Consider the following 70,358-nt stretch of genomic DNA (forward strand, 5'->3'; position numbering starts at 1 on the left):
TGAAATGGCATCACCTTCAGGACTGAATTCGGTTACAACAGGGGCCGCAACTTTCAGTCTTTCATTGCTTCTGTCCATTCCAGTTCATAAACGTTTTAGTCGACCCATCAGAGATAAGCAGGAAGGGTTGACAACAAAATAGACATCTTTCTAAGGTTCATATCTTTTTTTCCCCCTCACCTCCTGGGTGTTGCATCTTCACACTTAAAAATGGGCCCATCCTGTAGTCAGATTCTAATCCTCCCAGTTGGGGCCTGGCTGATTAAATCTGTTCCTTAGTGATTAACCTTCTCTATTGGTGGTTTGATTTCAGGGATCCTGTTTTCCTCCTAGGGTTCTGGGTTTAGGGTCTGATCATCTGTTTACTTTGAACGTACGGAACACAGAATGTATTTTCCAAAACCCAAATGTCCCAGGATTTGCCCAAACTTGGAACTACCCAGTCTGTACCAGAAAGTTTTGCCCGCTTCCAAGCTCCATCAAAGATGCCCTATCAAGCAGTGGTGGGATTCAAAAATGTTTACTATCGGTTCTGTGGCTGTGGTTTGGTGGGGCATGACTTGGTAGGCGTGGCAGGGAAAGGATACCATAAAATCTCCATTCCCTCTCCACTCCTGCAACATCCCCCTTCCCTCCCCACCCCACTAGCCTGCTTTCCAGCTCCGTTCTCCTGTGCAGGGCAACCAAAGAAAACCCAGCCGATCAGCTGGGACTCAGGAGGCAGAGAAGAGATGGGGGCAGGACTAGTCAGAGGTGGGATTTGCCGGTTCTCCGAACTACTCAAAGTGTCCGCTACTGGTTTGTCCAGAACTGGTCAGAACCAGCTACAAATAGTCAGCAGTGCATGCCCCATTGTCCCAGGATTAATGCAGGCCATGGGTAATCAGTTCACTTGGCAAAACAGACTCAAACTCTGGTTGGTGAGCATGGACTCTACCATCCACAGCATGAATGGGGGAACCACCTGCTGCTGTTCTCCTGCCTTGTTTGCCTATTGTCCTGACCCAGCTCCCAAACAAACCCTGCGATACGAACTCAAAATATTCCTTTATTAGGAGCGCCGGCAGCCCCGGCAAAGGGTTTCTCTCTCACCGCCGGCTAACAAGTCTGTCCGGCAGGGAGATGAATAGTTGTCTGCCACATCTATTCATCTCCACCCCTTGCCTTTTATCCCCAGAGCAAAGGTGGGGCCTCGCTAATAGTGGTGGCTCTTCTGTCCCAAGGACCAGCCCATAGATTTCCACTGCTCTCCTCTCCTCTGCCTTCTGCACAGTTGCATGTCAGGCACTGGATCCAGCTGTTCCTCCATCTGAGGGCTGACGGATGTCTCAGGCTCTGCCTCTGTCTCTTTCTCTCTACCAGATCCATTCTGTCTTCCCCCTCGGAGCTCTCAGATTGCCGAGATGTTGACCCTGACTGCCATACCTCCTCCTCCTTTTCTGATTCGGCTGCTGGAGGGGCTGGAGGCCAACAGGTCACACCACCTATATTTTATTTATTCCACTCTACTTTTTCCCAGGACAAACAACTCAGGCTTGCAGGAAGCTCTCGATGTGCGACCCCCAACTGAGCCCAACATTTCCGTTGTTAAGGGAAACATTGGTTGAGTGAGTTTATCCCATTTTACGGCTTTTCTTGCCATCGCTGTTCAGTGAATCACTGCCGTTGATAAGCGAGTCACCCGGTTGTTAAGTGAATCTGTCCTCCCCATCGACTTTGCTTGTGAGAAGGTCTCAGAAGGGGATCGTGTGACCTTGGGACACAGCCACTGTCGTAACTATGAATCAGCTGCAAAGCACCTGAGGTTTGGTCATGTGACTATGGGGATGCTGCAAAGCAGTGGTGGGATTCGAAAACTTTTACCACCGCTTCGGTGGGCATGGCTTGGTCGTGTGCACACACACTTTGCATGCACGTGCGCACCAAACATGCACTTTGCACAGGCACAGAAGCGTTCCAACTCACCTCCTGCAAGCCTGCACAATCCCGGTCGCTTCAGCCGCCGCCACGCGGCACTCTTCTGTGCTGTGCAAAGCAGCTGCACTTCAAATTCAGCGGATAAAGGTGAGTATGGCAGCCCGGGTGGGCAGGTGGGCCCAACAGCAGAGTGGTGGAGACAACTGGTTCAGTCTCCGCTGCTCATCGCTGCTACCGGCTCTGCAGAACCGGGCCGAACCAGTAGAATACCACCACTGCTGCAAAGGGTGTAACTGTGAAAAGCAGTGGTAAGTCACCTTTTTCGGTGCCGTTGTAACTTCGAACAGTCAGTAAACAAACTGTTGTAAGCTGAGGACTACCTCTACTTCTCTGATGCAGCCAAGAAACTCTCTCTGCTACTGTTCTCCCCAGCAGGTAGTCCTCGGCTTATACCCGTTCATTTAGTGATCGTTCAAACTTACAACGGCACCAGAAAAAAGTGACTTACGGCCGTTTTTCACAGTTACGACCTCTGCAGCATCCCTCATGAGGGTCACGTGATCAAAATTCAGATGCTTGGCAACCGGTTCATACTTATAACGGGTTGCAGCGTCTCAGGGGGGCACATGATCCCCTTTTGCGACCTTTTTGACGTGCCAAGTCAATGGGGAAACCGGATTCACTTAACAACTGGGGGACTAATGTATTAACTGTGGTGACTCACTTAACAACTGTGTCAAGGAAGGTCATAAAATGGGACAAAACTCAGTTAACAAATGCCTCACGACCGGGGCTGGGCAGGTGGGGGGTTTGCAGGGGTTCGGGAGATTCCCCTAGATAAGATTCTGTGCAGTTCAGACAACCCCCAAATCCAACTCCTGGCTGGCCACACCCACCCCTCCCCTCCCCTCCCCTCCCAGGAATCCCCACGTGGCCCATTTTGGGGTAAGTGCAGGGTACACACGGAGGCTTGGGGAGGGCGAAAAATGGCCCTCCCAGACGTTTGGGAAGACTGGAAATGGGCCCATTTCTGGCTTCCAGAGAGCCTCCAGAGTCTGGGGAGGGCAAAAATGGCCTCCCCGGACTCCGGAGGCTCAAATAAAGCCTCCGGAGCCCGGGGAGGGAAAAAAACTCCTGGTGCAGGAGGCTGACTAGGCCACACCCACCATGGCCACACCCACCCAGGGAACCCATTGCTAAAATTTTTGAAGTCCACCCCTGCTCATGACAACAGAAATTTTGGGCTGAATTGTGACCGTCCAATTGAGAACTATCTCATACAGAAAGTAAGGAAAGTAAAATACCAGTAGATCCCTAAAGAGACCACAAGGAGGTAGATTTTCATAATAAAACATGATTACTTCCCTGGATAACCAAAAGATGGAACTACATCAAAAGTATTTATTTATTTATTTATTTATTTATTTTTGTCAATTGCTTACAAGATATTAGATATAAGTAAAAAACATAGTTATGGGATACATATAAGAAAAATAAAAGAAACAATAGGACAGGGACGGTAGGCACGTTGGTGCACACATGCACGCCGCCTACAGACCTCTTAGGAAAGGGGTGAGGTCAATAGTAGACAGTCTAAGCTTAAAGTTTTGGGGGTTTGGGGAAGAAACCAGAGAGTCAGGTAGAGTATTCCAGACATTGACCGCTCTGTTGCTGAAGTCGTATTTCCTGCAATCAAGTTTGGTGCGATTAACCTTGAGTTTGTATCTATTGTTTGCTCTTGTATTGTTATGGTTGAAGCTGAAGTATTCATTGACAGGTAGGACATTGCAGTGTATAATTTTATATACTATTCTTAGATCGGACCGAAGGCGGCATAATTCTAGGTTGTCTTGGTCTAGAATTTCGAGTCTGGTGGCATAAGGTATTCTGCAACGAGTAGAGAACTCTTCTTGCGAAATGATTGCACAAGCTGAAACAAGAACCAACTTATTGCTTGCCCAGATGCTGTAAAAATTTGCTAAGCTCATGGGAAAAATCCAAGCCTGGATTTTCATTAAAGTCTTGCATGGTAGCCCTGCTCTGTTATGTTTATTGACTTTATCAGTTCAAGGAACTTGGAGCAATAGATATAACTTTCAAACATTAAACAAGAAGGAGGAACATTGGAGCAAAGTCCAATGAAGAATAACGCCAACTAAGAGGCAATTCTCTAGCTTTCCAAGATGTTGGTTCTAGGAACACTCTTCAAAAATATATTCCGGGCAAGAAGCCCATATGGTTCTTTGTTTCCTCCAGAGCCTGTGATGACCCAGGGTGTGACACAAAAGCAACAAAGTCACAAAAATAGGTAAAGTCCCTTTAATATCTCCAACTTGACCCCCAATGTCCAGATATCCTCGGCTGGAGATCAAACTGTTCCAAAAACAGTCTACAAAGGGAAGAAATCCAGTCCGAACCCAAAGTACAGGTAAATTAGAAATAAAGAAAACAACACAAACCATGCTGAAGTAATTAACACAACAGGTCAGGATAATAAATTGCAGACTTCCAAAGGATAATGAAGCACACATAGTTGGGAGGATGCTAAAACCCAGATAAGCCTCGACAGAGATAATGCACACTTTGCTTCCAGCAAGGTGTTATGCGCCCTTCTTATATGCTGTTTTCCCTGCTGAAACTAATAAAAGGGATCAGGGCCCTTTCCTCCCCTGTAAACCACATTGCTCCCTTCTCTGTTCCGCCCTGCGTGCCCTAGGATGAAGAGGGGGTGGCCCTGGGTCTTCCTCTGAATGCCCAGCCTGTGCCCTTCCCCCATTTCTTCCAAGCCACCAAAGCCAGACTCCACACTCCCTGTTAGCTGCTTGGCCTCCCCCTCAGAATCAGATTCCAACAAGGGCATGACAGCCAAACTGAGACAGAAGCTAAGCAAGCTGCAGCCTAGGGACTCACAATTTCAAGGGGCCTTAAAAAAAATTCAGAGGGCTTAATATTTTTTTTTTTGCCATTTTGTTATAAAATCACATGTAAAGGTTTCCATAAATTATGACCTTTGTCTGGCTCACATGATCCTTATTACCTAACATCAACTTTGTTCCAATGTACATGAATCCCAGCTAGAGAAATGGCCCTTCCGTATTCCATCACGTGTATGTTATGAGTATTGGCATGCTCAGGTGTTCCTCAATCTTCTTCTCTGTGAACACTTGCACAACCTACATTGTCAAGCCCCATCCCACAAAACGAAGCACAGAATGCAGTATTGCACACTAATTCTGCCCACTGTCAGCAGTTCGATCCTGACCAGCTCAAGGTTGACTCAGCCTTCCATCCTTCCGAATAAAAAGGGGACCCAGATTGTTGGGGGCAAGAGGCTGACTCTGTAAACTGCTTAGAGAGGGCTGGAAAAGCACTGTGAAGTGGGATATAAGTGCTATTCTTATCCACCGCCCTCATGTCTACATCCAAACCTAGATCTAGCCAAGTCTTTTTACACACTTGCAATTTCAGAGAAGTCAAGGTTTTATGTTGCTATCTTATTCTACTGCACCAAAAGGAGTTGGATGTCAATGCTTTTCTTTTTCCCCTTTCCTCTACACTTTTCTCTCTTTCCCTTTTCCCCTCTTATTTTCCCATTATCTTCAATTTTCTTTGCATTTCTGTAGTTTAAAACTAATAAAAACATTTGAATGGAGAGTTCAAACCTAGGTAGCAGTAGAGCAGTTTCTCTCCTAGAGCACAAAGGAAAAAAAAGTATCTGCTGCTAACTCCGCTTGGTGTTAGGAAGGGTATCCAGCCAGTAAACACTCAATTCCATCTGCTTATCCCGACTCTATCCCAGATTAAAGGATTACAGGATCATAAAAAGGGCGGTTTTCTTTTTTTAAATTTGGATCATCCTCCCTGGCTGGCTCCCTTTAAAGCATTGCCAATTCTAAGATGCCACAAAGAGGCATAGGAAGACGTGGGTTTTCCCATCCACAACACACCCAGAAAGTTGTACAAATCTACAACTACCAAGCTCACTTTCTCTCTCCCTCTTCTAAATGTCAAATGTCTTCCCCTTCACAGCTCCCTTTCCCAACACAACAATATACTCTTTGGTGCACATTCAGGATAGACCTGTTTCTCTGTATTGTATTTCCACTGTGAATTATTGCCAAGGACAGAATGTAAGTTCATCCACCAGATGAAGGCACAAAATCAAATGGGATTCAGCTGGTGTAGACTGAAAGCCAAACAACATCTATTGTTGCCAGTGCGCCTCATACCCTTTGCCTAAGTTGTTGAACTGGACCTTGATCATGTTAGTGTTTGTTTTTCTTGTGAATTCCTGGCGGAGTTTTCATTTTATGTGAGACCTAGGAGAGGTCCTCAAAACAAACACAATAAGCTGAATCTCCAAAGCAGTTTTCTCCCCAACCCAAAAGCGAAGCTAGAACAATAAATGCCTTTGCAACACTGATTAAAATCCTACAGATTTTGTTCTGCAAGATGGAGGTGAGATCATGTAACATCTTGCAAGTTCACAGACACATTCGCCGTTACCTTGAAGCAGAATACCACAGCCTTGAGGGAGATTCTGGAGTCTAAAGATCTTGAAGCGTGCTGAAAATCTCACGAGTATTTCAGCAGTGGCTGTTTTCCTGTTGTTGTTTTAGCACCAGGGCATTGTCCAGGAGAACTCAAGGCCCATATCTAATAAAAAAAAAATACAGTAATTACATTTAGGATGGGGGAAAAAAACTAGAAGCAGTTGCTGTTAGCTCTTATAGGATTCATGATGCAGCCCGAACAACAGATATGCATAAGCACACAATCGTGCCTACCGTCCCTGTCCTATTGTCTCCAATTATTCATACCTGTTTCACGTATTTATACTTATGCTTATTCTTATTTCTATTACATTGTAAGCATTTGACAAATAAAATAAAATCAAATAAATAAATAAACAAACAAATGAACAGACAGACAGCATGGTCCTTGTGAGATCTAATTGTGTTCATGGAGACATATCTAGGCTTTGCAAGCCAAACACCTGCACAACAACCCCTTCAAACCACATTCAATGCTTTTCACATCTTTTCATCTGGACTACTTCCCAGATAGTTGGATTGCAAGTAACGATGCAGAAGAAAAGTCACTTGTTTTTCTCAGCACAAAATTGCTTTCATAAGATCACCAAATGATAGCAATAAAGGAGAATAGTCGCAGCTCAGGGTTGAACTGTGGGGTCCTTGGTGTTCTCTGAGCTTGGTTGTTTGCTTGCGGACGTTGCATTATCTAAACTAGGTAACATCATCAGTGCTAGAGGGGAATGGGGTTTACTCTCAGTTTATATTCTAGTGGCTTGCCAACAGTAAAGAACTCAGCCAAAGAATCTCTAAGATCACTCTCATCAATACTGGGCAGTCCACATGCAGAAGTTTTAATAAATCTGCTGGCAATGAATTGCGCTTTAAAAGTGGCCCATGGGATTTTTACTTCTCTCTTAAAGGCGGAGGAGACCGAGACCCAAGGGGATTCATTGCTAGGCAATGAAGAAATCAGTTTATTATTGTCTTAAGAAAATTCCAATAGGAAACAAAGACAACAACACAAGCAGTAATTCTTATGTTAAGATCCGAGTTTTACTGTTTCGAATAATTTGAAACATAAGAAATGAATAAGTAGGGAGAAAAAAACCTCTCTTGCAGGTTTCTCAGAACTGCATAAGCAATTAACTAACGGTTCGGGCAAACCGGTGAGAACTGGCTGAATCCCAGTTGTGCTTATGACGATTTCTCACGCTTAATCCCTGTGGTCATGTGATCAAAACTGGCATGTATTTATGACAGATGCTGGTCCTGTCATTTTCATTCAGATGCTTGCCAGCTGGTTCATATTTATGACGGAGTCCAAGATCATGTGATTCCCCTTTTGTGACTTCCTGACAAGCGAAGTCCACAGGGAAACCAGATTCACTTAACAACCAGATGACTGACTTATGAACCGCTGTAATTCACTTAACAATGGCAGTGGTTCACTTAACCACCGCGACAAGAAAAGTCATCCAACGGGGCAAAACTCAATAGCTGTCTTGCTTAGCAAGAGGAATTCTGGACTCCGTTGTGGTCACAAGTTGAGGACTACCCTGTATTGAAAGAGTTTTACCTGTGATGGAAGAGAAGCAGCGGTGGGATTCAAATTTCTTATAACACTAGTTCTGTGAGTGTGGCCTAATTTGTGGGTGTGGCTTGGTGATCATGTGACTGGGTGGGCATGGCTTGTATGTAAATATTATAAATATTTATGTAAATATTGGATTTTTTTTATAAAAAAAGAGCAACTTTTACCCAAAATCAAACAAAGCAGGCAGGCAGATTGAGTTGCTCACAGAATCACAGATTCACTTAGAGATTTATGATTCTGCAATCGGCTACCTGAGTGTGCACTGAAAAACAGAAACTTCAGTCCTAGAAGGCTCAGCTCTGCTTTTAGATTAACTAAATTGCAAGAAATCCAATGATTTCCTGCTTTCTAGCTAATCTAAATCTCCTGGCACAACAGAACAGCTGATGGTCGGAGAAAATAAAGGGAAAATAGCAACTTACCGAACGCAGGCAAGTTTGATGGTGTGCATACCAGGTAAGGAGTGAGTGGCCGGGGGATGGAAGGGGCAGGCCAGCCAGTGGTGCAATTTGTCGGTTCTCCGAACTGGGTAGAATCATAACAACCGGTTCTATAGAACCAGTCCAACCAAGTAGAATCCCACCCCTGAAGAGAAGGTGGATAAACAATAAAAGTGGCTAGGGATGATGAAGATGATGATGATGAAAACTGAATAATATGGGAATTACTCTATCGATGGTTAGAGGAGAAAAATGGAAGTTAGAAATGAAAGAAGGAGACAAGTGAATGATAGAAAATACGTTAAGATAGAGATGTAAACGGTATGATGATTGTAATTGGTATGATTATTAAGCTCACCGTGTTTAATATTATCACTATATTTTTACTAGAAGATAGGTTAAGAGGGAGGAATGGAAAGTTTTATTATTTGCAATATGACGGTTGTGAGACTAGAAAGTCAATATCAAAGTAATGTATATTGTTGTAAATGTTGATGGTTACTGCACAGAAATACTTGTAATCAGATGACACGTTGAATGGAAGTTGGAATGTTTATATGGAAATAAAAAAAATGTAAAAATGACACTGGGCAGGTACTATGCTGTGACTCTTTCTCTAGCTTTAATAGAGAAGGGCAACACTTTGAACCTTAAAGATCTGCACACTGAGCAAATATTGTGCAACTGAGTAACTGAATCTTTTGTTTCAAACTTTTCCACCCTGAGTTTAGGGGGAGGCTCTCCCTCGTTATATACATATATCACCTCACACCATAACAGAGTTGGTTTACTTTTCACTTTTTTTTTAAATGATCCAAGTGTTGTGGTTGGTAACCAAGGCTTATTCTTTAGTTAAGGTGTTCACATCGAATAACTGTTGCTTGCATTTGTCTCTGTGTTCGTATCTCCTCCTTTTTGTCCCCAATTCCCTGTTTATCTTTTGTGGCAACTTTTAAAAGGGCGCATGGAAAGTAGGGAGGTCTCAGATACTATTGCTCAGTCAGGAAATTTGCAAGCCTGTAGGAGGAACTCTGAAATGTCCAAAGGTTACCCATTTATTAAATCAAGGCGTTGCACCGACTTAATTGGTTATCTCTTCCTCTTCACTGTACCATGAGCATTATATAAGATTAGGTGTTTGCAAATACTTGGAACCGTGAGACAGAGACAAGTAGTTTGTAAAGGTGTAGATTCCAGAGTTGTTCTAGATTGGCTGGCTAGCAAGGAAATATGGAAGGGCTGAATCTATGCAGTGTCCTAGTGACAGGATCTAATCGGGGCATTGGTCTGGAGATGATCAAACAATTGGCCAAGAAAAGCAACCCACCACAATGGATCTTTGCAACATGCAGGGATCCAGAGGGACCACGTACCCAGGTATGTCTTAGGGTGAGGTCAGTTATGAGAGAGAAGTTGACTCACAATCTTTAACAATTGTTTAACATTGAAATCAGAGCCGCAGGCAGGAAGCCAAATACTGGCATAACTCTTGGGAGTCACGTTTTCACACACAAATTTTATTGCCTTTTATCCAAAGTATTGATCCAACCAATTAGTTCCAAGATTAAGTTTGCCTTTGGATGCCTCAAGGGGTGCTAGAAAATTGGAAGTGAATATCAGATATTCGACTTTATCTTCTGTATTGACAATGTAAGAAATTTGATTCATAGCATTTGATCATGTTCCCATAAAGATCTTGTGTGTGTGTGTGTGTGTGTGTGTGTGTGTGTGTGTGTATCTCTGTTTTAAATTTAATAAATATGAATAGTTTAATAGATTATATAACTTTTGGGGGAAACATAGTTGTTCAACATTGACTGTACCCCACTGGCCTATGACCATAATGAAGATTTGGTGATAGTTACTAAAGATGGAAATGTGATGACAAATACAGTTAAAAAAAAGGGGGGGGGGGGTTGTCATTTGATGACAAACAGCTCCATTGAAGACCTTGAGATACCTAAGAGAATCATTCTTCCTTACTGAAAACAAAGCCCACACATCAAAGAATAAGATTCAGGATCTGTGTTTGCTGTTGATTTTTAAATTATCTTTATATTGTAAAAATAAGATGGAGCAGGCTAAATCTATGTGGTGCAAACTCAGGATTTGACTAAAATATTCAATGATTGAGCTAGTAATACATTTATAGGATATGGATCTTTCCTTCTTAAGAGCCATTAGGAATTCTCCTCTCCCACAATTATGTATACTTTTAAAATGCATCTTCACTTTATTTTGTTTTTAATTTCTCTCCTGCTTCATCCTCCATCTGTCCACCATTCCAGTGACTCATTAGCCAAACTGTTTTTTGAACATGGGTTTACCTGTGTTTCAGAAGCTCGATATAGTACCTTTCAGAAGGCCACTACAGAGTAAGGTCTTATTCAGGGTAGATGAGAAAAGTGGCCAAACTCTTTCCAAAAGATTGGTAAACCCAGTGCTCCATGGCAGGGGTCTCCAACCTTGGCAACTTTAAGACTTGTGGACTTCAACTCCTAGAATTCTGGGAGTTGAAGTCCACAAATCTTAAAGTTGCTAAGGTTAGAGACCCCAACTCTCTAGGGCTTCTTCAAAAGAGTGAGACTTGGCCCACCCTTCAAAAGTGTCAGCCAGGTATGATCTGGCCATTCCCTTCTGCAAAAGCCAAGATTTCGATTTCTCCTGCAATCCAAAATAAAATGGAAATACAGACTGCAGCATTTAAGAAGGGTACAATAGGAACCGGGCAAATCCTTGCTCAGGGCTGTGTCATCTCCATCATCATCGTTTATGAGGTGTTGCAGATTGTTAATATGGCAAAAACCTTCCTTGGGAAAAAAACAACACTACTTCCGAACTGAGACAGCTCAAATTGAGAGGGTTTCTACAGCGTGCCAAGGATGAGCAAAGCACAGCATTTAAAAATAGTTTGAGAGATGTCTGAATGCAGAGGTGGTATTCAGCTGGTTCTAACCAGTTCTGGAGAACCGGTAGCGGAAATTTGGAGTAGTTCAGCAGATATCACCTCTCTGCCTCCTGAGTCCCAGCTGATCGGCTGGGTCTTCTTTGGTTGCCCTGCACAGGAGAAAAGAGCTGGAAAGCAGGTAATTGGGGTGGGGAGGGAATGGGGATTTTGCAGTATCCTTCCCCTGCCACGCCCACCAAGCCACACCCACAGAACCAGTAGTAATTTTTTTTTTTTAATCCCACCACTGTCTGAATGCCAAGGGTAGTGAGATGTAGGAATCAGCCCATCAGCTGGGAGGTGTTTCCTAAATCTCTGGTTTTCCTATCTTTCAGGATTTGAGGAATTTGGCTGCTCAGCACCAGGAAATTGTGATCATCCCACTGAGTAAGTGACTGACCCTGACGATATCCAGGGAAAGACGCCGGTACCCTATCACTATCCATGCAAACTTCATTTCCACCATTGAGTTCAATTTCCAGAGAAGGATTCGGATCATTTGTTGAACTAGTAGCAATGAAATATTTAACCCTGGAAACCGATATAATATGTCTCTTACTATACAGGTAGTCCTCGACTTATAACTTCCTTATATACCCCTCGGCTTACAGCAGTTTATTTAGTGACTGTTCAAAATTACAATGGCTGTCAACTCATAAAACATTTTGTATATACATTTTATAGTTGACAACAGAAAGAAGCGGGGGAGTTTCAAAGAGCAGGCGGCAGTGTGGAATTGAAAGTACATTCCATTCATATTTTCTTCAAACACTGATTAGATGACTGAAGCTTCTGCCAGTGCAAAAATCTAGTTGGAGAGCATGATTGATGACTCTTGGCTATGATTGATGACTCTTGGCTATACACCCAGAGGGGTGGTGGGGAAAGCAGGATCAAGGGTGACAGCGAATCATGTATCTCGGAGTTGGCTACGCCCAGGTAAATGCCGGACGTAGAATGTTACCTTCAAGTAAATCTTTTTTAGTTTTGGGAGTGTGGCTCAAGGCTCATGATTTAATTGGAGTAACTGCCAGAATCCTGACAATGGCACTGAAAAAAGTGAATTATGACCATTTTTTTTCACACTTACAACCATTAGTCAATGGGGAAGCCAGAGTCACTTAACAACTGTGTGACTAATACAGCAGCTGTGGTGATTCGCTTAACAACAGTCGCAAGAAAGGTCCCCAAAATGGGGCAAAACTCACTTATGAAATGTCAGCAGCAGAAAGTTTCATCTGTCAATCAAGGCATCACCTGGACTTTCTCCTTGTTCCCGTAGACATTACCGATCCATTCAGTATCGAGGCGGCTGTAGCGATGGTCACAGAGCGGCTGAATGGAACTGGGCTGAACCTGCTGATCAACAATGCAGCAATTGCCTCCCATGATACCAAAGTCAACTCTCAAACACCCGAAGACATGGCCGAGGTCTACAAAACCAACGTCATTGGGCCCATGTTGATTAGCCAGGTAGTTATGAGCTACGGTGGCACAGTGGTTAGCGTGAGGTCCTGCAGGCTACTTCTGCTGCCTGCAGGCTGTCTGCAATTGGGCAGTTCAAATCCCACCAGGCTCAAGGTTGACTCCTTCCATCCTTCATGAGCTGGGTAAAATGAGGTCCCAGATTGTTGGGGGCAAGGGGCTGCGTATAAACCACTTAGAGAGGGCTGGAAAGTACTGTGAAGCGGTATATAAATCTAAGGGCTATTGCTAGTGCTAGCGGAAGCACCTCTTTGTCCTCCTCCTCCTCTTTTCCTCTTCGAACCATTTCTTCCTACTGCCGATGTTCAGAAACAGAATATCACTGATTGACAGGGCTTCCTGGGGTGGTGGTGTTGGAAGAGAATAACAGTGTGCCTTTTCCAGCCAAAGAAAGTACAAGGCCAAATATTAAGAGGAAGAACTTCCAAAGATACAGCTTTTAAGCGTGGGGAGTTGCCGTTACTGAAACCATCAAATGAAATTAAAAAAAAAAACCCAGATCTTTCCTGAGTAATTGTTGGACTCTGGTTTGTTTTTAGACCATAGATTTTGCAATGGGAGGAGATGGCCATCGATTTCCTAGGGTGAATCCTTAGTTCTGCAGATAGAGCACTAGCAATGGCACTTATGACTTAGACCAGGGGTGTCAAACTTGATTGCATTGAGGTGTTTGATCTCGGGGTGAGGGGTGGTGGGGGCAGGGTCCAAGGTGAGCATGGCCAGCTCGATGTCACTTGTGTCAGGGGTGGCCCGAGCGCTGTGGCCGAGAAAACAGGCTCCCGAGCTCCATTTTCAGCTGCAATATCCTCCTGCAACTCTCTGTCAGCAAAAATGGAGCTTGGGAGAATCTCGTAGGACCTCTGTTTTCACTGGCAGAGGCATCCTGGGCCGTAGTTTTGCCATTTCTAGGGTGGTCCCGTGTGCCAGTTCTAAGCACCCATTGGGCTGAATCCGTCCCATGGGCCTTGAGTTTGACACCCCCGACTTGATCATGATTTATCCCTTATTGCTTGTATGTACACTGAGAGCTTATGCACCGGAGACAAATTCCTTGTGTGTCCAATCACACTTGGCCAATACGGAATTCTATTCTATTCTGAGACTTCTATACCAGTGGTGGGATTCAAATATTTTCACCACTGGTTCGGTGGGTGTGACTTGGTGGGCGCGTGAGCATGCCAAACGCACACTTTGCACAGGCACAGAGGCGTTCCACCTCACCTCCTGCAAGCCTGCACAATCTCGGTCGCTTCATCAGCTGCCACGTAGCACTCTTCTGTGCTGTGGAAAGCAGATACACTTCAAATTCAGTGGATAAAGGTGAGTATGGCAGCCCGGGTGGGCAGGTGGGCCCAACAGCAGAGCTATGGAAAGAACCAGTTTGGTCTCTGGTACTCATCGCTGCTACCGGCTCTGCAGAACCGGGCTGAACCGGTAGAATGCCATCACTGTTCTATACCACTTCAGGGTGCTTTTACATCCTTCTCTATTGCCCCCAATAATCTGGGTCCTCGTTTTACAGCCTCAGAAGGATGGAAGGCTGAGTCCACCTGGATACTGCAAAATGACAATCCCTAATGCTGATAGATGCTGGGAATGGATATTTAGCAACAATTCAGGGTTCCCTGGCTTCCAGCCTATGAATAAGGTGGTTGCCCTAAGTTCTGTCTTGTCTTTTCTAGGCATTTCTGCCTTTGCTGAGGAAAGCGTCTCAGGACAGTCCCATAAAAGGTATGAGCTGCAGCAAAGCCTGCATTGTCAACATGTCCAGTTATGCAGGCTCCATCACGGACGTTTACCTGTGGGAGTACGGGCAGGTTCTTCCTTACCGTTGTAGCAAGGTAGTAAATACACATTGGTGCAAGGCGTGGAAAATAATTAAAATAACTCTGTGCAGGTAAACCCTCAGTTACTGACCAGCAAGTCGAGACCAGCAACTCAGTTGTTAAGTGAAGCAGTTGCTAAGTTAAAACCGTGACCAGGTCTGTGACTTTAGTTCGGCTCTCCTTAGTTTTACAGGCCACAAGGGTTCATCAATGCAAAGATTGGTGACAAAGTTACTTTTCATTCACCGACATCACTGAATGGTCCATAAATGAGGATTACCTGTACTTTAGGATACTGATCCTGTTTTTAGAAATGGCGTTTACGGGGTAAATGATGCATTAGCATATATTGGCAAACATAAAAGAATTCAGAGGTATGTTATTGAATCCTGAAGAAGCCAACATTCGTTTTCAAAGAAGCATCAAAAAGAGAATCCAGGGATTATTATGTTAATGTAATACCTGTCACTTTCCTGTCTCATGTTCCATTTATTTGTGGAAAATCTCTCCTCTCCTCTCCTCATTCCTTTCCTTTCCTTTCCTTTCCTTTCCTTTCCTTTCCTTTCCTTTCCCTTCCCTTCCCTTCCCTTCCCCTTTCCTTTCCTTTCTTTTCCTTCCTTTCCTTTCCTTCCTTCCCTTCTCTTCTTTCCCTTCCCTTCCCTTTTCCCTTCCTTTCCTTTCCTTTCCTTCCCTTCCTTTCCTTTCCTTTCCTTTCCTTTCCTTTCCTTTCCTTTCCTTTCCTTTCCTTTCCTTTCCTTTCCTTTCCTTTCCTTCCTTTCCTTTCCGTTCCTGCCCTTCCCTTCCCTTCCCTTCCCTGTCCTGCCCTGCCCTTCCCTGTCCTGCCCTGCCCTCTATCCAAAATCAAACTCCAAACTCACACGGAATAAAATACAAAGATTTCTGGCATTCAAATGATTTTAAAAAATGCATTTTTCTCTTGCTCATGGAGTCTGCTTGATGCAATTCCCCGCTCCTGGCACATCTCTGTTCTAGGCTGCTCTGAATATGCTGACACGGTGCCAATCACTGGCATTTAGCAATGATGAAATTCTGTGCGTCTCACTGCATCCAGGATGGGTCCTCACAGACATGGGAGGCAACCTGGTAGGTTTTTTGTGTGTGTTCTGGAAACTCATTCCTACCTTTGGGGGGGGAAATTTGGGGCTGATAACCAACCATGACCCAGAGCATATAATATAAATTGGCCCAAATCCAAAAGAGAAGTACCATAAGCCCGTTTAATTCATTTATAAGTTTTCACTTGGGTGGAACTGTAGCTGGATCTCCTGAAAAATGTAGAAGAAGTGAAGGAAAGTTGTTCCAATATTTGAGGGGCTGCCACAGAGAGGAAAGGGTAGACAAGGAACAATGGATGGAAACTGAACAAGGAGAAATTCAACCTGAAAATAAGGAGATAAACTTTCTGACAGTGAGAAACAATCAACTAATGGAACAGAAGTTGCCCTCGGAAGTTGTGGGAGCGCCGTCACTTGAGACTTTCAAGAAGAGATTGGACTGCCATTTGTCAGAAATGGTGTAGGATCTCCCGCTTGGGCAGAGGGTTGGACTAGATGACCTACAAGATCCCTTCCAACTCTGATTATCTGTTATCTGTTTGCCTCCAGCACTGAACAATTTGGTGGTAATTTGCTTGGGCATGGACACTGTTTTTTGTGGGTGACAGCTGCCGAAGACCTATTGCCCATAGATTGGAGTTTAATTTCCCTTCATGCTTCATATCACATCCTAGTTTGCAGGTGTTCAGAATGGGACAAAGCTGAACATTTGAAGTTCTAAAAACTCCAATATTAAAGCTCCTGCTTTGGCTTCCCCGTCAGATGTCCAATCTCATCTGGTATCTCCATCCGATGCTCAAATATAGAAAGAGGGATTATTCTTTATACAGGTAGCCCTGAACTTACAAACACAATTGAGCTCAGCATTTATGCTGCTAAATTTGTTAAGTGAGTTTCACCCCATTTTACGACTTTCCATGCCACCATTGTTAAGTGAATCTCAGAAGTTCTTAAATTAGTAACACGGTGATTAAATTATTCTGGTTTACCCCCATGGGCTTTGCTGGTGAGAAGGAGTGCAGTTTGCTGTCAGTTTTTATTCTGGTGTCTTGCCTGTCTGTGTGGATGAGGGCAGCCTTAGAGGTTCTTTGGTTGGGCTGTTTACTGATGGCTCTTTGGCAGTTTCCTGATTGGGGTATTGCTTACTTGATGGTTGGTCTGGAGTTGACCTTGGAGTCAATCTATGCTGATCTGAGTGGTGGGAAAAACGGGACAATCCTAGACCAGGTCAAATCCAAAAATGCCAGGGAATTTCTAGAAGCCTGGCGCTCTGATAAATCAGGCAACAATAGACACATTGACAACAAAAGAGACCATCAACCAGCCCCAAAGAGAAAAACACTACAGCACTTCTTCTCCACCAGTAATCAGCTCTCAGATGAACTTCAGGGTTAATTTCAGACCAAGTAAGCAATACCCCAGTCAGGACACTACCAAAGAGCCATTAATAAATAGTCCAACCAAAGAATCTCTCAGACTGCTCCCACCCACACGGACAGGCAAGACACCAGAATACTTCTTCAGCCTCAACCACAATAATACACGGGGGCAAACAATCGATACAAACTCAAGGAAAACCGCTTCAAACCCAATTGCAGAAAATATGACTTTAGCAACAGACTGGTCAACACCTGGAATCAGGGGTGGGATTCTACCTGGTCGGACCAGTTCTATAGAACCGGTTGTTACGATTCTGTGCAGTTCGGAGAACTGGCAAATCACGCTACTGGATGGCCCCTCCCCTGCCCACCCACTCACTCCTTACCTGGCATGCACACCATCAAACAAACTTTCCCGCGTTTGGTAAGTTGCTATTTTTCCTCCCCCCGCCCCCCCCCCGCTATCAACTCTTCTGCTGTGCCAGGAGATTTAGATTAGCTAAAAAGCAGGAAATCGTTGGATTTCTTGCTTTCTAGCTAATCTAAAAGCAGAGTTGAACTTTCCTTAGGATTGAAGCTTCTATTTTTCAGTGGAGACTCAGGTAGCCGATTGCAGAAACATAGCTCTCTGAGTGAATCTGTGATTCTGCAAGCAACTCAATCTGCCTGCCAGCTTTGCCTGATTTTGGGTAAAAGTTGCTCTTTTTTTAAATAAAAAATTCAATATTTACATAAATATTTATAATATTTACATACAAGGCATACCCAGCCAGTCACATGACCACACCCACAAATTAGGCCACGCCCACAGAACCGGTTGTTAAGAAATTTGAATCCCACCCCTGCCTGGAATGCTCTACCTGCCTTCATTGTTACAGCCTCAAACCCTCACAGCTTCAACCTCCACCTCCACCGTGGACCTCACCCTATTCCTAAGAAGTCCTTAAAGGGGGCGTGCATCAGCGCACCAGCATGCCTACCGTCCCTCTCTTACTCTCCCCATGTATCTGTAGTTACTCCCTTTGTTCATGTTTATGTTCATACTTATAACTGCTATCTTGTACATGTTTGACAAACAAACAAACAAACAAATAAAACAGAGAGTACCTAGAAGAGCTTAGTTGTGGATAATGAGAAATGTTCTTAAAGAGGCCACCTGTCTCATTTTGTTTTTACTCAGTGTAAATATTATTCTCGTTTCTCTAGGCTCCAATAACACCGGAATCAAGTGTAGCAGCCATGCTAAAACTTCTGGGTCATCTTCGTGAGAAGGACAGTGGCACTTTTCTGAGCTGGGAAGGGAAAACTCTTCCATGGTGAACAACAACAGGCTTCTTGTTTGAGGAACAGGACAAACTTCTCACTTGGGCCAATGTGAATATTTATCTGGTGTTATTTGTTGATTAAATGGACTTTTGTCCCCAAATTGTTATGGCTGGTTCCTCTTCTTTTTTACCTGCCCTGGAGGCTAAAGTCATGAGACTGGACTGGAATCATCTCATCTGTATTAATCATTTCAACTGGAATAGCACAAGGCCATTGAATCAATCCAGATTGCAAAAAGAAAAGGCAAAAAGAAAAGGTGGGGGAAGGCTTTATTTGTAGTTGTGTAATGTGTTCTTTCACACAGATATTCCTTTAACAAATTATAGCTTGAGCCAGAAAGGTTTTATGTTTCCAAAAGCTGTTTCAGTGAGAGAAGAAAATAAACCATCACTTATATGTTCAGAATATACAAAACTGGCAGCCATCCTAAGAAAGGGAAGATAACATAATGCCAGGTGAAGGATATTAATCGAAAATGCATGGAGATTTGTTTAATCCAAAGCACACCAGCTTGGTGTAAGAAAAAATAAAACATTTAGAAAAACAGCATCTGGAAAATATACCAGAGAGACATTCAAAAGATAGAGCCTGTCTTTTGTTTGAACCAGATGTCAGAGTGCTGGGTTAAATCATTTTGGGTAATAGCCTTAGGATGTGTTGCCTGTCTTTAATGCTAGTTATGAAACAATTCTGATTTTTTTCTGCGCTGCTTGCCAGAAGTTGAGTTTATATAATAACAAAGTGAAATATAAATTGTCACATTTTGGGTATTACTGCCAAAAAACTCTGAGATTGGCATGCTGTATTCATTGCGTTTAGGCCTCTGGGCACATTTGGAAATTTATGAGCACATTATAAATTAGATTGATCATATCAGGGCTGCAAAAATCTAGACAACCACGGGTTGGCAGCAAAAAGATTCTGAAGAATTCCCTTTGTTGCCCTCTAGTGGTCATATAGCCCTTTATAGACCAGGTATGATCAACTTACATACAGCATGTGCTTTTGCAAAGTCAATAGTATAGATAGCTTTCCTCCTCACAAAATGTTTCACCTTTTTGGCAAGACTAATTCAAAACTGCTACTCAGGTGAAGCAAGGAGCTTGGAGGGAGGAGTCCATAAGCACATTCATGTTCAAAACTGATCTAAGATCAGATCTAAGATCAAGATCTAAACTTACATACCAAGTTGTTGACATCTAAGTACACTTAAAGAAACTTCTCTAATTAGATGTATTAACGGAGGAACAAAAGATTACATAAACCACAACAAAGCTATGACCTTTAAGATCCAATTTAACTCTTAGTTTACAAGGCTGGATCTTTCTTCATTCGTCTGGTTGCAATAATTTGAGGAGATGGTTACCTGTGATGTCAATAAGCATCTAAACTACCTTGGCAGCTTGACCTCTTAATCTTGCTGGCTGGGGAATTCTGGGGCCGAAGTTGAGCAACACTGCTTTTGAAGACCAATACATACTGTCTCCTTATTCAATGTGACTCCCCCGCCCTCCGTAGAAGAAATATGTTTATGTACTATTTACTTCATAGACACTGACCTGAATGGCTTGCTAGAAGTTCTCTCTTGCTATCACATTATCCACTGAAATTCAGATTCTTGCTGTTTGTCAGGCTTAAATCTAAGAATGACATGTGGCAATTCTTCCAAACTGAGTTTTTTTTTATTGTTTCATACCTATAGGGAAAAGAAAAATCTTGTCAGACTGAGGACTCAACTGTGTAAGTCTACAACAGGGGTCTTCAAACTTGAGAGCTTTAAGACTTGTAGACTTCAACTCCCAGAATTCCTCCTCCAGTCATGTTAGCTCAGGAATTCTGGAAGTTGAAGTACACAAGTCTTACACTTGCCAAGTTTGAAGACCCTTGGTGTACAATATACTCTATGAACTATTAAGGAGGCTCTGTCTTCACCCTCTTTCTCTCACAGACAATATCTGTCCCTTCTTAACTCCTCTCCATTGCACAGCAATCCCTCCAGGAGATCCACTTCTTCATCACATCCCACCAGGCTAGGTCTAATGCAGGGGTGTCAAACTCATGTCATCATGGCTGCATCACATGATGTATCCGGACTGCCCCCCCCTTTTCTAAAATGGGCGTGGGTGTGGCCAGCGCATGAAGCATCCTTACCATGGGCCGGGAGTTTGGCAGCCCTGCTCTAACAGGTCCATCTTAGACTGTTTCAAAATAATTCTGAAAATAGATTCTAACTGGTATTTTGGACAACTTTATTTCTGCAGGAGGTGGGGGACAAACATTGTTAAATAGGTGAACTGTTTATCTGACTTTATGTAAAGAGTCCATTTTAGACAAGAGAGATGAAAGACAGATCATGCTTTTGATAATGTTATTTTTTTCCTAGAAAGTATGATTTACGCTAAAATTGCTAAAATTTAGACATTCAAAAGTTTACGACAAGCAGCCAAATTAATTGTAGTCCCCATAGCATTGTGTTTAGGACATTGTCTTTTATTATAATCAAAATGTAATTTTAATTCTGTGCACTTAGAATTGACAATGTATAAATATTATATAGAAAGAAAGAATGAATAGATTTAATACTGAGAAGTCAAAATCAATTGTGAGCAACCCAAAGTGGGTTTTTTTCCCCCTGAGTTCTCTCTTTAAGAAGTTGGAGATCTAAGAGTTTGTGTTGGTTTAGCAACTGGTTGGAAGCAGCAATTCCCTGAATGAAGTAAAAAAAAGAGTTTGTGTTGGTTTAGCAACTGGTTGGAAGCAGCAATTCCCTGAATGAAGTAAAAAAAAGAGTTTGTGTTGGTTTAGCAACTGGTTGGAAGCAGCAATTCCCTGAATGAAGTAAAAAAAATTTGAAGCCCACCACTGCAACAACCCATGGTTTGAATGTCTAAATCCTTTTCTACACAAAGAGCAGGCAGCTTTCCCTCCCCAGTTGCACTGATTTTTCAGGTTGGGAGGCAGACAAACAGATCAATAGACATTCAACGTTACGAAACCATACACCCTATTATTTATTGTGAACCAAGAAGCATCTTATTTCATTAAACCTGAATCCTAAAATGCAGCCTGTTATGGAGAAAGCAGGGTAAATGTCTCATCCATGGCTTCATTCCCTGAGGTTTTCAAACAAGACCTGGTTTGTTTGTTTAAATGGATTTACCAACTTGTTTATAAGCTTTTTTTTCAGGGCGGGAAGCAAATATCCTTTAGATGAGTAAACATTCACCATTGAAAATGCCAAAAATCAATCCCTCTCCACACACTTAACGCAGTAGAATATGACCTGAGCCTTTGGGTGATGGCCAATCATCTTTTTCCCCCTTTCTCCTGTCCAAAGAACCAAAGACTGGAGCCAAGTTAACTTATATAACTGGTGTGGAGAGATTGGGGACCAGCTAGGACTCAATGAGATTGAACTGGGTTGAGCACAATATGGTTTGTTAGGGTCTAAGCTAGTGTAAGGGTAATAAATAAAGAAAAAAATATATATTATAGCATTAAGTAGAGAGTTACTCTATAGGCATTTCTTAGCTTGCTGTTGTGGAAAATATTTCTTTAACCTTTCACGTGTTGTAAACCTAGTAATAACAAATGCAATCAGTTACACCCCTCTCCTATTGAGACACATGATTACCCCACCTAAATCAATCTGAATCCCTCTGGTTTATGTTTCACACCCCTGAGAATGAAATGTACTTCTATGGGCATGCAAATTGCTCCATCCGGAGATATCCACACTTTTGAAGTATGCTGTTAATAGCCCTCATAAGTGATCAATTAGCAGGACAATAGGAGAAGAGATAATGAAAGATAAACAATACCAGAAGGACATTTGTCTTTTGCAAGAAAGATGTAAATCTAAGTTAGAGTGTTTTACAATGCAGTTACTCTACTTGTAAGGATTTTAAAAGTATAAGAAGACTCTACTTGCTGTATATGTTTTGTAACTTTCCTCACTTATCTATCTTGTGTGTATGTGAGGAGAGGTCTTACTCTTTTATTGATCAATAAAAGTTGGATTTTGTTCTTCAAAGTCTCTGCTTAAGTTCATTTTTGGCACATCATGATCTTAAGTTATACCCAAACTTTACACTAGCAACTTCTTTCTGTTCCAACTGATGAAAACAAGATTTGAAAGGAGGGAAAGGAACGTGGGTGGTCCCCTCCGCAACCGGCACAACGGAATTCTGATTTCTGCTCTCTTCGGTCTCGTCTGCTTTTTTCCGATTGGAGTCTATTGATCTCTTCTTCCTCCTCATCGGTTTCGGACAGGGATTCGATGTCCTCATGGTGTGTTGTGGTGGTGGCCTTTTGAGTTTCCTCTGGCTTCTTGTCTTGGGCTGGGCTAGGGTCTTTTAGAGCTTCCTGTGTTGCTCTATTCATTTTCCGCATGGTGGCTGCTGATTTCTGCGCTGCTTCAGCTGCGGTAGCTTCTTCCATAGCCTCGGTTACTGTTATGTTGGGTCTGGTCAGTAACAGGCTCTGTAAGGCGAAATCTCTGAGTCCGAGGACCACGCGGTCCCTCATGGCCTCGTCCATATTGAGAAATTTGCATGCTCCGCCAATGTCTCTTAGAGCCGCAACGAAATCTCCTATGCTCTCACCTTCCCTTTGGTCTCGCTTGTAAAACTTGTGCCTCCAGATGAGGCTTGAGACAGTTGGCACATAATGGGCTCGCAGCGCTCTGTCCAAATCTGGCCACGCCATTTGCTTCACATCCTGGGGCTTTGCCAACGCTTTGGCCATCTTGAAGACTGTGGGCCCACAGTGGGTTAGGAAAATGGCTCTCTTCCTGTTTTCGGATATCCCCTGTAACTCATTGCTCTCTAGGAACATGAGGAATCTGTCGATGTAAGAGTCCCAGTCCTCCATCACTGGATTGAACGGTGCAAGTGGCGACTTGCTGCCGGCCATTTCGTCTTTGCTCGGTTCTCGTTGCCACGTGCTCAACTGGTCTCCTTTGTCTCAGTATCCCACCTTCATCGCCAGTGTTAAGTCGCAGGAAAGATCGACTCGAGACCAGTGTGACTTCAACTCTTTTTATTAGTCTGTGCAAAACTGCCCTGCCGCGGAGCCACGGTAGCCTCTCTTATAGCGGCTGCTGATGGCTCGCGGCCAATGACGGCTCTTTGAATCTCCCGTCTCACGGGCCAATCACAATGTAGTATTCAAAATTCAAATATATAACAGATAAGATATTCTTTCAATAAAAACATTCCCACTGAACTTAGCAAAAGAGAAACAAATACCTGGTTAGAATTGGGAAAAAAGAAAGGAAGGAATTTGCTGCGCTGCAAGATTAGGCAAAATCTCCAGGTCATTTGCAAAAAAACCTCCATTTCCTAATTTCTTTCAGACAAAATGTTTGCAAATGTTGCAACCTGAACAGAGTGACTATGAATGAACTGACACGTGAGACCACGTGAAGGAGCGCATAAAAGTCGCTTCTTAGTCAGCCTGGGCTGGCAAGAGAGATGGAACAACTAAATCCACAGAGCATTCTGGTGACCGGTTCCAATCGCGGACTTGGCTTGGAGCTGGTCAAGCAGCTGGCAAAGAAGAGCAACCCTCCAAAATGGATCTTTGCCACTTGCCGGGACTCAGCTGGATCTGGTGCTCAGGTGAGGCCCGAGGTGCCTTCAGCCCTTGGTGGGAAGAACAAAGATTTTTTTTCTTTAACGGAAATTTGCTTGTCTCCCACGAGGTGGTAACAGTGCAGGCAAGTTTAGAGATAAAGATATACCAGTGTTTATTAAATGAACGCTCGTTATATTTGAAATGTTTTTAGGATGCTTCTATTTTGCAGAATTCGGGAGAGGTGAATAATGGGGAGACTAATTTCTCCTATCAATGGATTGGAAGATACATGCAATGGCTGCATCTTCGCAAATGTTAAGAACCTGTGTCAGATTTCATCACCTTTTGTTTTTAATTCTTATCCCATTTCAAATAAACCATTTGCAAAATGTGCTGCTCCAGGCTAAGTTTTTGGATTTTTTTTTCCTTTCAGGATCTGAAGAATTTGGTTGCTGAACATCCACAAATTGTCATCATCACATTGGGTACGTGTCCTGAAAATTGCCTTGGCTGTTTAGCTGAGAGGGAAAATGCTCAAAGTCAGCCAACACAGTAGTAGATCATGTTAAGGAAGCATTAATTCCCTCAGAGCAGATAAATGTTGCCTTGCCTTACCATTGGTGCAGGTAGTGCTTGACTTGTAACCACAATTGATCCAATGGTGGGATTCAAATTTTTTGACCATCAGTTCTGTGGGTGTGGCTTGGTGGGCGTGGCAGGGGAAGGATACTATAAAATCTCCAGTCGGAGGTGGGATTTGCTGGTTCTCCAAACTACTCAAAATTTCCGCTACCGGTTGTCCAGAACTGGTCAGAACCTGCTGAATACCACCTCTGAATTGAACCCAACATATCTGTTGTTAAGTGAGACATTTGTTAAGTGAGTTTTGCCCTATTTTACTACCATTCTTGCCCCAATTGTTAAGACTAGCAGTACCAGCTTTTGCCTTAGCGGGGATATTATGTGCAACATTTTATTAACACAAGGTTGGAACCATTGTGGTTTTAGCCATTCAGTCTCATCTGAGTCACATAACTCTCTGTACGACATGTCTGTATCCCCTACTTCATGTAAAGTCCTCACGTCATCAGTTAAGTCATTTAATCTTCTTTGCTTCTGCTAATATTTTCCATTGCCAAATGGATACAGTTTATAACCTGTGTGTATTAAATCGGTGTGGTTCTCTTACTGCAATAACTCACGCTTGTTTGATAATGATTTATTGGGTGAATTGCAATTTAATAGGCGTGTATGATATGTTAAGCTGTAAATCATGAGTTACAAATATTATAAACTACCCAGAGCCACTGTGGAAAGTGGATGGGCAGCATATAAAGTTGAATGTAAATTATAATGAATTGTTTAGGCAAAAATCTAGGAATGCTGTTGGCTCTCCTACCAAACAATGAAACAAATATTTTGCTAAGTAGATGTACTGGATAATTAATATTCAAGCATAAACTTGGTACATTCCAACATTGAATAATGAGCACACAGGTGCTGTATCTTTCTAATCTTTTAAATGACTTTCTAGAGTTATTTCATTTATTTATTTATTTATATTTATTTTTATTTATTTGATTTGTCGATCGCTTACAAGATAATAGGTCTAAGTATAAACATGAGTAAGAATACAGGAAATAGGTATGAATAAATGGGCACAATAAGACAGGCACAGTAGGCCCGATGGTGCACTTATGCACGCTTCTTACAGACCTCTTAGGAATGGGGTGAAGTCAATAGTGGTTAGTTTGAGGTTAAAGGAGTGGGGGTTAGAGGATATAACAACAGAGTCAGGTAGTGCATTCCAGGCATTGACCACTCTGTTGCTGGAGTCACCAAACCAACAAAAATGTAATATGCATACATGTTCTGTCTCACCTTTCTTCTTAAAAGATGAAAGAGTACAAACTCACACAAACACAGACAGGCAAGCTGGCTCAGACTTCACAGAGTTAATTCTTTGGAACTAATAATGTCCTTGGCATTCCAACACGCTCTGCCTGCCAAGTCCGAACTGATAATAAGTAAAAAGCTACTTACAGAAAATTAGAAGGCAGACCACAAAAATCATTCACAAAGAAAAACCTGAAGTAAGAGCAAACTTTGTCCCGTACAAGTTCCAGCCGACAACACACCCACTTTTATCCCCTGTGGGGTGTGGCTCAATGACTCAGCTCACTCTCTGACCCTCCCACGACTCCTACGTTGCTGCTCACGTTTCTCCCTACGATGCTACTTAGGATCGAGCCAACACTCTTCCTCTTTACTCCCTGTCAGGGGCTGCTCCGATATCCCTTCCTCCTGATTAATCTCAGGCTCTCGGTTATCTGATGAAACCTGAGGCATCATCATGGAGGAAGGCATTGCCAGAGAGAAGGTCCTGGAGAGGAAGGCATTCCCAGTTTCTCCTCCTCATCTTCCGAGTCCTCTTCCTCTAACAGCACAGGCTCGGGAATCGGAGCCACAACACATACGTCTGTGTTAACTAAGTGATGTAACATTAAAATTGAAGGAAGGAGAAAAAGTGGATATCAGACATATCCAAGTAAATTTTCCTGGTGATAAGATAGGCAACTTTCTGTATGACCTCCATGGTCTACATAAACCATTTATGGATGTATTCTTCAACACTAACTTAAACCAGATCAGCTGGCACACCAGAGTGGGTTTCTCAGTAGAACCTGGCTTAAATAAGCCATGGCTTCATGCAAGGTTTCCTCTTGGCTACATAAATTCCTTATTGGATTCCCATCAATGAATATTTCAAAAATGATCAAACAAGCACTTTTCCTGGCAGTAATGAGACTAAACATCATCATCCTATTTTAACACCCCCATAATACCTTGTAGGAAGGAATGTTTACTGGGCAGATTGTTGTAATGATGAGGCAGTCGAGGTATTTGATCATGATCAACTGAATCATGATGATCTTTATTGGAGTCTAGTCTTGCATTTATACACATTTTTAGTTATCCTCCATCATTGGTTAACTTTGGTTACTGCTTAACTTTCGTTACTGTTTAGCATAGTAATTAACACAATTAATTATCTCTAGTTAAAGTCTAACATAGGCTTACTTCCTCTCTCTAATCCTCCTTTAGATTAGTGACTTTGTTTGCCTGAGTTGTATTTGCTTGGAAACATTCTTTATCTGAGGTTTGCCCTCCGAGATAGGAACATTCCTGCAATTACAACTCTACACCCGATGCCTCTCCTGTCACCAGTGTGGAGTTTTTTCCTCAGCAGATACATTCCCAGTGTGCCAGAGAGAGAAATATCTGCCTCCACCTATGATTGAACTCACAGCCTCCTGATTATTACCACTCAGTAATAAAATTAATCTCCCCTTAAAAAAAAATTCAGCAAAATATCAAGGAATTCAGTAGGACCGAACTGGTGCACAAAGCCAGATATGGGATAATGCATATTTATTTTTCATCCTGTAGACACAAATGATCCATGCAGTGTTAAGGCTGCTGCAGCCAAAGTCACAGAACATCTCAAGGGGGCTGGATTGAACCTGCTGGTTAACAATGCAGGGATTTTAAAACTGAGCACAGTAGAGACAGAAACACCTGAAAACATGTCGGACGTATACAAAACCAATGTCATTGGGCCCATGATCGTCAGTCAGGTAAGGATAATATATTGTCCTTTTATGAGGGAAAATCGGCTACTTGGATGGATGGATTCTGCAGAACAGCTATTAGATAGTTTGGATTTTGTCCTGGACTAAGGAAAACTCCTACCTCACACAATTGTGAGATTAAAAAGCTAAACCAGGAGCCCCTAAACAGGGCATAAACACATGATTTTTTTTTTTCAAAAGAATTGCCTCATAATTGCACAATCAAGAGATATTTGATAGGCTGCGGATATAGTGAGGACGAAAAGATCGGGTTGGTTGGAACAGAGAGGAAGGTGGGGTGGATCCCTTCGATTTCTTCTGACATTTATTGGGGAGCCGCTGAATCTTTGCATCGTGGATTTTCATTGGTGAAGAGATATGTTGGCGCCCTTCATTTGTCTGTTTTTTTTCCCCCCCTTCCCTCCTCCAGGCCTTCCTTCCCTTGCTAAGGAGAGCATCCCAAAAAAGCCCCCAGAAAGGCATGAGCTGCAGCAAAGCAGCGATCCTCAACATAACTAGCGAGTGCGGCTCCATGACAAACCTCTTTGCCTGGCATATGAATGAGCTCATCTCTTATCGTTGCAGCAAGGTATGCACAAGCTAGCGGAAAAGGGCTTTTGCTATGATTAGTGTTAAAGCAGGGGTGGGCAAACTTTTTGGCTCGGGGGCCTCATTGACTTTTAAAATTTGACAGACGGGCCGCCACCTGGTGTCGAAATGCCTGTCATTACAAGTCAGAATCAAATGAATGCAATCATTCAATCGTTCACATCAAACCTTAATTCTGTACCAATCTTTGGCAGGCCGGATTAAAAAGACCAACGGGCCGGATGTGGCCCCCGGGCCGTAGTTTGCCCACCCCTGTGTTAAGGGTACGAATTTCAATTTCACCTTCAGTTACAGGAAATCCTGGACATGGGAACACCACGGAGCCAGGGTAAGATTCTACTGGTTCAGACCGGTTCAGGCGAACCATTTTTTTTATAATTCTGCACAGTTCGGAGAACTGGCAAATCATGCCACTGGCTGGCCCTGCCCTGCCCTGCCCGCTCCTCCCTGCCCTGCCCCATCACTCCTTATCTTGCCTGTGTGCCATCGCGGCATGCAGCCTGCCTTCGCCCGCCCGCTGTCACTGCCTGCCTTCCTCTGCAGCCCTACCTGATCTGATCTCCCTGGGTGAGTGAGGCTCTACAAGCCCCGGTCACCTACCTGCCACCACTGCTCCCAGTCCTGGTTGAGTCCTGACTCCCAGGCCACTTGGCCGCCATCTTTGCCCGCCCATCATTGCTGCCTGCCTTCACTATCGGTGAGTCAGGCTCTACAAACAAGCCCCAGTTGTGTATCTGTCCCCCCGCTTGCCTTTTGCTGCCATCGCCATTAGCCTTTCACCTCCCCCCCACTTGCCTTTTGCCGCTGCCGCTGAGACCAGGTGGCCACAGGACACGTGGAGAGGCTTCATGTGGTCTCTGGGCCAGCAGCTGCTTCTTTCCTTTGCTGCTCTAGCTGGGAGAGCGAGAGAGTCTTTCGCGGCATGGCAAAATTTAGCTTTGGGTCCTGCAAGTCCAGCTCTCATCGGGAAACGGCTCCTGGTGGCAGAGAAGCAGACAGGTTGAATCCTTTTCCTTTCTGCTGCCTGGAGCCACTTCCCGACGAGAGCTGGACTTGCAGGACCCAAAGCTAAATTTTGCCGTGCTGCGAAAGACTCTCTCGCTCTCCCAGCTAGAGCAGTAAGGGAGAGAAAACAGGTCACTGGAGAATACGCGGAGCCACCGCTTTTGCCAGGAGAACGAGAGAGAGTTTTAGCAAAGGCGCCCCTGGATCAAGTCCAGAACAGCTGATTGGTGGCTGCGGGAAGCAGAGCCTGGATGCCCCGATTCACCACATGGACAGCCGCAGGGGCGAACAGCAGTGGGGAGAGCTGGTCCGGGCCATTAAGTGAGGACCACTTGTATTTGGTTTGCCAGTCATGTGGCCACCTGCCCTCACCACCCCAGTCACATTACCAACTAGCCACGCCCACCAACCAAGCCATGCCCACCAACTAAGCCACGCCCACAGAACCAAGTGTTAAAAAATTTGAATCCCATCACTGGCCCCGAGGAAGGAAAACTCACATTAGCAACTTAGAGTTTTGCCTTCTATTTTTTTTTTTTAATTTGGTTTGTCAATTGCTTACAAGATAATAGGTATAAGTAAAAACATAGTTATGAATACATGGATGCATATAAGAAAAATAAAAAAATTAAAACAAACAATAGGACAGGGATGGTAGGCACGTTTGTGCGCTTATGTATGCCCCCTACAAACCTCTTTAGGATAGGGGTGAGGTCAATAGTAGACAGTCTAAGGTTAAAGTTTTTGGGATTTGGGGAAGAAACCATAGAGTCAGGTAGAGTATTCCAGACATTGACCACTCGGTTGCTGAAGTCATCTTTCCTGCAATCAAGTTTGGTGCAGTTTGTCTTGAGTTTGTATCTATTGTTTGCTCTTGTATTGTTATGGTTGAAGCTGAAATATTCATTGACAGGTAGGACATTGCAATGTATGATTTTATATACCATACTTAGATCAGACTGAAGACGGCGTAATTCAAGGTTTTCTAGGTCTACAATTTCATAAGGTATTCTACATAAGGTATTCTACAATGAGTAGCGGAGTGGAGAACTCTTCTTGTGAAATATTTCTGGACTTTCTCAATTGTGTTAATATCAGATACGTAATGTGGGTTCCAGACTAATGAGCTGAATTCAAGTATTGGTCTAGCAAAAATTTTGTATGCTCTAGTTAGTAGTGTAAAATTACCAGAGAAAAAGCTACGTAGGATTAGGTTAACAACTCTTAATGCCTTTTTGGCTATGTAGTTACAGTGGGCTCTAGCACTTAGATCATTAGAGATGAGTACTCCAAGGTCCTTGACAGAGTTTGGATCATCAACAAGTTCTTGACTATTCAGCCTGTATTTTATTTTCTGATTTTTTTTGCCAATATGTAAGACGGAGCATTTGTTTGTTGAGATTTGAAGTTGCCATTTGCTTGACCATTCTGATACATAGTCGAGGTCTTTTTGAAGGGTAGCAGTATTGTCTGTGGTGTTGAATAGCTTTACATCATCAGCGAAGAGGACGCAGTTGCTCTTAATACGATCACAGAGGTCATTTATGTAGAGTATGAAGAGAATTGGTCCTAGGACACTGTCTTGGGGGACACCACTGTTGACAGGTACAGAATTTGACAGGACGTTCCCAATTTTGACCATTTGTTGTCTGTTTGACAGGAATGCTTCTATCCAGTCATGCAGGTGTCCAGAGATACGGTAAGATTTTAGTTTTAGGAGTGGTTTGTTGTATACCACTGAATCAAAGGCTTTACAGAAGTCTATGTAGGTTGTGTCTATTGCTTTGCCCTGATCGAGTTGTGTAGTCCATATGTTTTTGCAGTGTAAGAGTTGCAGATTACAGGATAGTTTTTTTCTGAAACCAAATTGTTTATTAGAGAGTAGGTTGTTTGTCTCTAAGTGGAGGATGATGGATTGGCTAATAATTGATTCCATGACTTTACAGGTGACGCAGCATAAGGAGATTGGTCTGTAATTTTCAACTAGGCTGGGGTCTCCCTTTTTGAAGAGGGGGATGACTGTGGCTTGTGACCGTAGTTTTGGCAAGGAGCTTCTGTCAGTGTAAGTGGAGGCGGGAGACTGGATGCAATTCAACCATGTGTTTTTTGTAAGAAACAAGCAATATCCAACTTGTTGTTTCTAAAGAGAGGTCCTGAAAGGGGACTTCATGGCCCACAGGAAAACCTTTCCAAACTCCCACATTCCAAAGCAGAACATGAAAAGATATGAACCGTTTGCATGTTTTCCCTCCTTAAGAATTGAGAAAACAGTGCAACAAATAGAGCAATGAGTGCCTTAAACTTGATATAAATGTCAGGCACACTTAGTATTTGTAAAGCACTGTAACAAACACATTAAAATGAGAACACAGATTCCTGGTACAATATGCTTACACTGTAAACCTCTCAAAGAACCTTGTCAGTAAAGCACTATGGAGCAGTATATAAATCTTAAGTGCTATTGTAATTAGTAGATAGTAGGAAAGTTTTCTTAAGGTAAAAGCAAAATATTGGAAATTTTTTATAAATTGTCATAGCTCACAGGTGTGAAAATTCTTCCTTTCTCCCTCCTCCCTCCCTCCCTCCCTCCTGCCAAGGAGGAGATGGTCAACTCAACAAGCAGGACTTTGAGAGTGCTGAAAATACTCCGGGGTGTCTATCAAAAAATATGAGGTTAGGAGGAGCCTTAAGCTTTCCAGGTGTAATACCTTTCATCAAACATGGACAGAGAATGTCTACTTAGCAGGTTCCCCTAAGGCCCTGAAAAGACATTCCTTCTGTCAATCAATATGGAACCACTGCCAACAGGATTGAGGGAGGAGAAGAAGTGAGTCATACCTGGGAGGAACAAGTGGGAGGAGATGATAGCATATCTTTACCGATACGTTAATGTTCTTATCTTTTGCAGGCCTTTGTGGGGTGTTCAACGTATTGACCAAGGTAGACTTTCAGTTACAGAAGCTACCCGTGAAAGGGCTGGCATCCCTGAATCCTCAGATGAACCACTCATTGATTTCCTCCTTCTTTTGTCTCCTTCTCAGTCGGCTCTGAACATGCTGACTCGATGCCAGTCCATGCACTTTGCCAAAGATGAGATCCTGTGCGTTACATTGCACCCTGGGTGGGTGCAGACTGACATGGGAAACAAACTGGTAAATGAACTGGAGAAAAAAAACACAAGCTCCGTTTAACAATCAGAAAACAAGTGAGGGCAAGATTCATCGGATTAGGAGTGGAACCTTCTGAAGATTTCTGAAATGTTTTGTTCCCACTGGATCACGCCATACCACCTGCTGTTTCTCCTGGGGGCGGAGGGGGGGAATGATCTCTGAATTGGAAGCATTCCTAAGGTTTCCAGGGGTACTTCAGACCCCTGTTGGAAAAAATATCCATCTGGTTCAGCTCCAAGCCAGGAGAAAGACAGTGGAAACAGGGAGGTTAACTGGAAAAATGGTTTAACGGTGAAGCAGGACCATCAAGCCCATGGTTCTGGTGCAACTGACCACATGGAGTTGAGAGAGGGGGGTATTTATACATTATCTTGGGCTTTGCACTTGGACTTCCTGTTCCTGTGCAAGAACATATATTCTGTTGGCTGTTGTCTGACCTCCATGGGGCCATGGACAAACCCTAGGAGTTTGTCTGAGCTAAGTTTGGTGAAAGCTTGCTGGGGGTGGTGCAACTGAGATGATGCAATGAAGGGGCTTTGGGCAATTCCTATCCTTGTTGGATCTGGGGTGAGGGTATTTGCTTAGGAATAGACTAGCTATCTCGCTATCTCTGCTGATATCTGCTGAGGGCTATTGAGACAGGTGGGGGCTGTTTTCCAAGAACCTGTTTCTCCATTTCTCATCCAGGGAAATATAATATTCTGCTTTTTAAATATTTCTCAAAATATTCCATTCTTCTAGGAGTGGGGTGGGTGCTAACTTTCTACACCACAAAAAAGCTTGTTTCATTGGAACACTCTGGGTGAAACACCTTGAACTATTTGAAATTTGGAAAATTTATTTACTGAAACCACCAAACCACCCCAGTAATGTCATGGCCCCAAAGGAAATATTTCAGAATTCTTCAGAATATTGCATTTCCCAGATCAACAATTCTGCACAACTCTAACAACCCTATCATATCAGCTAACACTGGAGTAATGCAAAGGAATAATGCAAAGTTTGCTGCATCCTGAAAACTGAAATCTGCTTCTGGACAAAAATTTCATTGCACAGTTGCCATAAATAATTGATGGGAAATGCAGATGGCTTGGTGTTTTTTTTTTCTACTGCTTTTAAAAAAAATAAAATTTTTAAACAGTTGGAGAATGGAATCCAGATAGAATCTCTTTCAGGACTGATCTTCTGTTTTGATTTCATGGCTGTTAAATAATTCACTGCCACTTTATGTTACCTGGCCTTGTAGATGTTATTTTTTGCACCATGAATCTCTTTTATCCTTTGTCTATTTTTTCCCCAGGGATCACCCCCACTGACAACAGAGCAGAGTTTGCAAGCTATTCTGAACACCCTTGGCCGTCTCTCTGAGAAAGATCATGGCACATATATTAACTGGGAAGGGAATCTTATTCCCTGGTGAGAAAACCAAGAATGTTGAGAACGTCCATGAATACTTCAGCTTCAACCATAACAACACAAGTGCAAACAATAGATACAAACTCAAGGTTAATCGCATCAAACTTGACTTCAGGAAATACGACTTCAGCAACAGAGTGGTCAATGTCTGGAATACTCTACCTGACTCTGTGGTTTCTTCCCCAAACCCCAAAAACTTTAACCTTAGACTGTCTACTATTGACCTCACCCCTTTCCTAAGAGGTCTTTAGGGGGCGTGCATAAGCGCACCAACGTGCCTACCGTCCCTGTCCTATTGTTTCTTTTATATTTTCTTTTTCTTATATGTATCCATGTACTCATAACTATGTTTTTACTTATACCTATTATCTTGTAAGCAATTGACCAACAAACAAACAAATAAACAAATAAACAAATAAATAAATAAAATCTGCTCCATAGTACTGCAGAAGGATGTTTTCACCAAAGGCAATGCAGCTTTCTGTCTTCAGTGCATATTGTATCCTGTTTCAATTCTCGCTTTCTTGAGTTACTCTGGTGTCCATAAAACCTTGCTCACTCGGGGTCTTTCAGGCCCTGTTTGATCTGATCTGATCTTCTAGATGTCACTGCAGAAGACTTCAAAAGCATCCACTTCTGTCTTGCAAGCTGAAGATAATTTTTACCCCCAGAAATCTAAACTACACCAACGGGAAATTCCTGACTTCATTGCAATCGGGAATAATGCTCTGGAAAGAGCACACATGCCAGAGCGAAGTCTTAGGGAAGAGAATTGGTTGGAGTAGAGCTGTTGGGGCTACAACCTCAAGACAGGTTCAAATTTGATGCAGGTGAAAAGCCATGCATTTTCTGCCATGCTGGTCTGATCTATTGAACGAACAAGCCAAAGCTATGTTCAAAAAAGCATATAAAAAACAGCCATTTTTTATATCAATTTTCAATGCAATATAATAAACCTTTAATGTAACCTAAGCGATTAGTTTCTTAAATCTGTTTTTATAGAGAAATGCTTTACAAATGCTCTAATACTCTATTGACAAATGCATTTAATCAATTCTGTTTCTTTCTGCAAAAAAAAAAAAAAATCACTTAGAACAAATGTGACCCAACATATATTTTTGGGTATGTATCTTTCTTGTGTTGGAAGAAATATCCTTCTGGATTCAGAGAAAAAGACACTGGAAACATGGATGCTGTTAGGAAAGATGGTTTAATGGTGGACAGCAGGACCACATGGCTTGAAGCTCCAAAGTGAAAAGGATGACCACATGCTTCAAGGTGAAGGAAAAGATCAAGAAGGCTGACCAAGATGTTGAGAGACCCTTATATATACCCTCTTATATATACCTTAGTTTTTCCTGTTCCTGTGCAAGAACTGTATCCCATTGGCTGTCAGACTCCCAGGGGCGGGGGTCTTAGCTACCTTGGAGGCTTTCCTGAGTTCCAGGCTTGGTTCAGCCTTGTTGGATGATGATGCACTGAAAGGGCCCTTGGGCAATTGCTATACCTTTACCTGGAGATCTTTGTTATGTAAAGTATTCTGGCCAAGGCCTTAATGGCCCAGCCATTAACAAAGGTGGGGGTGAGCTTCTGCTTCTTGAGTTTCTACTCTTTTTAAGGGAAAAATATTCTGCTTTTTTAATATTTCCTAGGATATTTCAATTTTCTAGGAGGGGTAAGTGCTAACTTTCTACACTTGCAACGAATTCATTCCTGCTTCCTGTGCACTGAAGGAGAACATCTAGATAACAAATATGGTTTTAGTTAACAAGCAGGACTTTGAGGGTGCTGAAAATACTCCGGGGTGTTTATCAAAATATGAGGTTAGGAGGAGCCTTAAGCTTTCCAGGTGTAATACCTTTCATCAAACATGGACAGAGAATGTCTACTTAGCAGGTTCCCCTAAGGCCCTGAAAAGACATTCCTTCTGTCAATCAATATGGAACCACTGCCAACAGGATGGAGGGAGGGGAAGAAGTGAGTCATACCTGGGAGGAACGAGTGGGAGGAGATGATAGCATATCTTTACCGATACGTTAATGTTCTTATTTTTTGAAGGCCTTTGTGGGGTGTTCAACATATTGCGCAAAGCAGACTTTCAGTTACAGAAGCTACCCGTGAAAGGGCTGGCATCCCTGAATGCTCAGGGATTTATTTACTCATTGATTTCCTCCTTCTTTTGTCTCCTTCTCAGTCGGCTCTGAACATGCTGACTCGATGCCAGTCCATGCACTTTGCCAAAGATGAGATCCTGTGTGTTACATTGCACCCTGGGTGGGTGCAGACTGACATGGGAAACAAACTGGTAAATGAACTGGAGAAAAAAAACACAAGCTCTGTATAACAATCAGAAAACAAATGAGGGCGAGATTCATCGGATTAGGAGTGGAACCTTCTAAAGATTTCTGAAATGTTTTGTTCCCACTGGATCACGCCATACCACCTGCTGTTTCTCCTGGGGGTGGGGGTGGGGGAATGATCTCTGAATTGGAAGCATTCCTAAGGTTTCCAGGAGTACTTCAGACCCCTGTTGGAAGAAATATCCATCTCAGTTCCAAGCCAGGAGAAAGACAGTGGAAACAGGGAGGTTAATTGGAAAAATTATTTAATGGTGAAGCAGGACCACCAAGCCCATGGTTCTGGTGCAACTGACCACATGGAGTTGAGAGAGGGGGGTATTTATACATTATCTTGGGCTTTGCACTTGGACTTCCTGTTCCTGTGCAAGAACATATATTCGGTTGGCTGTTGTCTGACCTCCGTGGGGCCATGGACAAACCCTAGGAGTTTGTCTGAGCTAGGTTTGCTTAAAGCTTGCTGGGGGTGGTGCAACTGAGATGATGCAATGAAGGGGCTTTGGGCAATTCCTATCCTTGTTGGATCTGGGGTGAGGGTATTTGCTTAGGAATAGACTAGCTATCTCGCTATCTCTGCTGATATCTGCTGAGGGCTATTGAGACAGGCGGGGGCTGCTTTCCAAGAACCTGTTTCTCCATTTCTCATCCAGGGAAATATAATATTCTGCTTTTTAAATATTTCTCAACATATTCCATTCTTCTAGGAGAGGGGCGGGTGCTAACTTTCTACACCACACACAAAAAAAGCTTGCTTCATTGGAACACTCTGTGTGAAACACCTTGAACTATTTGAAGTTTGGAAAATTTATTAACTGAAACCACCAACCAACCCCAGTAATGTCATGGCCCCAAAGGAAATATTTCAGAATTTCTCTAAGGCAGAAGAAAAATGCTGCTTTGGGTTGATTAACTGCCCATCAAATGGTAATAACTTTGAGAACATCATGTGTGGTATCTACTAGGGCCACCTTCTAGAACAGGACTGAAGGATTGTTATGGTGATTCTGACAATTTTCAGGGCTTGGTTTACATTCCTGCCCAAGAAAAGAAAAAACTTGGATTATTTTGAAATACCAGAGAACCAAACGGGATACCTAACAACCTTCCTGGATAACTTGCAGTTCCAAAGCGTATGTGTACCTCTAACAAATAGGGCATGCTTATTCATTTCAGTGTAAGAGTATCGAAGTTGACACTATGGCCAAAACCCAAATAATTGTTTTGAGAACTTGCCAACATTATTGTTGCTTGGAAATAATTGGACACTTATTAAATTTATTTAAAGGGAAGAGCCCAAGACAGAGCAGTCAAATTTTAATTCCTGATATCTAATTTGCTTTATTATGCTGTATTTTATTGTAATCCAATACATTATTATGCTTACAATGACACATGAGACATAAACATTTCACGTAAGCCAATAAGTAAACAATATATCTAATGATTGGTAATGAAAACATTTTTCCAATGCTTTCATTCTAGGACATCTTTTATCTAACTTAATCATCCTTTTTCAGTGTAAAAATAATGGAAATGTTATAAATGACTAAATATGAAATAAAATATTATAAACTTTATAAAACTTTGTAAAAGAACTTACATTCATACTTATTTGTTTCCTGGGGTTTTTATGATGCTTAAATCACAAGCAAGTCATCATTGATCTATATATACTGTTTCTATTAAGGCAGCCTCAGATCGCACTGACCTTTAGCTAATGCATTACTGGTAGTTCTTGACTTATGACTGATCACTTAGTGACTGTCCAAAGTTACAACAGACCCTCCAAAAGCTATTTATGAACCAGTGTCAAAGTTCCATTCTCCAGCATCACCCCTGGAGTGAATGTAACATGATCACATTTTGGACACTCAGCAACCAGCCTGCATTTATTAGCATTTGCAACATCCAATTGGCATGATTTATGACCACAATTTCCAGGCTCAATTACAGTTGTAAACTGAGAACTGCTTGTATATTACTATTGCTGATGTTCAGCTGGTGATTTACTTGTTGTTCTCATGCACACTGCCATCAGTCCAAGTCTCCTCAACCCTGTATTAAGCATTTGATTTTTCCCTATCCAAACGAAAGGTGTCTTACTGCAGCAGGCCTTCTACTTATGGTATTTGTCCCAATCTTCAAGCTCACTACATCAATGTAATTTTAGATTGCATCTTTTCTCTTTACAGCAAATAGTCCTCAACTTACAACCATTCATTTAGTGACCATTCAAAGTTACAGCACTGAAAAAAAGAGACATATGACCAATTTCCACACTTACAATTTTTGTGGTAAACATCAATACCAATTCTTTTCCTAACAGTCAAAGCAAATTTTAGTGTTAATGGTTGATAGGTGTCCCATCCTTCATTAATTCTCTTCTGGTTGCAGCTCTTCCAACAGAATCCTGCAGAAAAAGGAGATGAGAAACTGGGACATTTGATGGAATTAGCATGGAATTATTTGTTTGGTCTCAACTCCTGAACTTCTTTCTAATTCAACCAGTGAAAACAAGATTTGAAATAAGCATACCAAAAAGGAGGCTTATCTATATCTATAACTATATCTATAACTATATCTCTACATCTACATCTACATTTACATCTATCTATCTATCTATCTATCTATCTATCTATCTATCTATCTATCTATCTATCTATCATCTACCTATATTCCAAATTACCTATCTGTATCTGAGAATAGATGTTATTTTAACCCACAAAGCATTGAGCATTCAGACATCAGGCTAAAATTATCTTGGGTTTGATGGGTTTGGTTGCTTTTCTTCAGGGGAGAAAACACAGAAGATGTTCTTCAAATAAAAACATGCCCACTGAACATAGCAAAAGAGAAACAGCTGCGCAGAAGGGGAAAAAGGGAAAAAAAGAAAGAAAACAAAAAAACCTACTGCAAGATTGGGCAAAAACCCTGGCAGTGCTTGCCAATTTCCTCCCTTCTAATTTTCTTCAGGCATATTATTTGCAAGTCAAATAACGTGGGTGGAAGGACTGGCAATGAACCCAGTTGCGGTAATATTTAAGGAAGTGCACAGAGCGATTTCTTAGTTGGCCTCGTCTGGCAAGAGAGATGGAACAACTGAATCCGCAGAGCGTTCTGGTGACTGGTTCCAATCGAGGACTCGGCTTGGAGCTGGTCAGGCAGCTGGCAAAAAGGAGCAACCCTCCAAAATGGATCTTTGCAACTTGCCGGGACCCGGCTGGACCCCGTGCTCAGGTGAGGCCTGGGGTACCTTCAACTTTATGTGGGAAGAACAAAGATTTTTTTTTTTCTGTAATGGAAATTCGCTTATCTCCTAGGTAGTAATGGTGCAGGCATGATTAGACACGATAGAGAGAGAGAGATTTGTAAATCTTAACAGCCCGTGTGGAATTTCATCACATTTTGTTTTTAATTGTTATCCTGTTTCAAATAAGCCACTTGCAAAATGTGCTGCTCTGGGCTAAGGACTTTTTGTTCAGAGCCAACTTAGAAAGCTCCTGCTATCCCTGCCCTCCCTGTAAAAGTCTTGTGGTTCTTTTTAGTTCTTCACTCCGTTCTGAGCCTTTGCGACACAATGGACACTGTTTATCAGAATTGCCTCTCATGAAGGCAATTCTGGAAACAATTAGTCGAAACATATTTGCCATAGCTATCTATAAAGGAGCTAAGTTTGTGGGTTTTTTCCTTTCAGGACCTGAAGAATTTGGCTGCTGAACACCCACAAGTTATCATCATCGCATTGGGTATGTGTTCTGCAAATCCTTTTGGTTCTTCTTTAGCTAAGAGGGAAAATAACTGAAATTTAGCAACACAATAGATCAAGGAAGCAATATTTCCATACACCCACATCAGAGCAGGTAAACATTGCCTTGTGTTACAATTGGTAGTTTATACAGTTTAGGCAGAATTCCAGAAAGAGATTCCCCAAACAGCTCGATCTGCTACCAGAAACCTGCATTCTCCTGGGCGTGTGCATTGGAAGATCAGTATCCAAGCAGTAACTTACGACTTTCTCATTTCTGTCAAATTTATATATGGTATTGGCAGCAAATTTGGGGGTATTGTTGGGAGGAACTGTCACACAAAGCTCGGCGGTGAGTTTTGTTGTTGTTGTTAGTTGCGAAGTCGTGTCCGACCCATCGTGACCCCATGGACAACATTCCTCCAAGCCTTCCTATCCTCTACCATCTTCTGGTGTCCATTTAAGCTCACGCCAACTGCTTCAAGTGACTCCATCCAGCCCCCTCGTTCTCTGTCCTCCCCTTCTTCTTCTATTGCCCTGAATCTTTCCCAGCATTAGTGCAAATAGTGTTTTCTTCTTCAGGGAGTCCTTCCTTCTCATGAGATGGCCGAAGTCTTTGAGTTTCATCTTCAGAATCTGGCCTTCTGAAGAGCAGTCAGGGTTGATCTCCTCTAGGACTGACCGGTTGGATGGCCTTGCAGTCCAAGGGACTCGCCGGAGTCTTCTCCAGCACCAGAGTTCAAAGGCCTCAATTCTTTGGCGCTCAGCCTTCCTTGTGGTCCAACTGTCACAGGCAAACATTGCAACTGGAAAAACCATAGCCTTGACTATATGCACTTTTTTTGGCAGGGGGATGTCTCTGCTTTTTAGTGTGCTGTCTAGATTTGCCATAGCTTTCCTCCCCAGGAGCAAGCCTCTTTTAATTTCTTGGCTGCAGTCCCCATCTGCGGTGATCTTGGAGCCCAGGAAAATAAAATCTGTCACTACCTCCATTTCTTACCATTCTATTTGCCAGGAATTGAGAGGGCCGATGCCATGATCTCAGTTTTCTTAACGTTGAGTTTCAAGCCAACTTTTGCACTCTCCTTCACCTGCAGCAAGAAGCTCTTTAATTCCTCTTCACTTTCTGCTATTAGAGTGGTATCATCTGCATATCTGAGGTTGTTGATATTTCTCCCGGCAATCTTCATTCCAATTTTTGATTCATCTAGCCCTGCCTTTCTCATGATGTGCTCTGCATATAAGTTAAATAGGCAGGGCAACAGTATACAGCTGAATGCTGGACACCTTTCCCAATTTTGAACCTATCAGTAGTTCCGTGTCCAATTCTCACTGTTGCTCCTTGACCCTCATATAAGAGACCTATATGAGTTTAGTAGTTTGCATATCTAATAAAGGTGATGATCCATCTAGCTGTACCAATCAGCCTTTGGCTTAGAGAAACTATTCTGTGTAACGTTTTACTAATGCAAGGTTAGTTGTTTTTCAGCCATTCAGTCCCACCCAAGTCACATAACTGGCCAAACAACACTTCTGTATCACCTACTTAGGTGAATTGCAATTTAATAGGTTTGTATGATATGCTAAGCTATAATCAGAGTTACAAACATTGATTCAGGAATGCAACACAGAAACCAGAGGTGGTATTCAGCAGATTCTGACCAGTTCTGGAAGAACCGGTAGTGGAAATTTTGAGTAGTTCGGAGAACTGGCAAATCCCACCTCTGACTGGAGATTTTGCAGTATCCTTCCCCTGCCACACCCACCAAGCCACACCCACAGAACCAGTAGTAAAAAAAACTGAATCCCACCACTGACAGAAACCCTATCAATCATGCTGCTCTCATACATACTTTCTATTTCAGAGGTGGGGAGGCACGTTTTCAGTAAATTATGTCTTCCGGTCAAAGCTTTATCCCATCCATAGTTTAATAAAAGGTATGAACTCAGATACTGCCTTATCTTGATGGGCTTTGCAAAGAACACCAGCATTTTTCAAAAGCGTTAGATGACAAGTCTCTACAATCTTGAGATTACTCTCACAGGTTTCTACAAGACAGTCATTTTATTATAAGACAGTATATTTATATACAAGTATATTTATTGGGCTACCATGTGGTATGCAAAGTTGGAGATGGAATAACCTACATTTCTTTTTCCTGTAGACGCGGATGATCCAACTAGCGTCAAGGCTGCCGCAGCTCAAGTCACAGAATGCGTAAAAGGGGCAGGATTGAACCTCCTGATTAATAATGCAGGAATTGTAAATAGCAGCAGCTTGGAGACTGAAACACCCGAGAGCATGGCTGAGACCTACAGAACCAATGTGATTGGGCCCATGATAGTTGTCCAGGTAAGGGAACTTTGTGGTCCTTTCCTCTTGGAGTAGAAAGAATATTTAGATGCAGGCATTCCACACAACACGTTTTTGCTTGTTTGCATTTTTTTTTCTGGATTAAGGAATTCCAGGCTGATGCTGAACTTGGTCCAAGGAATTCCCTAAGGAACTTTGGTCTACTCCCTCCCACTCTGCCCAACTGTCGTCCCCCCCTGATTCATGGTTTTAAGAATGAATCCTGAGTTCCTTGAACTCCTTGAAGAATAGCATATCAGGATCTGAATAGAAATTTTGCCCAATAGCTGCTTAGACTATGACAGACTATGGATATAAGATGGAAAAATTGTGTTGATTGAAAGAGTGGATTCCATCTGGTTAGACTAAAGGACTATTGTGACATCTTCCAGTAAGTTATTGGCAAATCTTTGGGGTTTTGGGGGGGAATTTTTCTTGATTGGGAGATGTCCCAACTCTCCTGCCACAAAGAAGAGGGGGTCAAATTATTCTCCAAAGCCCCAGAGGGCAGGACAAGAAACAATGGTTGGAAACGGATCAAAGAGACAAGCAACCTGCAATTAAGGAGAAACTTCCTTAACAGTAAGGACAATCAACCAGTGGAACAAAGTTGCCTTCAGAAGTTGTGGGTGCTCCAACACTGGAGGTTTTCAAGAAGAGGCTGGATAGTCACTTGTTTGAGATTGTACAGATACTCCTGCTTGAGCAGGGGCTGGACTAGAAGACCATGATGAACCATGATGATCCAAACTCTGCCAAGGACCTTGGAGTACTCATCTCAAATGATCTAAGCGCTAGAGCCCACTGTAACTACATAGACAAAAAGGCATTAAGAGTTGTTAACCTAATCTTACGTAGCTTTTTCTCTGGTAATATCACACTACTAACTAGAGCATACAAAACATTTGCTAGACCAATACTCGAAGACAGCTCATCAGTCTGGAATGTGCATTACGTATCTGATATTAACACAATTGAGAAAGTCCAGAAATATTTCACAAGAAGAGTTCTCCACTCCTCTATTCATTGCAGAATACCTTATGCCACCAGACTTGAAATTCTGGACCTAGAAAACCTAGAACTATGCCGTCTTCGGTCCGATCTAAGTATGGTATATAAAATCATACATTGCAATGTCCTACCTGTCAATGAATACTTCAGCTTCAACCCTAACAATACAAGAGCACACAGTAGATGCAAACTCAAGGTAAACCACACCAAACTTGATTGCAGGAAATACGACTTCAGCAACAGAGTGGTCAATGTCTGGAATACTCTACCTGACTCTGTGGTTTCTTCCCCAAACCCTCAAAACTTTAATCTTAGACTGTCCCTTTCCTAAGAGGTCTGTAGGGGGCGTGCATAAGCGCACCAACCTGCCTATAGTCCCTGTCCTATTGTTTCTTTTATTTTTCTTATATGTATCCATTTCATGTATTCATAACTATGTTTATACTTATACCTATTATCTTGTAAACGATTGACAAATCAAATAAATCAAATCAAATCAAACCTCCAAGGTTCTATTCTGTTCTATTCCTATTGCTGAAGATTTGACTGCCCTTCATTTGTTCCTTTCATTCTCCAGGTGTTCATTCCTTTGCTGAGAAAAGCAGCTCACGAAAGTCCCTTGAAAGGCATGAGCTGCAGTAAAGCAGCCATCGTCAACATTTCCAGTGAAGCAGGTTCCATCACAAGCGTCCTTGAATGGCAGCGGGGCCACGTCATTGCTTATCGCTGTAGTAAGGTACAGATGAACTCATGATCTGAGAACGTAAGGGTCAATTCTGTCGTTATCCCAACTAGGAGAAGAGCACATTTGAATGGTCTGGCATTCAGGAGAACTTAGATGAAGCATTCCTTCATTTTCTTCTTCCCTCTCTCCCTCACAGTCTGCTCTGAATATGCTGTCCAAATGCCAGTCCTTGCACCTTGCCAAAGATGAGATCTTGTGCGTTGCGTTGCATCCTGGATGGGTACAGACCGACATGGGAAATTTAATGGTAAGCAGATTGGAGGGGGGAAAAACACCTAAATTTTATACAGTGGAAGTAAACATGGACCAAATAATCTGTACTAGAAATGGAGTATTTTTTTTAAAAAAAAAGCACCTCCAGACCATGCTGAATCTATTCATGGATCTTGCTATTCCAGGGATGGTCCAACAGTTTTTCTAAACCAGCTGCTGCCGACCAGTGGGCCACGGTGGGCTGTGAGAAAATTTTGGTGGGCTGCAGAGAAATCTCACCCCCAGACTATCACCCCCCAAAGCAATTAATCCGGGCTGCGCAGAAACACAAGGCTGCACCGCCCACATGGCCCGCAGGAACCCTCCCCGCCCACTCACTCCTTACCCGGAAAACTTGCCTGCTAAATTGCTATTTTACCTTTTTCTGACCATCAGCTGTTCTGCTATGCTGGAGATTTAGATTAGCTAGGAAGCAGGAAATGGCTGGATTTCTTGCTTCCTAGCTAGTCTACAGATCTTTGGTTTTGCTTTTAAGCACAGCCGAACCTCCCTTAGGACTGAAGGTTCTATTATTCAGTGCAGACTCACGGCAAGCAAGTTTTATATGACAGACTAAGTTAGCGAAGGGCAGATAGATAGATCACTGAATAATTCCGTGAGCAACTCAATCTGCCTGCCCTGCTTTGCCTGATTTTGGATAAAAATTGCTCTTTTTATATAAAAAAATTCAATATTTACATACATGGTGTGTTGTGAGTTAATTTTGTGAGTTTGCTTGCAAGCAAATTTTATGTGACAGACTGAGCTAGCTGATGGCAATGATAGCTATCTGAATGAATCTATGACTCTGTGAGCAGCTCAATCTGCCTGACTGCTTTGCCTGATTTTGGGTAAAAGTTGCTCTTTTTTTATAAAAAAAATCAATATTTATACAAATATTTATATTTAAATACAAGCCATGCCCAGCCAGTCACATGACCACCAAGCCACACCCACAAATTAGGCCATGCCCACAGAACCGGTTAGTGGTCCCTGGGATTTAAAATTATGAGTTTGGGGGTCCCTGGGGTCCAAAAGGTTGGCGACCCCTGCTCTAAACAATTTCAGGAAGTAGTGCTTGGGTTTTTCTTGACATAGCCTCATCTTAAATCAGGCTGTGTCTGAAATAATATGTACCAAATACCATGAAACTCTTCCCCCTTGATAGATTCAAATTCTAGAAACAGCCAGATGGCCCCTGGAATCCTGTGGTCCCACAAGTGGTTTCAGTCTGGTTCTGAAGGAATCTGAATGTGATCACCAGAATATTATATTTCGGGCTCAACTTTTCTATATCACTATCAGTTAATTTATGTGAGCTGCTATTGAATAGGGTTTTTAAAATTACAGTGTTACCTTGGTACTCATCCTTAATTGATTCCAGGAGGCACGATGAATACCAAACAAATTTTTTCCATAAGAAATAATGTTGCCAACATCAACAAGTTCAAGTTTGTGCATTGAGTGCCAAATAATGAGTCCTGGGACAACATTTTTGTATCAAAATGCATTGGGTATCAAATTCAATCCGTTTCAAACCAGTTGGATACTAGGGTACCACTGTATTCAGTGTAGAAAGAATATATCATTCCTGTCAGAAAATGGGTAGAAACCTAAAGTTTCTGCTTAATGGAACACACTGGACCAAAAATTAGTCATGTGAAATTGAGGCTCTTCAATTCTATAAACTTCTGGTGGTTCTTTATGAGGCAGTGACCAATTCCTTCAAAACGTGTCAGTTTATTTATTTATTAAATTTATATGCCGACCCTCTCACTGGTAAGGCAACAAAATTAGGTCATGAGTAGTTCTGTTAATTTTGATGATGATGTAAAAGCATATCTGTTCGATAATTTAGTGATAAATTTTGAATAATTAAACATGGCCTCTCCTTTCCAAAACCTAGTCTGATTCCATTTCAGCAAAACTTGTTCTTTGATATAATTTCTTGTCTAATAACATTTTCTTGCCGATATAACGTATTAAACTATTGCCTTGAATTCTCAGTCGATGTTACTAGGCCTTTAAGCTGTTTTCACTATCATCTTCTTTCATTTCTTGTTTTTTTTTCCAGGGAAAACCCCCATTGACAAAGGAGCAGAGTTTGCGAGCTATTCTGAACACCCTTGGCCGTCTCTCTGAGAAAAATACTGGCACATTTGTCAACTGGGAAGGGAATCTTGTTCCCTGGTGAGACAACCAAGGTTTTGCTTCTCTGCACTGAAAGGCAAAGTTCTCATCAAAGACAATGCAGTTTTTTATCTTCAGTGCTCATTATATCCTGCTCTGCTGCATGTGCTCCAACTCGCCTTTGCTTCAGGTAATCTGTTTGGCGCCCATCAAACCTTGCCCGTCAGCCAGGCTCTTTCAAACTGCAGGTCCCTGTGATTTGTCTAAACACGTCCAGATGTCACTGGCAGCAGTTGCAAAGCAGCCATTTTGTATTGGAAAATTTTCTTTCCAGATCTCTAGAATCTAAACATACATTTAAGAGATGCATACATTCAAGAGGATGAACTTTCCCCCCAATTCCACATCTGGCAACGCGAGTCTAGATGTGGGCTGTACCTCTCTTGCAAAAAGGCCATCTGGAACATTTTATACTTCCAATATGTTAATCTACTTTTTAAAGACTGTTATGCATGAAATAAAACTGATTAAAAACATTGACAAGATTTTTAATTTGGATAGTTTTTAGTTTTGTTAATGATAAATTGTCAATTCATTAGGAGTATTGGCCAAGGAAGGCATCAACCAACCAACCAGTGGTGGTCTTGAACTTTGAGATAGTCACAAGGGATTTGTTGGGGGGTCCCCATAAAAGACTTATAGATGTATAACTGATGACCTATGAATTCTGATGAATCTGATTCTTTTCTCAATTTCCTCAATTCATTGCATAGATGAAAGGAAAAATTAAAAAAAAGACCGTTCTCCTCTTGAATAAAGAAGCCAATTGCTCTACTGCTTCCCCACTCTGGGTATCTGGAAAGAAGCTAGCTAGAGTCAGTGGAGACATTGCTTCATCTTGATAATGAACTTTATAATGCTATGGTAAGGCCACACTTGGAATACTGCATTCAGTTTTGGTCGCCACGATGTAAAAAAGATGTTGAGACTCTAGAAAGAGTGCAGAGAAGAGCAACCAAGAGGATTAGGGGACTGGAGGCAGAAACCTATGAAGAGTGGTTGCAGGAACTGGGTATGTCTAGTTTAATTAAAAGAAGGACTAGGGGAGACATGACAGCAGTGTTCCAATATCTCAGGGGCTGCCCCAAAGAGGAGGGAGTCAAGCTATTCTCCAAACCACCTGAAGGCAGGACAAGAAGCAACAGATGGAAACTAATCAAGGAGAGAAGCAACTTAGAACTAAGGAGAAATGTCCTGAAAGTTAAAACAATTAATCAGTGGAACAACTTGCCTCCAGAAGTTGTGACTGCTCCAACACTGGAAGTTTTTAAAAAGATGTTGGATAATCATTTGTGGAAGCTATAGATAGTCCTCGGCTTACAGCCATTTGTTTAGCGATTGTTTGAAGTTACAACAGCAGTGAAAAATGTGATTTATGACCATTTTTCATACTTACAACCTTTGCCGCATCCCTATTGATCACGTGATCAAATTGGCAAATGGCATATATTTAAGACAGTTGCAATGTCTAGGATTATGTGAACCCTTTTTGTGACAAACAAATGAATGGGGAAGCCAGGTTCACTTTACAATTGCGTTACTAAATCAATAACTGCAGTGATTCACCTAACAACTGTGGCAAGAATGGTTATAAAATGGGGCAACAGTTGTCTCACTTTGCAATGGAAATGTTTGTTTCAGTTATGGTCATAAGTAGAGGACTACCTGCATACCAGCATAATCTGGAGGGTTGAGCACCCTTCAGATAAAAGAGGTTAAAAAGAGGCATACTAGATAAATACAGAATGTTCAAGAGGATATCTTGATAAGTTTTGTTTTTACATACTCAGTAAATATCCACAATGTTAATTACACAAACGTGTATTTATTTACTCTTGCAGGTTCTATGAAGTTTCACAGAGGAAACCTTTTGTTCTTTCATAAGAAGGGATTATCAGTTATAGTAAAAAGCAAAAAGTACATTAGCCACTGAACATTCAACTTCATAAACTGATGGTGTAAGCCAGGGGTAGTCAATCTTTTTATACCTACCGCCCACTTTTGTATCTCTGTTAGTGGTAAAACCGCCCACTAGTTCCACAGTAAAGGTGATTTATAAAGTAGGGCAGTAACTTTACTTTATAAAATTTATAAAGCAGAGTTACAGCAAGTTAAAGCATATGATAATAACTACTTACCAAATACTTTATGTCGGACTTTCACTAAGTTTGGCAGAATAAATCTCTATAAAACAACTTACTGTAGTTAAATCTATCTTTTTATTTATACTTTGCATACATAAAAACATGACGTCTGATGAAATTACATGTAATAAATTAAATTATTAATGATATCCCTGAGGCTGAGGCTGCAAAACTAAATACTGGATATCTGGCTCAATTTTTGTAAGGAACACATGAAGTTCTCCTCTCTCAGAAATATTCAGGCGGTTTCTTTCTTTGGTCATAATATGATTAACAGCACTAAAGCCTGATTCCACAAGATATGAGGCAGGGAAAGGTATCAATAAACTGAATATCATTTTCCACATATGTTTTATATAAGACAGGCATTTTTTAATTTTGCCATAGGTTTTCATATCTACCACTATCGAATTTATGTTTACTTTCTTCATCATATCTAATTTCTAACAGTTCTTGGCAAGTTGTATCAACCTCTTCAATATTTGTGGTAAAAGGATTTTTCATCCAGTCATACATCTTCACTTTCAAAATATCTTCAGATCGTTTTTCCATGTCCAATTTAAGTTCGTTGAGGTGGCTACTGAATCTGTCAGTATCCTCTGGAGTTATACCATCTTTTATAGATGACAATTCAGGAAACTGATGAAATTCTCTCTTCAATAGATTATAACAAAGTAGTTCGAGTTTGTCAATAAATAATGACACAATACTTTGGCAACCTATAAGAGTTTTATTAGCTCCTTGAAGCTGCAAATTGACATCATTAAATCTCTTGAAAATATCTGCCAAATAAAAGGCATAATTCTTTACCGTTTTTAACTGTTAACACAGATTGGTCTCATTATTACTTTCAAAAAAATGTATGACATTATCATATATTGCTACAAAACGAGCCAAAGATTTGACAGCCACTGAACTTCAGAAACAGGAAAATGCTTCAGTATCGGACAAAATCCCTACCGCCCACCATGAAAGCTGGAACGCCCACTAGTGGGCAGTAGGAACCAAGATGACTATCACTGGTGTAAGCAGTGTCAGATATGCCCTTCCAAATCTGAATACACAGTTGGTTTTAGCTCTATGTGTCTATGCTGCTCTGAATGAATAGATATGTTTGAGTTGATCTTCCATCCTTTCAGCTTCTAGAAATACAGATGAAAAGAGGTGAATCAAGAATCACTTTGGGATAAGGCCGAGGGAACTTAAGATACTGTAGTAATAACAACAGCAGCAGCAGCAACAACTTCAATAATAATAATAAAAAAACATGCTCAGACACTTTGGATACAGAGGCTCTTATTTTAACTTTCACCTAGCCACAGTCATCTTGGATATAGGTACATGAAGTTGTGGACTTATTTTCTGGATTTCTCTAAGGCAGAAGAAGAATGCTGCTTTGGGTTGATTAACTGGTTACTGACTGTCAATAACTCTTGAGATCATTAGATGTGGCATCTACCAGAACCATCTCTAAGAAGAGAGCGGAATACATGACATTATGGTAATTCTGGCAACTTTTGGGGCTTGGTTTCAACTGTATTTTTGTGCTGGCTTTTCTCTGATCTCTGCCTAAGGGATGAGAAAAAAGTTTGTGTCTTGGGGTATTTTGAAATTTAACAGAAAGAAAATGTCAACCATCTTCTTGGATACCTTTATGAAATAGGCGATATCTGTTCAGCTCATTGTGGGAATTTTAAAGTTGCAAAAAAAAAAAAAAACACAAGTCCTTGTGATTTCTGATGCGACTTGCAACATTATTGCTCGCTGGAAATAATTCTGGCAGCTGCAAACCACAGTTCTAACTTCTTGAATTACACTTGTACCTAATACACAAACCGATATTTAAATGATACATTTAACAAGGGACAATGTGGAAAGCCTTTTTCTTCTATCTCTCAGCAGACCCTTTTTGTACCTAAATTATCCTCCTTCCCATGAAAATCTGTGAAAGAAAAGCTACATAACAACAACCCTTTACAAGCTTTGTGAATGATCCAGTGATGAAGCACCCGCAACTTCTGGTGACGGTTGTTCCACTGATTAATTGTTCTGTCAGGAAATTTCTCCTTAGTTCTAGGTTATTAAGTTAGTAACACGGTTGCAAACTAAATATGGCTTCCCCGTTGACTTGTTGCTTGTTGGAAGAATGTAAAATGTGACTGGGCCCATGATAGTTATCCAGGTAAGGGAACTTCGTGGCCTTTCCCCTGGAACTGAAAGAATGTTTAGAGGCAGCATTCCATACAACAATTTTTGGCTTGTTTGCAATTTTTTTTCCTGGTTGAAAGTACTCCAGCCTGATCAGCTGGATTTGAGGGTTTTTTGTCCACACCCTCCCTCTTTGCCCAAACAAACCCACTCACAGATTTATGGTTTTAAGAATGCATCCTGACCTCTTTGAGCTCTTTCAGAACAGGTTACCCTGACAAAATAATCTCCAACGTGCATAATTTGCCTCTTCCAGTTATGGTTCCACCCAGGGGTGGGATTCAAATTTATAAACAAACAGTTCTGTGGGTGTGGCCTAATTTGTGGGTGGGGCTTGGTGGTCATGTGACTGGGTGGACATGGCTTGTATGTAAATATTATAAATAATTATGGAAATATTGATTTTTTTTTATTAAAAAAGAGCAACTTTTACCCAAAAGCAGTCAAAGCAGGCAGGCAGATTGAATTGCTCACAGAATCACAAATTCACTTAGAGATCTATCTATCTGCAATCGGCTATCTGAGTCTGTCACATAAAATTTGCTCACAAGCAAACTCACAAAATTAACTCACAACACACCATGTATGTAAATATTGAATTGTTATTTTAAAAAAAGTGTAACTTTTACTTCAAAGCAAGCAAAGCGCTAAACGAACTGCTGTACGTTGAGGACTACCTGTCATTTCAGCAGGTGTAACTTGATTTTTTTTTTTCTTGGGGCAATCTCAACCTAAACCAGGCTTAGTCTGGAACAATATGTAACAAATACCTTGAAGCACTTCCAGTTTGAAAAATGGAGGTTCTAGAAATAGCCAGGTGGCCCCTGGAATCACCTGATCTCAGAGGAAGTTCATGAAGGCCCTGAAGAAAAATGAATCTTCCTGACGTTACCAGAACACTACATTCCTGATCAAGAACATCTTTAAATCTCTATCAATGATTTTTTTTTTTTGTATTTAGGTTAGTTGCCATTGGAGTCTTTTTCTTAAAGGGGGATCCTTGTGGTGTTTTTTAATTATAAAAAATACAAGTGTATACAGGATGGGGGAGACATAATTGTTACTGTGCTGGTGGTCATTCTCAAAAGTCAACAAACAGGGCTCTCCTTTCCAAAACCCATCCCAGTTCTCCTACAGAAATATCTGTTCTGTCATGTAACATCATGTCCAATAACATTTTCTTGCAAATACATGTTGGGGAGATACACACACACACAAACATATGTAAAACATATTAAACTATTGAGCCACAGTGGCACAGTGGTTTGAGTGCAGTACTGCAGGATCCAGAGGCCCTCCGGAGGCTGAAAACGGGCACTTCCGGTATTTCCAGAAGGCCCATTTTTCAGCCTCCCGAGGCTGCAGAGGCTTCTTTCGAGCCTCCAGGAAGGTGGAAACATCGTCAAAGGGGCCGAAAATCAGTTGGGAGGCATGAGCATGCGCAGTCTAGGTTAGGGGATGGGGACATTGTGCGTGCATGTGCAGGGGGACGGGGCGCATTGCATTGTGGGTGCCTGCATGCACACACACTATCGTGCGCGCACTTTCGGCACACCACAACAAAAAGGTTCGCCATCAATGTTCTAGGACAATTTTCTCCCCAGATCTCTGGAATCTAAAGCAGAGTTCCCCAACTGGCCAGCGGGGCGGGGGGCAGGAAGAGGCGATGGCTCGCATGAGCAGCGGCCCAGAGTGCGTGTGGGCGCAGCTCCATTTGTGTGAGCAGCAAGCATGTGCGCACACCACTCATGCAAATGGACCTTGTGCATACATTTTACACTTCCAATACGTTTGTTTTTTTTTAAAGGTTATGTGGCGTGAAATAAAAGAGAATTGGTCAAAACTGTCTTTTTTGTTAATCATAGGTCAAGTGGGGCCCTTAAAGTTTGGGATACTCTTCAACAGGGGTTCCTAACTCCCGGTCCGTGGAATGGCACTGGGTCGCAGCATGACAGAAACAGGGCCATGCAAACAAGCGACACCCCATCCAGCATGCGAAACAGGTGGTCTTCAGCAGGTTCTGACCAATTCTGGAGAACCAGTAGCAGAAATTTTGAGTAGTTCAGAGAACCGGCAAATGCCACCTCTGACTGGCCCCGCCCCATCTAGTCTCCGCCTCCCATTGAGTCCCAGCTGATCGGCTGGGTTTTCTTTGGTTGCCCTGCACAGGAGAACGGAGCTGGAAAGCAGGTTAGTGGGGTGGGGAGGGAATGGGATTTTGCAGTATCCTTCCCCTGTCATGCCCACAAAGCCATGAATACCAAGCCACATTTTGCCCACCAAGCCACACCCACAGAACTGGGAGTAAAAAAAATTGAATCCCACCACTGTTCTGAAAGCAAGCTGTTCCTTTGTTTGATTGTTCTCACTGTCAGAAAATTTCTCCTTAATTCCAGGTTGAATCTCTCCTTAATCAGTTTCCATCCATTATTCCTTGTCTGGCCTTCAGGTACTTTGGAAAAAACCCTCCTCTCTGTGGCAGCCCCTCAAATATCTAATATTGGAAGACTGCTATCATGTCTCCCCTGGTCCTTCTCTTCTCTAGACTAGCCATGCCCGGTTCCTGCAACCGTTCATCATACGTTTCAGCCTCGAGTCCCCTAAATCACCCTGGTTGCTCTTTGCACTCTTTCTAGAGTCTCAGCATCTTTTTTATAGGGTGGTGACCAAAATTGGGTGCAGTATTCTAGGTGTGGTCTTACTAAGGCTTTATATAGAGTGGTATTAGTACCTCACTTGATCTCGATTGTATCCCTCTGTTAATGTAACTTAGGACTGCATTGGCTGTTTTGGCCGCTGCTACACACTGTTGGCTCATATTTAATTCAATTATTTGAATTAATTGGATTAATTTACTTTGGAGGATAGAAGATAAACTCTATCTTATCTATGCATTAAGAGCAGGCATAGACACATTGTTCTCAAACCAAGTATGTATTCAGATTTGGAAGGGCATGCCTGACATTGTGAGTATTGCAGAAGCTTATATCAGAAGTTTATGAAAGCCCAGAAGCCACTGATCTTGTTGTTCTTTACTGTGTCTGATACTTTTCTTTATGAAAGAGGGGGAAAAAAGTTTCTCTGTGCAACTTCATAGTATCTCATAATAACTGCGTAAATATAAATGAATAACAAATACACATGTATGTGTGATTACATAGGTAAAGTATGTAAAACAGTTAAGTATCTGTTATTTAGTTATTGTCCTTGTGTACATAGCACAATTAAAAATATTAGATACAAAACGTTTTGTCATGCCTTGGAATCTGATTCAGAAGGGGAGGCCAAGCAGCTGACAGGGAGTGGGAGTGTGGCTCCGTTGACTGTGGAAGACACTGGAGAAGGGCAAAGTCTGGCTGGGCAGAGCAGGGGAGAGATAGAGCAAGGGAGAGGGAATTCGGAGGAAGACCCAGGCCCACCTAGGGCATGCAGAGAGGAATGGAGAAGGGAGCAACATGAGTTGTGTGGCTTACAGGGGAGGAAAGGGCCCTGATTCCCTTCATTAGCTGCAGCCGGGAACAAGGTGTTTAAAAAAGGAAATTACGCACAGCAAACTGTTGAGAGCAAATTGTGAATTATCTGGTATTGTTGAGGCTTATCAGGGTTCCTGGCATCTTCCCAATTGTGTGTGTTTTGCTGGCCTTTCAAGTCTGCAATTCCTTCTCCTGCCCTGTCAAGTTAATTACCGCAACATGGTTTGTTGGATTTTTATTTACAGTTTGTATGTACTTTGTTTTCGGACTGAATTTCCTCCACTTAAAGACTGTTCTTGGGAGAGTTTTTTCTCCGGCCGAAGGTAACCTGGACACAGGGGGGCAAAGTTGGAGGTACTAAAGGGACACTTCTTACTTATGTGACTGTGTTCCTTTGTGCCATGCCCCTTTGGGTCATCACAGGTTTTCATTAAGTCATAGTTGCTCTTAAGCTGAAGTGCTTTTGGAGAAGGAAAAAGAATCAATTAGATAAAACTGCCTATTAAGGGTACTAGGTGATTATTGTGTAGAAGAAAAATGTTTATACAGCCAATTGTTTAGGCTACATTAAACATCTATTAAATGTGCGGCAGATTCAAAACTAATACAAACATAGTGTTGTATCTAGAATTAAAACTCTAACCACAAATTGAAAATCTAAGGTAACATCAACTTGGTTTCAGAAAAGAAAATCCTGTTCATTAACATCTGAGATGACCACCAGAACAATGCTTACATTATCACCACTGTTGACCCAGTTGGTCCAATTTTAGGGAATTTCCCACCGCATATTAAGAGAACCTCTTGGAGTTTACAGAATCACCGGACTATTTTGTGGTTGAGTGTGTCTTCCAAACACCTCCTGTTTCAACCTGAGTTCTAGAATTCTAGGTCACTCTAGTTTTCCAAAATGTTCCATTCCGAATCTAATGTTTCCCATTAGTTTTCCTGCCGTATAAAATTTAGGGTTTTTCTTTTCTCCAGTTTCCTTACCTTCCCACATCAGTCTGCACCCATCCAGGATGCAACACAATATATAAAGTCTCATGTTTGGCAGAAAAATCATTGGCTGGCATTAAGTGAGTATATTCAGAGCAGACTGGGAAGGAGAGATGGGTGGAGAAGATAAGTAAATGCTTGATCTGAGTGCTTTGAGATTCCAGCCAGTTTAAAGGTGGCTGTTGTAGCTGAGAAATAAGCTGAACATTAAGGCCAATAAAGCAGAATATTCATGTCATACTGGTAGGAATGTGGGTCTACATCTCTCAATCTCTTCCAAGTTATTTCACTTCCTCTCAATCTGTTGGTTGCGATTCCATGTTGATTACCAGAAACTGGAAGATACCTATTCAAAACTTCGCTAGATCTATTCAACGAATGTTCTAATCCTTATTTGGAGAAAGCTGTTCTGTTGGGGAATCTCATGATTTCCCCAAACCTTGTGCTTGGTAGCACACGTAGAGGTACTCCAACACACCCAAATACTAAATGATCTGGAATCTGAAGAGACATGAACCAACTGGCTCTTAGCAGTTTGGAAGGAATGAAACAATGGAAGGGAACCAACTAACATATTAAATGTTCTTAAGTTGTAGCCATTGAATATTGAAATAAACTTTTCAAAATTAACATTAACCAGTTATGGTAGGAAGGTAATTGTAAAAATTTCATATTAATGAAAGCAATAGAATTGATTCCTTCTTTGTTCCTAGGCTCATCTGTACCTTAATGCAGCAGTTAGACACCACCACCAGTTGGATCCAGTTGCCATCTAAAGAGGCTCTATAAATAATACACCATCTGAATCCATAAAGCGTAACTATTAAGATTTTCAGGCTAGACCTGTCTTGGGCTGGCTGGATCAGCTAAGTTGTTTGAAGACAGAGTACATATTATTTGAATAAAAGAACATTCACGTAGAAAACAACAGAGGAGAAGCAGCTAATCAGAGAGCAAAATCCCTGCAACAAGAATCAATTAAATATTGTAGGTGTTTGCCAAATCCCTCCTTTTATATTTCCTTCAGAAGTTTTATTTCCTTCCCAACAGGAGCCAAGCACCTTGCATAATTGGCTGGATGGACTGGGAACAAGCTGAATTGCAACAAGATCGAAGGAAGTGCACAAAAGTTTGTTTTTTGGCCTTCAGTGTCAGGAGAAATGGAACAGCTGAATCCGCGTAGCGTTCTGGTGACCGGCTCCAATCGTGGACTTGGCTTGCAGCTGATCTGGCATCTGATAGGCAAGAGCAACCCCCCAAAATGGATCTTTGCCACTTGCCGGGACCCAGATGGACCCCATGCTCAGGTGAGACCTGGGGTGCCTTCAGTCCTAGATGAGAAGAACAAAGATTTTTCTTTCTTTCATGGACATTTGTTTGTCTCCTAGGTGGTAATAATGCTGGCATGGTTGAATTAGGCACGATGGAGATAAAGAAACACAAGAGTTTGTTAAGTGAAGACTGGTTATATTTAAAATGTCACTTTTAAAATATGTTTAAATAGCGGTGAGCTTAATTTCTCCAATCAATTGGTTAGTAGATCCTTACTAAGGTTGTATATTTATAAGTTAAATATGGCAGATATGATGAGTAGTACAGAATTTATAACAAAAGAAGGGATTTTAAGAAGGTAGAGATTGACACAAAATAGTATATGGGGATATTGAAGGATTAAAATTAAGATTGATAAAATGTATTAATACAAAATTATATAAGAAAGTCAACAGTATTCATGTAAAATTATTGTCATATTTGTTTTTAAAATGTAAAACATTCTGGGACCACACTGTTCACACAATGAGTTGTTTGTAACAATTAAAAATAATTAAAAATGTATTTAAAAAGTCTAGGAATATGAAGTATTCGGTTAAGTAATCATTTTGTCGAAGGATTAGAAAGGGTTGAAACCAGCTACTTGTTTCAACCATGGTCCCAGAGTGTTTTACATTTTAAAAACAAATATGACAATAATTTTACATGAATATTGTTGACTTTCTTATATAATTGATGTATTGAACCAGTTGAGAGTAAATTACAAAATAATAACAACAAAATGGGGAATTTTACAATTTTCTCACTGCACTAAATTTGCAGGTTTTCTTTCTTTCAGGACCTGAAGGATTTGGCTGCTAAAAACCTGCAAATTATCATCATCACGCTAGGTATGTGTCCTGCAAATCTCTTTGGTCCTTCTTTAGGGGGAGGAAAAATGCTGAAATTTAGCACCAGAGTAGATCATGCCAATTCCATCAAGCATCAATTCCATGCACCCACATCAGAACTGACAAACCTGGCCTTTCGTTACAATTGATAGTTTTGGCAGAATTACACAGATGGATTCCAGACACAGTTGGATCTGCTACCCAACCAAGAAACAAACCTTCTGCTACTAGGCAGGTGCATTGGAAGGTCAATATCCAAGCGGTGATGTCTAGAAGGTATGGTGAGTAGTTCCCCCCTCTCGTCCCACTCCCCCCTCCCCATAGTTCATGGCAGACTGACAGTTAGAGAATGCAAAGCTCAAGCGCATACGGTGGCAGTTTTGACAATGAACTTCATTTGTGGATCACCTTTTTCATATAAGGTCCTTCTTGGGTCATCAGTCAGGGGATCTGGCCTCCTTGTCTTCTGTTGATCTTTCTTCTTCATTGTCTTTTGATTGTTCAAAGCTTTAATATCTTCCTCAAAGACATTCCCCTTTGTGTTATGTGTCTTACATGTTTAACTTCATTATTTGTGTGCATCCGGTGAGTAGTGGTTTAACTGCATCTGGCACTTAAAGACATATATTTCTTGAAGTTCAGACAATGAACGCTCAACAATTTTCTCCACCAATAGCTTTGATTTTACTTTGTTCAGCCGTCTGACTGTGCACAGTCCACACGATTCACAGTCGTGCAAATTTATTGAAAAGACAGTCTTATTATTTGTGAGTATAATGGTTTCCATGTTAATATTTGCCAACGTCCATCATAGTCTTTCCCAAGGGAGCAGACACGTCTTTACAGTTATGGCTACAGTCAAAATCTCTGGATTCTTGTGTCCAAGAAAATAAATTTCATTGAAATTGAAATGACCTCTTGAAACGATCTTCAATACTTAGCAGGAACCAGATATTAATTGTGTTCAAGAAGGAATTCCTAACTTCCAGACATCAGCATATATCTAAGATGACTGAGATCTCTTTGAGCAATTTTAATTCCAATTCCTCTTGCGTCTATTTAACATTTACCATGACATGTTTTCATTTACGATACAAACATACCCTCATAGCAGTCCATTCACTGTAGCAGTCCATTGGCAGCATATAAATTTAATTAATAAATAAACAAACCTTAACAGCATCATCCTGCAAATTTTTAAACCCTTCCACAGGCATTTCATCACCCTCTACAACTTTGGTGTTAGAAATTGGTGTGGTTCTCATAGCAAATATATCTCATGCTTGTTTGATACTGATTGATTGGCTGAATCAAAATTCGATGGGTCTGCATCATACGCTAAGCTGCAAATTGGAGGTTACCCATAAAACAGAAATCCAATCAATATTACTGTCACTTTCTCTGTCAGAAGAACACCACCATCGGAGTACTTTTTTTCCCTAATTTCTTGCCTTGCTTTATCCCATCCCCTAGTTTAATAAAACATACGACATCAAATATTGTCTCGTCTTTACTGGCTTCATGAAGAAGACTTGCACACTTCAAAACCATCAGTGGCTCACACGTTCCTACAGTCTTAAAACTAACCCCAGGAAAGTCATTTTATAAAAGAAAGAAAGAAAGAAAGAAAGAAAGAAAGAAAGAAAGAAAGAAAGAAAGAAAGAAAGAAAGAAAGAAAGAAAGAAAGAAAGAAAGAAAATGCAATATCTACAGAATAGAAGTAAATTTATTGGAACTCTGTGTAGTATGCAAAATCAGATATGGAATAACCTACCTTTATTTGTTTTTTTGACTGCTTGTAGACACAACTGATCCATCCACCGTTAAGGCTGCTGCAGCCAAAGTTACAGATCATCTAAAAGGGGCTGGATTGAACCTCCTGATTAATAATGCAGGGATTTTAAATAGGAGCAGCTTGGAGACTGAAACACCCGAGAGCATGGCTGAGACCTACAGAACCAATGTGATTGGGCCCATGATAGTTGTCCAGGTAAGGAAACTTTGTGGTCCTTTCTTCTTTGGGTAAAGGAAAACCTATTTAGTTGCAGGCATTTCACACAACAGATGTTGGCTTGTTTGGTTGTTGTTTTTCTGGACTAAGGAGTACAGTAGAATAGAGTACAGTAGAATAGAATAGAATAGAATAGAATAGAATAGAATAGAATAGAATAGAATAGAATAGAATAGAACGGAATAAGAATAGAATAGAACAGAAAAGAATAGAACAGAACAGAACAGAGTAGAATAGAATAGAATAGAATAGAATAGAATAGAATAGAATAGAATAGAATAGAATAGAATAGAATAGAATATTTTATTGGCCAAGTGTGATTGGACACACAAGGAATTTGTCTTGGTGTAAATACTCTCAGTATATACATAAAGAAAAGATATATTCGTTAAGAATCAAGAATCATAACATACAACACTTAATGATAGTCATAAGGTACAATCAGCAATCAAATCATATTAGGAAACAGTCCATATAAATCGTAAGGATACAAGTGACAAAGTTACAGCCCTACAATCACAAGTGGGAGGGGATGGGTGATAAGGAGCGATGAGAAGATTAACAGCAATCGTAGTGCACTCTTTGTAAATAGTTGAACAGTGTTGAGGGAGTTATTTGTTTAGCAGAGTGATGGCTTTGGGGAAAAAAACTATTCTTGTGTCTAGTTGTTCTGGTGTGCAGTGCTCTGTAGTGTCGTTTTGAGGGAAGGAGTTGAAACAGTTTATGTCCGGAATGTAAGGGGTCTGTATAGTCATAAGTTGGAAGAGACAGGGAATAGGAAGGATGAGAATAATACTAGTAAAACAGCCTTACTAAATAGTTTGACAGTGTTATGGGAATTAGTTGTTTAGCAGATTGATGGCATTTGGGAAAAATAGAATATTGATATACAACGGATGGGAAAATTGTATTGAATGAAACAGGGATATGAAGTGGGTTCCAGGACAATTCTGATGTTGTGTTGCAAGTAATTGGCAAGTCTCTGGAGCCTGTCCATTGGGAATTTGTATTGATTGGGAGATGTCCCAGCCCTCCTTACAGAAGGTTGGAATGCCCTTCATTTGTTCCTTTCACCCTTCAGGCATTCCTTCCTTTGCTGAGAAAAGCAGCTCAAGAAATTCCCCTGGAAGGCATGAGCTGCAGCAAAGCTGCCATCATCAACATTTCCAGTGAAGCAGGTTCCATCTCGAGCATCTTTGAATGGCAGTGGGGACACATCATTGCTTATCGCTGTAGTAAGGTACAGATAAGTCTATCATCAAACAATGGCTAGATCAGTTTTGTTTTATCGTAAGTATGAGAAGAGCATGCTTGAATTTTCTTATCCATCTTCCCATCATTGGTAGCGCAGTGGTTAGAGTGCAGTACTGCAAGCTACTTCTGCTGACTGCCAGCTGCCTGCAATTTGGCAGATTGAATCTCACCAGGCTCTAGGTCAACTCAGCCTTCCATCTTTCCGAGGTTGGTAAAATGAGGGCCCAGATTGTTGGGGGCAAGAGGCTGGCTCTGTAAACGGCTTAGAGAGGGCTGTGAACAGTGGTGGGGTTCAAAAAATTTTATTACCTGATCTGTGGGCGTGGCTTAGTGGGCGTGGCAGGGGAAGGATAGCGCAAAATCCCCATTCCCTCCCCACCCCACTAACCTGCTTTCCAGCTCCGTTCTCCTGTGCAGGGCAACCAAAGAAGAGCCAGCCAATTAGCTGGGACTCGGGAGGCAGGGGATAGATGGGGTCAGGGCCAGTCAAAGGTGATATTTGCCAGTTCTCTGAGCTACTCAAAATTTCCGCTACCGGTTCTCCAGAACTGGTCAAAACCTGCTGGATACCCACCTCTGGCTGTGAAGCACTATAAAGCAGTATATGTCTAAGTGCTATTGCTATCATAACTGGTGAATGCCTAAACCTGGTTTAATATTTCCCATTATTTCTGATGAGGAGCAGATGAACAATGATGATAGCTCTTCAGATTCCATTAGAGACAGACAAGTATTTGGGCATGAGAATACTTCCAGATGTCGCTATCAGATATGATCTTTGAGATAGCCATCAGCTTTCAGACCAGAACATGTTCCTTCAAATAAGGACAGAGAACGTGCCCTGAGTAGTTTTCAACCGAAGTTTAGAGTAATTTCTTTGTCCTTCTGTCAATCAACATTGAATCACAAACCAATAAGATTAGGGGACATATCCGGAAAAACGGAGGAGGAGGGGATGAAAGCCAACAGGTGAATGTTTTGGTTTTCCACAGGCCAGGGGTATCCAACGTATTGCCCAAGGCAGCTTTTCAGTTACAGAAGCTACCATGGAATGAGGCGGCATCTTAGAGCGTTCAGACGAACTTTTCATTCTATCTTCCCCTTCCCCTTCTCCCTCACAGTCTGCTCTGAATATGCTGTCCAAATGCCAGTCCTTGCATCTTGCCGAAGATGAGATCTTGTGCGTTGCGTTGCATCCAGGATGGATACAGACCGACATGGCAGGTTCAGTGGTAAGCAAACAGGAGGGAGGGGGAAAAACATTTATACCGTGGACAAAAAACAAGGATAAAGTTGGCTGAACTGGGAAGGTAATGCTCCAAAGAGTTCCAGATCATGTTGAAACTTTTCCTGGATCGCACCATTTCAGACAGCAATCAAAAAAGAAAGTGAGCCTTTATGGTTTCTCCACTGACATCATCTTAATTTTAGAGTCAGATAAAGCTGGAGCTATACTAAGGCAAAAAAAAAAAAAAACCCTTAAGCTATAGAAGGTCGGACAGAAATGGCTGCTTTCATGAATTTTGGTCATGTGACCCAGGGAAGGCCGCAATGATTGTAAATATGAAAAGCAGTCATAAGTCACTTTTTTCAGTGCCTTTTAACTTGGAACGGTCACTAAATAAATTGTTGTAAGTTGAGAACTGCCTGTAATTGCAAATAATCAAACGTTAGTGCTGTGGCCAGGGGTGGGATTCAAATTTTTTTAACAATAGGTTCGGTGGCCGTGGCTTAGGTGGTGGACGTGCCTTGGTGGTCATGTGACTGGGTGGACATGGCTTGGTGCTCATATTATTGGCTGGGTGTGGCCAACTCAACATCACTCACGTCGAGGCATGTATCTCCTCTCCTGGCCTCTCATGACTGTGCTGCAACAGTCGTAAGTGTGAAAAATGGTTATAAGTCACTTTTTTCAGTGCCACTTTAACTTTGAATGGTCACTCCACACAAGCAAAGTGCCAGCAAAGGAGGGGGAAAAAACTCCAGAGAAATTCCTGAGACAGGAAGTCTAGTCCTGCCAAGAATGTAATAAGGATTAACGGAGAGGCAGTTTCCGTAAGCAACACCAGAATGTTTCCTTCCTGCCTTCCTTACAGGATTAGGCCAGTCATTTCTTCTAACAACCGGTTCTCCAAACTGCTTAGAATGTTAACAACAGATTCTATGAATAGATGCGAACTGGTAGAATCCCACCTCTGGTTGTGGCCTGTCTGCTGCCGGTCCCTCTGGCAGCCAAATCAGATGAGGAGGTGGCTTGGGAGTCAAGGTCAGCATCAAGGGGAAGAGGGAATGGAGTTGACAGAGAGAGAGAGAGAGAGAGAGACAGAGGCAGAGCCTGGGCCATCTGTCAGGCTTCAGATGGAGAGTCAACAGCCACCAGGTCTAGGGATGGCTGAAGAGGAAGAGGAGGAACAGCTGGTTCCAGTGCCTGACGCGTGGATGCACAGAAGGCAGAGGACAGGAGCGCCGTGGAAATCTGTGAGCTGATCCTTGGGACGAAAGAGCCAGTGCTGCTAGCGAAACCCCATCCTAACCCTGGGGATAAAAGGCAGGGGGTGGAGATGAATAGGTGTGGCAGACAACTATTCATCTCCCTGCCAAATAGACTTGTTAGCTTGTTGTGAAAAAGAAACTTTTTTGCTGGAGCTGCTGGCACTCCTAATAAAGGAATCATTGATTTAACTTCAGAGGGTTTGTCGTGTTTGGCTAGCTGGGTCAGAACAGTTAGTGCCTAGATCAGCCTCGTATTTGTATCATATCACAGTTCTCACATTTAGGAGAAGCTTATCTTTAGCTCAAGTAAACATTTTCTCCACAGCTGTTCTGGAAGGGAAATATCAGAAAATTCCATGCAAAATCCATTACTGCCTCTGCGAGAGGGATGTCATAGAAACCACCGCTCATGTTCAAATCAAATCAAGTTCATTACAGTCAAAAACCGGAGACCAGAACAAATAAAAATACTCAAGGGGTATCCAGTTAAAACTTCTACAATGAAATAATAAATAGCAGATACAATCGATATTAAAATCACATTTTGGCATCTAGTTTGTCAGTTACACACAGCCTAACTACCAGTCCTTAAACTGTGAGGCCCATAGTCATTAAATACAAAAATACAGTCTCTTCTCTAAATGCTCTACAAGGATCTTCACAACCAGATGAATAGACCCCTTTTTAAGATTTCCAGGGCCCTCTGATAACTTATATTTGCTATTATACTGTCAAGAAAACAATTCTCTCTCTCTAAAAAAAAGAGCAACATTTTGCTTCACTATGCATAAGGGGTTCTGTTAATTATGGGGGCATCACAGGTACTTGCTAATGGTCATCCTCAGAAGACTTGGTAGTTCTTCTGCAAGATTTGTCCTGTTCTGACCTAGGCTTGAAAAAAATCACCAAGCAGACGTCCCAACAAAACCCCTTTTCATTTGGCTAATGTGAATTCTTATTCACATCCAGCAAAGTCCTAGCAAACAGTCTTTCAAGAGTGATTTACAACCACAGAGCTTATCGGGCTTGGGGAGTTGCCAGGCCAATAGTTTCCAAGCGCAACAATGCTGTAGCAGAAAATACACTTGGTAAGGAGTCAGGAACAAATCTTCACCCTAATAAATTAAACTAATTGTCTCCTGCAAACACCACTCCCCTTTCGCTCCTCTTTTATTCCCTATGGGAAGGAGCATTCACCATCCACCTGTGCCTTGACTCCCGAGTCGACCCTTGTTCCTTAACTGTTCCCTTCTGGCAGCTCTGTGCATGCGTACACTGGGAACAGGCTCCAGCTGCTCTTCTGCCCCACTGATGTCTAACTTCGAAGGGAGCTGGAAACTGTCAGAAGACCCTGGCCCCATCTCTGCCTCTGATGCAGAGCACCCATCAGAACCTTCCCCAGATTTCAGGACTGGCCCATGTTCCTCCTCACTGTCCAAGTCCGCTGGCCACTGGTGGGCCACAACATGTCCTCCGATTATAATTTCACGCCTAATAATGGAATGTTTTGTTGCTAATGCACCTTGGAATCGCACCGTATTATACTACTGCCTTGAATTCTCTCAGTGACATTACTACTGTAGGCTTTTAGACTTTTTCCACTATCAACTTCCTTCATCCTTTGCCTATTCCTTTACAGGGATCACCTCCCCTAACAACGGAGCAAAGTTTGCAGACTATTCTCAACACCCTGGGCCGTCTCTCTGAGAAAAATACTGGCACATTTGTTAACTGGGAAGGGAATCTTATTCCCTGGTGAGACAACCAAGATTCTGCTTCTCCCCACTGCAGGATGATGTCCTCATGGAAGGCAATGCAACTTTCTACCTTCTATCACTGCTCACTATATCCTGCTCTGCTGCATGTTCTCCAACTTTCCCTTGCTTCAGTTACTCTGTCTGGTGCCCATCAAACCTTGTTCAGCAAGGCTCTTTCAGGCTGCAGATCGCAGTGATCCATCTAAATACTTCTAGATATCACTAGCAACCATTGGTAAAGCAGTGGTTTCTTATTGGAGAATTTTCTTTTGAGATCTCTGGTATCTCCCTAAACCACGACACTTAAGCCTCTGAGAATCAGTTCCTGTTCTGCAACTCCATTTGTTTGGAAATGGATCTTCACTTAGGCTGTGAATTCTCTTGCCAAAATGCCATCTGGAGCTTCCAATATGTTTGTACAGGATTTTTTTTTTTTAAGATTATATTGCATGAAATAAAAAATTGAGGACAAATCTCTCTTTTGTTAATGATGCAAAAATTGTCAAGACACTAAGACATGTGGTGGCCTTAAAATTTGAGATTCTCGGCAAGAGATTTGTTGGGGTCCCCATGAAAGGCTGAAGTTTGTAAGCTATGAGCAACTTATGAATTCTGATGACTCTTATTGTTTTCTAAATGGCTTATTGGCAGGTAGAAGAACTGATGGTAACATTTGAGAACGTTGATTGTGGTGGTGTCTATCAGGGCCACCTTCTAGAATAGGACTGAAGACATAGTCTTGTGGTGATTCTGGCAATTTCTTGGGGGCTGGCCCCAGGCATTGAGCTAGAAACCAGGTGAGAGAGAGTTCTAGTCCTACCATGGGCAAGAAAACCAGTTGGACAATTTTGGACCAGTCACTCTCTCTCAGCTCAGTTCAACTCACAAGGCTGCTGTTGGGCAAATAGCAGGAGGAAGAAGTAATAGATACGGATACAGATTAACAGAGTTGGAAGGGACCTTGTAGGTCATCTAACAGTGCAACACACACCCCAAGCAGACCCTACATCATTTTTGACGGATGACAGTCTCTTCTTGAAAGCTTCCAATGATGAAGATGTTGCCCAACTCTATTAAAATAACAAAAGTGGGATTTAAAAAAAATCTAAAAACAAAGATTGCCTTTGTATTCTTGAATAGCTTTATTTTCCAAAGTGTGCAGAAAATATTGCCAAATAGGGATTAGTTTTAATGATTTGGGTTGCTTATATGTATTTGCACAAACTTTAATTAATCTCCAAAAAGACTAGATATTTGTCTTGCCAATACTGTCTTATTAGCTGCTGCCATCATATGGAACTAAAATGTACAGTATAGTTCACTTCCATGGCGTCAATAGAATATTTGCTATTTTAGGCTACATAGAATATTTTCCCTCGCATCTTTACACTCGTAATACAGACGATTTTTGCCTTTGTGTTCTATTCTGGCAGGATAAAGATCATCAGTCTTATGGTATAGTTAAGTAAAAAAAAATTAGAAATGGTGGAAAGTATCTGTAGCTTGGATGGTAGGTAGCCAGACCAACCAACAACGGTGTCAACCAACAATCAACTTGCATCATCTCCAGCCAGGGTAGCCCCACCACCAGATGATCCTCACACAGCATGGCCAGTCAGTCACATGGCCAGCCAGGATGACCTTACCACCAGATGACCCTCATAAAGCATGACCAGTTGGTCAGGTGACCAACTAACCACATAAGACCTATGAAAGCAGAAGAGAAGTAAAATAAGACACTTCAGCTGAGGTTTTGCGGATGATTTATTTATTTATTTATTTACGATTTATTTATTTTGTCAAGCAATTATTAGATAACAGGTATAAGTATAAACATAGTTAAGAATACATGAAATGTATACGAATAAGAAAAAAAGAAAGAAACAATAGGACAGGAACAGTAGGCACATTTTGGTGCGCTTATGCACACCCCCTACAGGCCTCTTAGGAAAGGGGTGAGGTCAATAGTAGACAGTCTAAGGTTAAAGGGTTTGGGGAAGAAACCACAGAGTCAGGTAGAGTATTCCAGGTATTGACCGCTCTGTTGCTGAAGTCGTATTTCCTGAAGTCAAGTTTGGTACAGTTTATCTTGAGTTTATGTCTATTGTTTGCTCTTGTATTATTTTGTTCCCAGGCTAGGTAACATCTTATATGATGTTTCCTCGTCTGGAAACAAAACTTTCAGAAACTAAACAACAAGGTCGGAGAACAAACCAATGGTGGGATTCAATTTTTTTTTACTATGGGTGTGGCATGGCTGGGCTTGGTGGGCGTGACTTGGTGGGCATGGCATAGGAAGGATACTGCAGAATCCCCATTCCCTCCCCACCCCACTAACCTGCTTTCCAGCTCTGTTCTCCTTTGCAGGGCAACCAAAGAAGACCTAGCCAATCAGCTGGGACTCAGGAGGAGGAGACTAGATGGGGGCGGGGCCAGTCAGAGGTAGGATTTGCCGGTTCTCCGAACTACTCAAAATTTCGGCTACCGGTTCTCCAGAACTTCTGAATACTACCTCTGGAACAAACCACCACCAAAACCAAAGGCTTCCCTGTCCAGTCATTTCTGACTCTGGGGAATGGTGCTCACCTCTGCTTCTTGGCCGAAGGAGCCAGTGTTGTCCAAAGACAATTTCCGTGGTCATGTGGCCAACATGGCTATAATCTAAAGCTGAACGGAACACTGTTCCATTCCCACCAAAGTGGTGCCGATTTATTGACTTGCATTTGCATGCTCTTGAATGGCAGGAGCTGGAGCAAGTAATGGGAGCTCACTGTGTAAGGAGCACTCGGGTCTCAAACTTGGGCTATCAGCTCTGCAGCTGAGAAGCTCAGCATCTTTAACTGCAGAGCCATTGCGCCCCACGTGATTAAGCACTTTGCTCTGTGTAAGAGTCTGAATGGATGATTTAATGGTATGATACGTGCCTTCCAATAAATATAATAGCAATAGCAGGTGGCCATTAGTCTGTTTATCCATTTAGCAACAGACTCGCACCTAAATAGCCACATGTTTAGCAACAAGATAGATGCTAATAATTTCATTTTTTTAAAAAAATTCCAGCTGGCTGTAGAAATTTTAGCTGGATCCCAAGCTTTGCCCAAGCAGATGGTCATAAAAACGGAGAAATGGCACATTTATCACATTTATCTCCTATGTGACACACTTCCAAATATATGTTGTATCCACACAGGAAGAGCTATAACCCTAGCTACGACTTAGAGCAGTTGGTGGGTTTAACTTTCTTAAAAGTGTCATTTTAAAGCCAGTTTAACAATTAATGAGCCTTGGTGGTGCAGTGGTAAGAGTGCAGTACTGCAGGCTACTTCTGCTGACTGCCGGCTGCCTGCAATTTGGCAGTTTGAATCTCAGCAGGCTCAAGGTTGATTCAGCCTTCCATCCTTCCCAGGTAGGTAAAATGAGGACCCAAATTGTTGGGGTCAATACATTGACTCTGTAAACCGCTTAGAGAGGCCTGTAAAGCACTGTAAAGTGGTATATAAGTCTAAGTGCTATTGCTATGCTAATGGCATAGAACTTGTTTGATAAAGGAATTCCTTTTTAAAGAGGGAAACTTAGTTGCCAAGTGCCTGAATTTTAATCATGTGACCATGGGGAAGTTGCAATGGTTAAGTGTGGAACACAGACATAAATCCTGTAGTAACTTCAAACGGTCACTAAATGAACTGTTGTAAGTTGAGGACTACCTGTATACCCATCTCCCTATGCAAAGTGACTCTGGACAGCTTGAAATACAATAGAAGCAGAAATACAAAAACATTGACAAGTAACAGGAATGATATAAAACTAATAGCCAGATATACGACATGGGATCTTCTCTCTTACACCTCCAGCCTAAAAGACCCTCGTCAAGGCCCAAAGCTAGTTAGCAGAGCCAAGGTTTGAAGATTTAAGGAAAGTTACAAATCAAAACCCTGTTATTATACAGTCATCAGGGCTCTTCATATCTTCTTCTTAAAAGGCAGGCTGATTGAAAGTTGCTGGATTACCAAGGAAGAGGTTTTCCATCCCAGTTCACAAAAGTGCCAGTTTCTTTCTCAGAGAGGCGGGCAAGTGTTTTAAGAATATTTTGTACACCATCCTCAACTGTAGTTGGGGCTTTCAACTGCAAAGAAAGAAAGGAAGAAAGAAAACAAAGGAAGGAAGGAAGGAAGGAAGGAAGGAAGGAAGGAAGGAAGGAAGGAAGGAAAAGGAAGGAAGGAAAAGAAACAAAAAAAGAACCAAAAAGAGAAAAAAGAATAAACGTAATGAAATAAGCCAAGTTTTCCCCTAATTTATTTGTAAATTCATTTTTTTAAATTTTGCATAATCCATTTCTCTTATTGTTGTCGTAAATGTTTAATAAGCTTCTTTTTAATTCTTTGTTCATTTTTATCTGATGCATTGGGATACATAATGGAGTAAAAGTCTATTCAACATCTTTCATTAAAAAAAAAAATCCCAACCAAGTCTAATGAACAGAGGACAAAACATATTGCCACAAAATGTTTTCCTGTCTACTGACTTAGAAAAAGAAGAATTGAACAAACATATGATTTTTTTTTTGCCTGAAGGACTTTCTTACCTACAATGTTCTGTTGCCAAATTCATAATAACAATAAAAGCAAACAATATTAAATGATCAAATGGCTTACTTGATATCAAAGAAAGGATGTTACTTCATTAAATTGTTTTTTTCCTCTGGTTCAACTGAGCTACAAGACCAACCCCAAGACTTTTTTTCTCCTACTTGTTAAAAAATATAATTTTGAAAGGCCAGAAAGGGAATTAATGTAATAACATGCTAATGTAGCAGCTCATATATATACAATAGATCAGGGATCTTCAGCTTAAGACTTATGGGCTTCAACTCCCAGAATTCCTCAGGCCAATTGAGGAATTCTGGAAGTTGAAATCCACAAGCCTTAAAAGTTGCCAAGTTGGAAATCCCTGTAGTAGATGTATTAATTTTATGGGGAGAGAAATTCCGCTACAAGCCACTTACTGTTTTGCATTCATTTCCCATATCTGTTTGCAACCATCCAGGGTGCAATGCAACACACAGGATCTCATCTTGGGCGTATTGCAGGGACTGGCATCGGTTGAGCATGTTTAGAGCAGTCTAGAAGAGAGGCATTGTAGAAAGAGGAAGATGAATGGCACATCCTAGTTCTACAAAGAATATTGTAAGTTATGCTGCAGCTGCCCAAAAAGCCAATGCAATCTTAGGCTGCATTAGCAGAGGAGTAGAATCACAGATCACGTGAAATGTT

The 70,358-nt window shown here is 41.8% G+C and overlaps 5 protein-coding genes and 1 long non-coding RNA gene across 9 annotated transcripts in view; 4 read left to right on the forward strand and 2 right to left on the reverse strand.

Annotated features, from left to right (window-relative positions):
* The first annotated feature begins 9,636 nt into the window (after window positions 1-9,636).
* On the forward strand, window positions 9,637-18,625 carry LOC113448369 (uncharacterized). 2 transcript variants are annotated; one of them, XR_015744961.1, is made up of 6 exons: window positions 9,637-9,863; window positions 11,769-11,820; window positions 12,716-12,906; window positions 14,601-14,759; window positions 15,738-18,202; window positions 18,300-18,625. XR_015744961.1 is itself a non-coding variant. In XM_026719027.2 (6 exons), exons 1-6 carry the CDS (start codon window positions 9,717-9,719, stop codon window positions 18,517-18,519), a joined length of 774 nt encoding a protein of 257 aa, XP_026574812.2. In that variant the 5' UTR covers window positions 9,637-9,716; the 3' UTR covers window positions 18,520-18,625. The 2 variants fall into 2 exon arrangements, 1 of the variants encoding a protein (XP_026574812.2); XM_026719027.2 differs by having other exon boundaries at window positions 15,738-15,848; window positions 18,406-18,625.
* A 162-nt stretch (window positions 18,626-18,787) lies between these two features.
* Window positions 18,788-26,248, reverse strand: LOC148124838 (uncharacterized). Its single transcript, XR_015744962.1, has 3 exons — window positions 26,146-26,248; window positions 20,085-20,221; window positions 18,788-18,951 (listed from the first exon to the last, which is right to left on the reverse strand). It is a non-coding gene; the product is annotated as an uncharacterized LOC148124838 (long non-coding RNA).
* LOC113448322 (uncharacterized) lies at window positions 23,993-34,906 on the forward strand. Of its 3 annotated transcripts, none has more exons than XM_087940632.1 (6): window positions 23,993-24,146; window positions 24,536-24,587; window positions 27,553-27,740; window positions 28,165-28,323; window positions 32,390-32,553; window positions 33,819-34,906. In XM_087940632.1, exons 1-5 carry the CDS (start codon window positions 24,000-24,002, stop codon window positions 32,537-32,539), a joined length of 696 nt encoding a protein of 231 aa, XP_087796758.1. In that variant the 5' UTR covers window positions 23,993-23,999; the 3' UTR covers window positions 32,540-32,553; window positions 33,819-34,906. The 3 variants fall into 3 exon arrangements, with proteins under 3 accessions (XP_087796758.1, XP_087796757.1, XP_087796759.1); XM_087940631.1 differs by having other exon boundaries at window positions 32,390-32,500; XM_087940633.1 differs by lacking the exon at window positions 32,390-32,553.
* A 4,235-nt stretch (window positions 34,907-39,141) lies between these two features.
* On the forward strand, window positions 39,142-47,063 carry LOC113448389 (uncharacterized). Its single transcript, XM_026719060.2, has 6 exons — window positions 39,142-39,528; window positions 39,986-40,037; window positions 42,202-42,389; window positions 43,978-44,136; window positions 44,282-44,392; window positions 46,472-47,063. The coding sequence occupies exons 1-6, from the start codon at window positions 39,382-39,384 to the stop codon at window positions 46,589-46,591; spliced, it is 777 nt and encodes a 258-aa protein (XP_026574845.1). The 5' UTR covers window positions 39,142-39,381; the 3' UTR covers window positions 46,592-47,063.
* A 9,164-nt stretch (window positions 47,064-56,227) lies between these two features.
* Window positions 56,228-65,561, forward strand: LOC113448323 (uncharacterized). The gene is made up of 6 exons (XM_026718973.2): window positions 56,228-56,718; window positions 57,522-57,573; window positions 59,376-59,563; window positions 60,666-60,824; window positions 61,960-62,070; window positions 64,971-65,561. Exons 1-6 carry the CDS (start codon window positions 56,572-56,574, stop codon window positions 65,088-65,090), a joined length of 777 nt encoding a protein of 258 aa, XP_026574758.2. The 5' UTR covers window positions 56,228-56,571; the 3' UTR covers window positions 65,091-65,561.
* Window positions 65,562-66,834: 1,273 nt separating this feature from the next.
* The window catches only part of LOC113448429 (uncharacterized), a 10,340-nt gene continuing 6,816 nt past the window's right edge, over window positions 66,835-70,358 (reverse strand). The window contains exons 5-6 of the mRNA XM_026719116.2: window positions 70,091-70,207; window positions 66,835-69,211 (exon numbers count right to left, since the gene is read on the reverse strand). Coding sequence (XP_026574901.1) covers window positions 69,092-69,211; window positions 70,091-70,207 — 237 coding nt within the window. The 3' untranslated portion in view covers window positions 66,835-69,091. The remainder of the gene's footprint in view (window positions 69,212-70,090; window positions 70,208-70,358) is intronic.

Source organism: Pseudonaja textilis, chromosome 11 (assembly GCF_049901715.1).
Source record: "Pseudonaja textilis isolate UNSWEBS1 chromosome 11, rPseTex1.2, whole genome shotgun sequence".
NCBI lineage: Eukaryota > Metazoa > Chordata > Lepidosauria > Squamata > Elapidae > Pseudonaja > Pseudonaja textilis.

Coding starts and splice junctions, on each gene's coding strand:
- LOC113448369 (XM_026719027.2), top strand. CDS start 9,717: ATGGAAGGGCTGAATCTATGCAGTGTCCTAGTGACAGGATCTAATCGG. Junction 9,864..11,768: donor CAGAGGGACCACGTACCCAG/GTATGTCTTAGG, acceptor CCTATCTTTCAG/GATTTGAGGAATTTGGCTGC. Junction 11,821..12,715: donor AATTGTGATCATCCCACTGA/GTAAGTGACTGA, acceptor TTGTTCCCGTAG/ACATTACCGATCCATTCAGT.
- LOC113448322 (XM_087940631.1), top strand. CDS start 24,000: ATGGAACAACTAAATCCACAGAGCATTCTGGTGACCGGTTCCAATCGC. Junction 24,147..24,535: donor CAGCTGGATCTGGTGCTCAG/GTGAGGCCCGAG, acceptor TTTTCCTTTCAG/GATCTGAAGAATTTGGTTGC. Junction 28,324..32,389: donor TCTCTTATCGTTGCAGCAAG/GTATGCACAAGC, acceptor TCTCCTTCTCAG/TCGGCTCTGAACATGCTGAC.
- LOC113448323 (XM_026718973.2), top strand. CDS start 56,572: ATGGAACAGCTGAATCCGCGTAGCGTTCTGGTGACCGGCTCCAATCGT. Junction 56,719..57,521: donor CAGATGGACCCCATGCTCAG/GTGAGACCTGGG, acceptor TCTTTCTTTCAG/GACCTGAAGGATTTGGCTGC. Junction 60,825..61,959: donor TTGCTTATCGCTGTAGTAAG/GTACAGATAAGT, acceptor TCTCCCTCACAG/TCTGCTCTGAATATGCTGTC.
- LOC113448389 (XM_026719060.2), top strand. CDS start 39,382: ATGGAACAACTGAATCCGCAGAGCGTTCTGGTGACTGGTTCCAATCGA. Junction 42,390..43,977: donor GGCCCATGATAGTTGTCCAG/GTAAGGGAACTT, acceptor TTCATTCTCCAG/GTGTTCATTCCTTTGCTGAG. Junction 44,137..44,281: donor TTGCTTATCGCTGTAGTAAG/GTACAGATGAAC, acceptor TCTCCCTCACAG/TCTGCTCTGAATATGCTGTC.